Source organism: Balearica regulorum, chromosome 10 (assembly GCF_011004875.1).
Source record: "Balearica regulorum gibbericeps isolate bBalReg1 chromosome 10, bBalReg1.pri, whole genome shotgun sequence".
In the NCBI taxonomy this organism is placed as follows: Eukaryota; Metazoa; Chordata; class Aves; order Gruiformes; family Gruidae; genus Balearica; species Balearica regulorum.
The window spans coordinates 11,090,105-11,159,500 of record NC_046193.1 but is presented as its reverse complement, the minus strand read 5'-3'; the positions used below and the strand labels follow the sequence as shown (position 1 = coordinate 11,159,500).

At 51.8% G+C, this 69,396-nt stretch overlaps 2 protein-coding genes across 2 annotated transcripts; one reads left to right on the top strand and one right to left on the bottom strand.

Moving 5' to 3' along the window:
• Positions 1 to 26,457: 26,457 nt before the first annotated feature.
• On the bottom strand, positions 26,458 to 35,611 carry RPN1 (ribophorin I). The gene is made up of 10 exons (XM_075762097.1): positions 35,218 to 35,611; positions 34,229 to 34,293; positions 32,396 to 32,702; positions 31,127 to 31,336; positions 29,986 to 30,178; positions 29,554 to 29,653; positions 29,148 to 29,286; positions 28,829 to 28,948; positions 28,116 to 28,361; positions 26,458 to 27,057 (listed from the first exon to the last, which is right to left on the bottom strand). Exons 1-10 carry the CDS (start codon positions 35,440 to 35,442, stop codon positions 26,875 to 26,877), a joined length of 1,788 nt encoding a protein of 595 aa, XP_075618212.1. The 5' UTR covers positions 35,443 to 35,611; the 3' UTR covers positions 26,458 to 26,874.
• Positions 35,612 to 48,657: 13,046 nt separating this feature from the next.
• On the top strand, positions 48,658 to 68,898 carry RAB7A (RAB7A, member RAS oncogene family). The gene is made up of 6 exons (XM_075762096.1): positions 48,658 to 48,802; positions 64,401 to 64,461; positions 65,567 to 65,693; positions 66,500 to 66,718; positions 67,261 to 67,389; positions 67,563 to 68,898. The coding sequence occupies exons 2-6, from the start codon at positions 64,409 to 64,411 to the stop codon at positions 67,656 to 67,658; spliced, it is 624 nt and encodes a 207-aa protein (XP_075618211.1). The 5' UTR covers positions 48,658 to 48,802; positions 64,401 to 64,408; the 3' UTR covers positions 67,659 to 68,898.
• The last annotated feature ends 498 nt before the right edge of the window (positions 68,899 to 69,396 follow it).

Below are 69,396 nucleotides of genomic sequence, written 5' to 3'. Positions count from 1 at the left end.
AGTTGAAGTGCTAATTAAATCCTTTATTTAACCAGACCACAGTCATGGCATACACCGAGCCCAACCCTGAGGCTGAGCCAAACTCACAGTGGCAGTGACAGAGCTGCTTGGGGAGGACTTTGTGTCCCAGTGCTGGGCTAGTTCTGTTCTCCTTGGGATCTTGCTGTCACACTCATGTTTATCCAGGACTTTTTTTTTTTTTTTGTGATTTACTTTCCAGGGTGTTTTGGTCAATTTTCACCCTTAATGCCTTTGGCTAATGAGCCTGCTGAATTTCACAGAATGGTTTTCATGCACTGACACGTTTGTACTGTGGGTTGGCAGCACTATAAAGGGAAGGTACTTAAGTCCTCCAGCCAAAAATGCCATCTCTTCCACCCTCATGCCAAATACTTTATCTGTGATAGGATTTTTTTGTTGTTGGTGGTGGTTTTTTAATTAATGGGTAACTGCACACAAAAATCCCATGAGCCGCAGAAGCAGTGATGGGTGCTGGTACCACGGAGCTGTCACAGGCTGATGCCACAGCAAGGGCTGTATGGGTGCGTGGCAGCCCTGGCCCTGGAGAGGATGCTGTGCCCAGCATGGACATGCAGCTGCTGCCAGCTGCCCTGCCTGGGTGCTGCCTGCCTCGAGAGCAGTGCCCATCTCTGTACTGATGTGTTTGTGTTCTACCTCCCCAGCCAAGGGGGGGTCAAGGTTACCTGGGGTGGCTTAACTCATTTTATTGCAGTGCAGGTCCTTGTCAAGCCTGGGGAGTTTCATCAGTGTGAATCTGGGATCCATCACATAAGCAGCTCTGCCTGCAGTTCCAGAGCAGACGTTGCTTCAGCTGGCATGGCCACAGGAGAGGAGGGTCAGTCTTGGAGATGTTGGCTGGAAGCAGCTCCTGGAGGGCTCCAGACTGAGACACCAGGACTGTTGCTGGCACTAGATCAGTTCGGCTCTGGCTTTGCTCATTCAAGTCCTGCAAACCTCCAAGGATGGGACTCCTCACCCCTCTGGGGAGCCAGCCCACTGCTGCACTCTCATTCTGCTGACGGCAAGAAGGAGCAGGTAGGGATGAGCGCAATGTTGCATGCAGCCCCTTCAGGTACGGCACTCAGGCTTGGGGCTATGGCAAACACCTTTGATGGGAGGGCCTGGTGAAGAAAGGTGGGCCATGACAGATGCAGTTGCTGGCATCTCTACACAGCGGAGCTGCTGCAGGCACTGCTGTGATGCCCAACACCTGTCTACATTGGGGCTACTTATTGCCTGAGATGTGGATGCAACCAGACCTGGGCTGTGCACACACCCAAAGGGAGCTGGAGGTGAAAACCCACCTCAGGAGCTACCACTTCATTTTGGTTTTGCTGTCCCCTCTTTCCCCAGCCTGCTCCCTGGAGGCTAGCGTGGGCAGAGCTCTAACACCTTCCCGGAGGCAAAAACATTGTCTGGCTTTGCTGGAGATGAGCCCGAGTCCAGTCCCTGCTCCTGTCCTATCACTGCTGCCACGGTGCTCAGATGGCAGGAGGAGAGCAGAGCTCTGCCTCTCCTCCTGTCCATCCCTCTTCCCAGTCCCAGGGAGCCAGGTTTGGGACTTCCCCACCAACAAGTCATGCTGGCACCAAAGATTAAACTTAAAAAAATAAAAATTCCACGTGTTTCTAAAGAAAACTCCAGACTGAGCTTTCCCAGCTGGAGGGTAGGGGACGGTTGCTTTGTAATCACTCCCGGCTTACTGTTGAAAACCTCTTGGTCAGATTTTTATCAGTGCCTGAACAGGAACAGCCTTGAAGGACTGTCTCTGGGGAGATTAGGTGGTTGCCTAGTACAGCATGAGACACTCCTGCCCAGCCAGCAGAGGTGCATTTTAAGTGACACTGATTTGGTGTCTAGCTGGAGACCAGCATCCCTGGTGTTTCATGGCAGAGCTGAGTAGCAGCTGTCTGGCATGGGGAAGACTATGAGCTGTCAGGTGATGCCCACGATGGGGTGTGAGCATGCAGTTGACTCCTGCTTGTGGCCTCAAGGAAGGGCTGGGGATGCCAGAAGGCAGGTGGGATAAGTTCACCCATCCTCAGAGTGAGGCAAAAGGAGAAAAGGGGCAAGGAGGCTCAGGGCTGCCCTGCAAGTAGAGGACTAGTATTGGGGATGAGTCTTGAGCTGCAATGAGGGGACCCTGTAGGGCTTCCTGATGAGGACACATCTCCACTGCAGAGATGGGGTCAAGGTGAGACCAGGGGGTGTGAGAGGATCTGGGCTGGAAGTGGTGAGATTTGATATGTGGTATTTCTGAGCAGCTGTGGGGCTAAGGTGGGTCCCAAGGAGGTTACAACATCCCCCTGGGATGGTGATTGGGGCTGGGAGAGGAACCTGCACAAGAGGAGGTGGGTGTTGAAGAGCAAGAAACAGAACCGTGGGTCTGGGCTGGGCTGGATGTGCAATGGGCAGGAGGAGATGGAGCTGGTCCCCTGGGGGACGACCTGGGTGATGGGAGGAAGGGCAGGCTGGGAGGCAAGGGGGATGAAGAGCCATGCTCCCACCAGGCAGTTGGCATGTATCTGGGAGCCCAAGCCTGCAAACCATCTGCTTGGCTGATGCTGCTGCAAATTGAGTGGGAGCATGCTGGATGATCTCCATGGAGATTGCCTGCCCAAAAGCCCAGGCACCAAGCGGGATGGGTTAACTTGCACTCCCCCGTGGCCTTGAATGTCGACATTGTCTCCCACTGCCAGGGCTTGTGCCATTCCTCCCTTTTGCCTCCGCTGCCCCATTCCCTTTCATATCCCTACGGAAAGAAAACACACCCTGCGCTCCAGCAGCAGCACAAACCAGAGGGGAAGGGGGAGAGCGAGGCCAGGGCTTGTGACAGCCCTTTGCCACCTGGACAGTGCTGGTGGCCAGGCTGGGTGCATTGGGCAGCACTCACGGTTTCCAGTAAGGCCGGGGCCGTGGCGGGGGGCAGGGACGGGGGCAGGAAGCGTGCAGCAGGCAGCAGGAAGCTGGCCACTGCGCCGCCCGGCATTCCTGCACGCTGGAAACCCGAGTCATGCTTCCTGCAGCGTGCCGGGAGCACCTCCGCCCCGAGCAGTGCCTGCTGCCGGACTGGATGTGGCCCTGGGACTGCAGGGCCCCTGCTCTTGGGGATGAGAGCAAAGTGATGCTCACTGGCTTCTGTCCTCAGTGCAGGGTGGGATGCAGCCCAGCAGCCATCCTGAAGATGCTCCAGGCATGGGTCCCAGCTGCAGTCCCTCTGGTGACAATCACACCCCAACAGGGAGATGGTTATGTCGAGGTGAGATGACAGCTTTCTGCAACAGTAGACAGCACATGTGTGTTTTGGGTGACCTTGGTGTGAAAACGAGCAGTGCCCCATGGCGATGAGCCCCAGGCAGAGCCCCGTGCCCCATCACTCCTCTCCTACAGCAGGCTCGTCCCAGCCCACCTCCTCCATGCCACGCACTCGCACTGCCCGCAGGGGTCCTGTCCCTATTCTGTACCTCCTGGGGCTTGGCCCCAAGAAACCAAAGCTGCCATGTTAGGATAGTTGGCAATGGACCCATCCCTAAGGGAGGGCATCTTTTCCTCTCATCCACCTGCAGGGCTACAGCCAAGAGTGGGTTTGTTACCATGCCCCCTCCAGCTGGGGTTTCCTCCTGCCTGCCCTGCTGACTGCAATCCAGGCAGGGAGATGAGACTTTGGGATCTTCTCACAAAGCCTCTTCTACACATATGCTTTGGTTTATTTCCTTTAAGGTGCTTGTGCTTTAGCTGGTAAGACCTCAACTGATTAAGAATTATTATGATTACCTTCGCTTTCCTCCTAGATCTCTGCGATTCCCCCTTGCTTATGCTCACATAATGTTCAGTTAATCAATGTGCCGATTAAACAAGCCTGGGCTCTGCCCTGGCACAACAGTGCGTCTCTGAGAGGGTTTTCAGCTTTGTTCTCTGACGGCCCACCAGGTGAGTTCAATCCTCTGCAAGTTCCTCATGTCCAAGTTCACCCTTGCACCAGAGAGCCCATCCAGTGCTTGTGTCCTGGCTGCATTTCCTCTGGCATCTCACAGCCATGCAGAAAACACTGCTCCACCGCTGCTGCCCTTGGTTGTGACATTGCTGCTCTGTTGCCCTGTCCTTTCTTTCAGCGTGCAGGTGAGATTTCCCTCTCGGGGTGCTAGGAGGTGTTGACAGCCATTCTGGATGGCACTGAGTGTTGTCAGTGGCAGCACGAGCGGTGGGATGGCTGCAGAAGCCTGCTTCTGGGCTGGCACAGCTGGCAAAGGGGAAAAGCGGATGGGTACAGGCGTGAGAAGTCCCACTGAGTAACTTTATAGACAGAAAGAGGGTCCCGGTGTTCCCATTTGAAGCTGACTCATGCCAACACGGCTTAAGGATGTAAAATTGAAGCCCTGCAGTTCACAGCAGGGGAAAGTGTTGTATTCCCAACCAACATTGCAAGGCCAATGCCATGTATTCTCTAGGCCCAGAAACCTTATTTTTCTGTCCTTTCTCATTCTAGGACAAGTCTAACTACCATGGTGAATAGAGCAAGTCTCTTTACTGCAGGGTCTTTCCCGTGCAGCTCTGCCATGGAGAGGATCAGTCTGGTTCAGCTTGCAGTATTTTCTCCTTGGCAGCGCAGGTGCTGGAAGCATAAGCCTGCCAGCTTAAGCCTGGCCCACCAATGATCTCTCTGCTGCCTTGGCTACCTTTCACCAGAGCACACCTGATCCCTGTTTGAAAGCCAAGTTCTACCTGTGAGCTTTACCAAGCCCCTCGAACGCAGCCCAGCCCAAGAGCTTTGATGGCTGCGAAGCAGCCTGCAGCAAGCCCGTGTGAGCGCAGTGCCCACATCCCCTCCACCTCAGTCCATCAGCAAGCCCCATTTGCTAAAAAAACACCCAACAAAAACCAACAAACCACCCCAAAACCCCACCGCCAGCTTTCTTCTGGCTGATCCCCCCCTACGGAGGGGTCAGCCCTCTGCCAACCTGCCGCCGAAGGAAGCGGGAGCGCGGCTGGTGGCTGCGGTTTCCCGCGCGGCTGCTTTCCCGGCTGAGATTGCAGGGCTGGAGTAATGAGTTACCCAGCCCTCCGAGAAGGGGAGAGCACAGTGGAGCCAGCGGTGTTTCCAGGGAAGGAAATCCCAGCGCTTCATGAGCTCCGCATAATCGCGGGCAGCAAGGAGCAGGAAGCGCTTGTTAGGAAGGAGCGAGGAAACAGAGACGCTGCCTCGACCTATGCACACTTTTTAGGACCGGAAAGTGGGAGTAGGAAGGTGTAAAAGTGCTTTGAGCTTTTGCAGAGGATTGCAAAGGGCAAAGGGTGAGGGCAGAGGGAACAAATACTGGCATGATGCTTGAGGAGGGGGGAGTCAGCGTGTGCGTGCTGTGGAGGGGACTTCACGGTGGAGCTGTTAATTAAATAAGAAAGGCTCGTCTCCATGCTTGTTAGGTTAACTCAGCAGGGATATTGCAAAAGCAAATTCCTCCCAGCAAGTGTAATTAGGGGGCCGGAATTCCTCCGGTTCCTCGTCCTCCCTGTGAATCCTGCTAAAGCCATCAGGTGAGGACAGGGGGTGAGGGGGGAACACGCAAGTCCTGTGCAATAACAACCCCCTTCCCGGCATGGCAAGGATTTCACATCAAGGCTTCACATTTTTCTCCCTGATTATTCCAGGGTGGAAAATACACGTTCAACAAAACAGGCTCCCTCTCCAGGCTGGGTCACAGGGCTGCTTCCCCCAGGTCAACACGCTCGTGTTGGAGGTGGAAAGAGGACCACGAGAGGTCTGGGCAGGGCACCAGCAGCTCCCAGCCCACAGGATTTGGGAGGTGTCCACACACAGCACGGCGGTCCTGGATGGTGCCGCTGAACTGTCAGCGGTCTGCCTCATCTTCCTTGCCAAGGGGCACATGGCTGTAACCCAGCACATCGCTGCAGTGGAATGTTTCGGGGCTCACCTGGCACAATGTGGCACGTGTTGCCTACACAGGCAAAGGAGGATGCTCGTGGGGGACAGCACAAGAAGACGTGCCTTGCCTGGCACTGGGACACACCAGGTACATGGGGACAAAGGGGGATGTGTGACATGGGTGGAAGGGGAGAGCCTGGGGCTGGCCGGAGGGGATGGAGGGCATGGATGGAGGGTGAGGAGATGGGAGAGGAAGTGTGGGGGGAGGAGAAAGGGTAAGCCTGGGACCTTAAAGAGCAATTAGTCAAAGCTTGAATTGTTTTTCTAAACTCTTAATGAAAACAAAGAGTGGGGCATGGCCCAGATGGTGCCAGGGGATCAAATAAATGTCGCACTCAGGAAGCAGCTGCTACTGGGAATGTTTCCTGCCAGCCCTGCTGCTGCTCACAGCCACTTTTATTATTTGTTATTTTTCAGGACTGCAGCTGGGGTTTCCCTCCAGCTGTGTGGAAATATGCTTAAGGCTGGTCCATGCTGGAGAGGTGAAGGGCCTGCCAGGGCTTGTCCCTGGCCCACAGCAGAGAGCAGCCCCAGGGCACTCAGCCTCCCTGCCCGGCATCTCTGGTCACCCTTCTCCACGGTGAGCCCTCTGATGGAGTTGTCTTGTCCTCTGGCTCCCACCCAGCCTGGTCCAGCACCATCCCTGGCTTGTACACTGTATGCCTTTATCTTGCATAGGGTTTTAGCCAAGGGCAGCATCGCACTTCCCTGCCCAGCCCGAGCATCTGCCAGTGGGGGTTCAACTTGTCCCTGCTCCTTGTGGTTGGTGTGAATGGCCAGAACTCAAGAAATGTGACAAAAAGAAATGTTTTGCCTGTTGTTTTTGTCTGCCTGCTGCTTTTTGGAGCCAGAGAGGTTTTTCTCTGTGATCCCAAGGGCTAAAACCCCCTTGCTTTTAAGAAAAAATAATATAAATCGCAACCAAGCGAAAGCTTCCCTGACTTCAGCAGCTAGGGATTGAAGAAAAGCACCAAACCCAGCTTGCTAGCTGTGAGCTGGCAGCACAGGCATTCGCTAGCCTGAGAGGCTGGCAAAACACAGCTGAGAAGAGATGTGCGGGTGAAGCAAATCATGGAGGCTGACATCTCTCTGATGGAGGGGATGATGGCTGGACAGAGAGGGACTGTGCTCTGTCCCCTGTGCTCGCTGGTCTCCAGACCACCAGCAGCCCCTCTGCTCCCTTTTTTTTGGGGCACAGGAGACTTGACTCTGTCTCATGCAGCACTTTGCTGCACACATCAGTCATAAAAGCTCAGGCTGTGCCAGTCCCACAGATTTACTGGGCTTTCCGAGACCTCTGAAAATGTGCGTACAAAGAGCTGACCTGGTAGAGAAAAGGGCACCTTAGTGCTGCCGCAGGGGGGAAGAATGCAACATGCGCTCAACCACTTATTAGCCAGCAGAGACTCCACGTGGGGCTGCGCTTTTGTGGTACTAACCAGTTAGAAAGCTGGCTTTGTAGGGCAACTGCTCCCACACCAATGGGCTTTTAAGATATAAGGACCATGGTGGGTTGGTGTATTTTCAAGTATTTTATTGGGACCCCAGATGGAGGAACCACTTGTGTCCCTCCTGAGGAACTGTGTGCTCATCTCCTGCCCCTTGCTTTTTATATGCGGAAAAATGTGTCAAGCGTGCAACATTAGGGTACAACCTAATCTCTAGAGGATCTCATTTTGTACCTAGGGCCTTCTCTGTATGTGGAGAAGGATGAGCATGGATGGTTTGCTGAGGCTTGTGGCTGGCTTTCACCCAGTGTCCCCATCCAGGATGGGGTCAGACACCTCTGAGCAGGCTGCTCCTCAGCCAGGGAGCTTGAGGGGATGGGGACCGCCCCAGACAGCAGGTCCGGAGCCCTGTGAGTCCCTGAAAGAGGAGCTGGACATAAGGAAGTGGCTGTCAAGCAGTCAGCACTAGCCTGGCTGGTGCAGGAAACCCCCACGTGCCTGGGGTTCGGCAGCACAGCCCCGGCGCTGTGGTCCAGGGCACCGGCAGGGCAGGACCCTTGCTATCGAGCCATGTCCCAGGAGTTTTACTCCAACCAAACAGTCAGCTCCGGCCATTGCGGCAATTCAGAGATGCCCGCTGGGGGTGTCGGGGTGGGGGGGGGGCTGTTTCCCGGCTGTGATGGCCGAGGCTTTGCCAACTCACGCTGGAGACATCGCTTCCCTGCCTGTTATAGAGTGTCCCGGGATTTGCGGTTACGTCCTCAGAGCTGTTTGATCCGCGAAAATCGCAGCTGATCAAAGGGGCAGTTTACGAGAACAAAACACTGGGTGACTTCCTCCGGTGGTGCCAAAGGCAGTCCTTTGGAGGCAAGATACAAGAAAAGAAGAAATCTTTTAACCACTGAGTCTCTTGGCTCCTCAGATAGCTGCTTCTGTGGGATAGCCCTGCTGCACAGCCTGGGCAAGAGCTGAGTGAAAGAGGGTTTTTTAAAAAAATATATTCTGATAGATCACCTTGGATTTCCACTTCTACGCGCACACACACTTAAAAAAAAAAAAAGTGAATCCCTGCATTTCCAGGCTTGCGAGCAAGCTTGGATGCTGCAGTAATTCAAAAGAAAAAGCCTTCAATTGCTTGTCTGCTGAACAAGCACAGAGCAAAAGCCTGATGGGCATCAGGTTTGGGGTTTGCACATCAGTTGGGAGATAGAAATGACAGCAAAAGTGGGGGGCACCTGTCAGGCTGCCACAATTGCCCGGTTCCCTCTGGTCTCATGTTTCTTTCAATGAATGTTTTGGTTGTTAACATAGGATTTCATTATTGTTGCTTGGACAGGGGAAGCAAGAGACAGCTAACGATGGCTCTCCTGCAGCAATAAGCATGCAGCAATGGCCACACGTTGGCCTCCTGCCTGAGACATGGGGAGGGCCACCAGCATGGGAAGGCACTCATCCCGAGTAGGTGCTGCCAGGTTGGATCTCAGCTGTAGACTCCCTTGTGGTCTCTTTTCTGGGTCCCAAAGCTTCCTGACTCTCTTTTTGGCCTATCTAGTGAATTAGGACGTTTGCTGTCAGAGAGAGACTGTGTTGAGCATTGTTTCTGGAAGCTGGAACATCCTCTGGGATGGTTGCACTGACCCTGATGGTCTCAGAAGCGATGGGATAAGTTTTTTGGAGGGACTGTGTAGGAGTGACCACCACTCTGAAGGGAGCTCAGGTAGAGGTTCAGAGCAGCGCTCCTGAGAGAGTCCTTTTTGTGCTGGTCCGCGTATTACCACAACATTAAAATGCTGAAAACTGAATCGCTCCCATTGCGTAGGAGTGGGAGGAGACAGGCAGAGAGTGGAAAGTCACCCGGTGGTGGGAAGCATTAAAGAGGGCTGGGCAGAGGGGTGCTCCCCACCCGCCCTCTGCGCTCTGGAAAATGCCTGCTCCCCAGGTAAAGGAGGAAGCTGGCAGTGACGATGTGCTCCGGATGTCACTGTGCAATCAGGGAGGCTATTTATAGGTCGCTAATTGATTAGGGCAGCCACAGCAGGAGGAAATGACTTTCAGGACTGATAGAAAACCAGTGCCCAGCCAGCTTTGGAGAGGTCTCGGGGAGAGCAGAAAGTCCCGAAACAATCAAAATGCTTTGGAAACAGGTGTTTTGCTGGGATGATGCCTGAGTCGGGGTGCAGCCTGAAGAGAAGTTGCATACCTGCCTGTGCTGTTTGTGGGGGGCCCTTGGTAGGACAGAGCTGTCGTTGGTATGGGAAGCCCCGTGGAAATGCTGGTGGCTGTACTCTGTGCTGGGACATGAGACAGAGCTTTTGGCTCTGCTCTGTAGCCATCCCCCAAGGGGCTTTCCATCTCTTCTGAGCTCCAGTTAGAGGCTTTGTCCCCAGGAGGGGCTCTCAGGATTAATTCATTAAAAGCTGGTAAATAGAGCTGACACCAGCTCAGAGAATGCCTTAAATGCTTGTTGACATTGTCCTAGGTGGGACATTTTTCTTCCTTGACTTCTTGAGCAAGACCCTCCAGCCAAGGGTTGACCTCACTGTTGGCCATTGGGCTACTCACATTGGAACTTCTCAGAGCAATTGCAGCTTTTCCTTACAGCCTGGAAGATGCCAAGTTGATCTCAAGAATAAACCTGGCAATGTCATATGCCCATGACAAGGAAGAGCCTGTTTTCTGTAGGTCCTGATGTGAGATCCCATTCAGCAGGGATGCAAATAATGGGGAGCCGGTCCTGGCCGTGCTGGGGCTGCCCGTGAGGCAAGTGTGCTGAGCTGGTGTGAGCTGCAGGAATGCACTGTCTCAGAGTCCGCTCGTTTGGAAATGGTGCTCTTTTCAACGGTTCTGTTATCAGATGGAGCATTTCCTTCATCAGTGTTAATATCCATGTAGTGAAACAATGAAAGGGCTTCCTATCAGTTCCAAATAGGACGTGAAAAGCTCTCAGCGTTAAGAGTAGAGGATGCTGGAATAGGGCAATGGGAAACGCCTGAGTCACTGAAATGCCTCTTTGATTCCATGAGGCTGATATGCTCAAAAGGGAAGAAGAAAAAAATAAAAAGAGAGAGAGTGGAGCTTGTTAATGATCTGCAGCACAGAGGACAGGAAGGGCCAGCACTTGCAGTGGGCCCTGCAGAGGAGGGGAGGCACGGAGGGATGGATGTCTGGCAAGGGCTTTGGAAAGTGGAGAGTGCAGCAGGGAACTGAGCCCAGTCGGCTGCCTAGTTTGTTTTTGGAAAGGGGGAGGAATGATGGGGGAAGCCTTCCCCAGCCCACCCCTATGCCCCTCGTCCTGCTGCCTCTTGGCCAGTGCGTGCCAGCTCTTCCCCTCCTTGCCTGAGCACTGCTGGGTCTGTGATCCGCGACCAGAGCAGGGCTGTGCAGTGCAGCATGGCGTGGGGCAAGGAAACAGGCCAGGGCAATGTTCTTCAGCAAAAATTGGAAGGGGTAAATGTGTTCCTGATGCTCTGCGTGGGTGTAGGACATAGCGGTATCTTTTCTTCACATCTCCCTTTGGCACTGGCAGACCCAGCTGGGGTGAAGCTGCTGGATGGGCCTGGAGGGGCTGGGCTGCTCTCAGGCTTTCTGAGCAGCATCAACAGTGTCGTGTGGCTGTCCTGGGGGCTCCTGATGGACAAAGGCAGCACCAGCCATCCTCCACCTCATGTGCAGGAAACTTGCCAGCAAGCTGCCCCTGCAGCCTGTGGGATTTAGGCTGTCAGTCCTGTTCAACTAGGGGCCAATGAGCTGCAAAACAAACTTTTAAATCACTGTGATTTAATGGTCACTTCAAGTGCTGCAGACTTGGAGTAGGGGAAAGGAAAAACTGCTTTGCAAAGCACCCAAGGTCACCAGCCCGCAGCACAGATGAGTTGACTCTTTCCATTGCCTCTTGTCCGGGCTGGATGTGCATGGCTGCTTGTGCTGGAGCCGTGTGCAGGCAGGAGCGAGGGATTTGCTGAGATTGGGCAGCACCTGCTGTCCTGGGGCAGAAGGAGCAGGATATCCTGAGCCCACAGAAATCCCTGGCCTGGAGCGGGGCAGGCTGCCAGGGGAGCGCGGTTGCTGGCTGCTCTTCTGCTGGGACTGAAGGTCTCCCTGTCCATCCCTGCTGGCCAGGTGTAGATCTCAAGGCCACCGAACAAACACACGGGCTGTGATGTGTGCCAGGTCAGGGGCTGCGAGCAGATTTTTTTGCTGTTACGAGAAGAGCTGCAAATACTTTAGACATAACCTGTTTTCCCTCTCTGTTTTGCAAACCATGCCCAGTCTCCTGTAGGCAAATGTCCCATCAGGCATCATGGCAACTGCCTCGCTGTCCTCCCTGGGGAAATTCCTCAGTGAAATGAGTTAGAAACTGCAAAGAGAAGGAACTGGAAGAGGAGGAGGTCAGACTTGCTCCTTCATGGTGGTAAGAGCATTTGGCACTGCAAAGCTCAGTGAAAAGCAAACCCCTCTGTGGGGAACAGGTTCCTCCCTGCCCTGAGAAGCGCCACAGAGGGCTGTACCCAAGGGGCAGGCTGCTCCCTGCACAGGGTGATGGAGCAGCGGGGACTCAAAATCACTCCTCTCCTGGCTGCGTGGCCACGGGTGGGAGGCGTGGAGGTGTCCCCTTGCTGGGAGGCATGCAGGAGTTGCCATGAGCCTACTCTCCAAGGTTGTGTCCTGTCCTCCATCCAGGCTTGCCCAGGAGATGCATCTGGTTCCCTTCTTCCCTCGCTCTGTGGGGAGCCCAGCCCCAGGGAGTCCAACCTCCAGGCGACACACAGCACACGCCGTCCCGCTGCAGCTCCCATTCCCATGCAGGACAGGGCTGCCCTTTGTGACGGACGAGAGGAGAGGCGATGAAAAGCAGGGGCAAGATGTGCCAGGGCTGAAGGGAGCCCAGCGCCGAGGGTGAGGGAGGCCAGGGAAGGCTCACACACAAAGGGCCGTCCTGTCTTCACACCTGCGGGGCAGCCGGAGTGCTGACAGGGGGGATAATGCCACTGACAGAGGCACGTCGCTGGCAGATAGCGGCAGGGCGCTTCAAATAAAGGCAAGCGGTGACAGGAGACGTGCCTGGGCTCGACCGTGCAGGATAAGGCGGCTGTTGTGGGCATGAGCTGGGGACAGTGCTGGCGACCCTGTGGAGGTGACAGGGGGAGGTCAGGCAGTTGCCTCTCTGCCTCTGCAATGCTCAAGCCTAGCAGTAACTTGCTGTTTGCTGGGATGTGTCTTGGCCAGGCTGTTTCCTACCACTGTAGGAGAAATAGGTGGTCTGTGTGAGCAGGGTCTGGAGCCAAGGCTCGGGCAAAGGCTTGGAGAAGCTCTCAGAAAAGGGTCCCCCCATCTCCACCTTCTTGAAAAATATACAGCAGACCCCAGCCCATCCGTTGGGTCTTTCTAAAAGTTTGCTGAAGTCTCAAGTCAGGAACCACTGTGGGTTTCCAGCTACTTTTCCTACTAGTCAGGTGTGACTGTGTTTGAACCCCCTGCCACGCTGTTCCCTTGGCTTTCTGTGTCTTGTCCAGGGCACAGCCACACTCAGGACTGCAGCCAGTCCCTGGGTGAGGCTGGGGTCCTGTAGGGACCAGCATGGTTGAATTCAGGTGGGCATTCAGCAATGTTTAGCCCCCACCACACTTTGGTGGGCTCCAGCATGGGGGTGTGGCAGGCACCCATTGCCAGAAGGTGATAAACCCAGGCTACCCAGCCCCTTCCTTACGAGTGTGCACCAAACCGCACTACTTCAAACCCCAAAGTACCGACATCTCCTCTGCTGGGAGAGACACAGCCCAGGGCTGTGAGGCTTCTCTCACTCCCCAGGAGGACCAGGAGCCCTCAGGAGCTGGGGCCCAGTGCTGTGGGATCAGCTCATCAGGATGCTGGGGTGACATCTCGGGTCCTGTTCCCATTGTCACCGGTGTGGGGACATCTGTGCCCGCTTCTCATACATCCCCCTGTGGGGTGAAAAGGGGTCAGGGATGTTGGAGAAGGACGAAGGGGGGTCTGGGCATTAGAAAGCAGGTTGGAGATTTAAGCAGCTTTGACGTGCCTTTGCACAGCCTGACGTGCCAGCCGTTTTGGGGACAGCCGGGCCGGGGCTGAGCCTCGGGTGCTCCCTGCAGCCGCCTCCCCCCGGCCGCGGGCAAAAGCGGGCGGATGGTGCCCTCCTGCGGCCCCGGGACCGGGCTCGCCTTCATCCCGGAGCGCGGCCGAGGCCGGGGACCCCCCAGTCTTGTTGAATTAGGATCCGGGCCGGGGACTTTGGATGTCTCTTCGGTTCTTTTAATTTGTTTGTCGGGATGTTTTCCCTCCTCTGGCCTCTGCTTTTCCCTGGCTTCCCACCAGCTGAACTCCCACCTCTGTACGGCAGCCAGGGGACGGCTGAGACACTGCGCAGGCATCGAGATGCTCCTGTGCTGCTCGGCCAGTTCCTTCCCAGAAGCGGAGGTGGGGTCCCTGCAGCCCCATCCTCATCCCCTGGATCCCCCCCGGGGCCCCGAGCCCGGCAGGCTCCCACCCACGGGCTGGCAACAGACCAGGTTCAGGGGATCTGGGAGCCATCCGGTCCTGGGTGGGCAGCGAAGGGGGCTTAAAGGGATGGGGTGACCCTGAGAGGAGTCTGGTGGGACCGGCACCCTGGGGTGCGCTCTGTTCGGTGCTTGGGTGTCCCAGTTAGGCCGCCAGCGCGCCCAGCTCAGGCTCTGAGCACGACCCAGAGCGTCTCTTTCCTGTCCCAGCTGGGAAGGGCTGTGTCCCTGCCAGCTTTCCTGTTTGCGTTACACCCCACCGCTCCCCAGCCACCTGTCCCTCGCAGGGTGGGGGGGCGAGGGCAGCAGCAGTCCCCCAGGGAGGCCCCTGTGGCTGGCAGGGTGCCGCGACCCTGCTCCCCTCCCGCCGGGACCTGCCACGTACCCCCTGCCCTCCCTCACGAGGGGTTGGAGGAGTATCTGGGCCGGGCAGATGGTCTGAGCAGCCCCAGAGCCCCTTGCAAGCCTCCCCGAGCCATGGGCCCTTGCCTGGGGCTCCAGGGGGAGGTAACGGGCAGAGCCCACCAGCAGCTTGCAGGAGCCTTTCCCCTCCAGCTGGGTTTTGCTGTGGCAGGGGAAGGGGGAGACGATGGGCCCCTGGTGCCCCCTCCAACAGGCTGTGCCCTCCCGTCCTTGCGCTCACACCAGGCTGGCGGTGAGAGATGCGTCCTGGAGCTGTCAGGGGATGACAACGGGGGCTTCCAGCCCTGCCCCACAGATGGGTGCAGGCAGGACTGCCTTCAAAGCAAAGTGTGGGTGCTTCCTAGCCTGTCGGGATTAGAAAGTTAAGGGCTGGCATTGTTTTCCCAGGTCCAGAGAGGGTGGATCCCAGGCAGGATTAGTCTGGCAAAGCTTCCAAATATGCTCAAAAGGGCACAATAGGACCTTGAACAGAAGAAGCTGCACCGATGATAGGTGAGAGAAGCATCTCTCAGCAGCCTTTGAGTCCTGACGCAGGCGGGATGCGCTTGGGGCAGGTGCTGCTGCTTTGCGGCTCTGTCCCTGCCAGGATACCCTTCCCCGTGTGTCCTGGGACCCCCCAGCACTGCTGGTCCTGTGGGCAGGCTCATGGGGCACAGGGCCCTCTGGCGCAGGGGGAGAGAGGAGAGATGATGGCAGTGAGTGATCCTGGTGCCTCTCTGCTGGCAACAGCCCAGGTAACCCCTGCGAGTCCCTCAGGGTCTGTGCTGCCTGTCCCTGGCTGCAGAAGGGAGGTAAGCCCTTTCCCCCAGGATATGTCTATTCATGGAGTATGAAGGTACCTGTATTGTTGGTCAGATATTTGCTTCTCCAGTTATTAGTTTTATAAATGATATTTGGCTCAAGAAGAACTAAATGCACTGTTGAATTTGGGGGAGTCTGACAGTACCTTGGAGCAGGGGGAGCTCACCATGTCATGGCGCATCCCCTGCAGCAGCCAGCTTTTTCCCAGGGCATCTCTCTACTGCCCAAGGCCATCGCTGCCATCAGGGAGCTCTGGAGACCCCTGGGATGATGGGATGGGATGTGTGCAGACACCAGCAGAGCCTGGGAAAAGGGGGACATACAGGTAAACAGGTAATGCATACCTAGGAGTTTTTTTGTTTGTTTGTTTGTTTGTTTTTTTTTTTAAAAAAAAAACATTTGCCATCAGGAGCAATTAGAAGCAAAAACCTGGAGAGCAACAAAGCCCCTGCCTTGCCGAGTTGCTGGTCCCCAGGGTTTCCTTACCCAGAAACCCACACCAGCACCGTAGGGGTGGCCATGTGCTCCGGTGCAGCTGCGTGGTTGCAAGGGGACTTACAGCCGGTGCGAGTAGCCAGCCGCTGGGTGGCACCTCCTGCCCGAAAACGTGGCCTTCGTGGGCATGGGTGGGGGGCCCAGGCCTCCTCGGGGGGCTGGGGAACGAGCAGTCTGGATGTGGCCCCAGCAGCAGGGAGCAGGCAGGGTATCGCCTGTGGGGTGCTTCTTCCCTGAGGCGTGAGGCAATGCCTCGAGCAGCACTGGGCAGGGGGAGCCTGAGCCCGTACATGGGATTTCCTGGGGTGTGCAGGCCCTTTTGTGCCAGTTTAGTCATGCTCCTGCTTACTAGATTTTTGCTGCAGTCTCAGTCACCAGGAGCCAAATTTAACTGAGTGGAAAGGTGTCCCTGAGCAGAGCTGTGGAGATTGGCAAACCAGTGCCAGGGGCATTTACTGCAGCGTAAGGAGCTGCTCCATCAGTGAGCTGCAGTGATTGCCTGGGCTCCTTGCTGAAACCACAGCTTCGCCTGGCAGCACGCAGCACCAGCTTTTGTTCGTCTGTGATAACTTATTAGCCCTGATAACTTGTGGTGGGGAACTTGTGTGTGTGCCATCGCCTGCCTGGCCCAGCTCATCCAGCAATGGGTCACGCATGGGCTTGGCACCATCCTGCTCTGCAGCAGCCTGGCTCACACCACTGTGCCCAGTGGGGGCAGGTCTGTGCTGTGCCATGGAGGCACTGGAGCTGCCGGCAGAAGGCAAACGTCCAGCACGGAGCCTCTGCCTTGCCCACGGCCTGTCACGTGCTATCTGAAGTGCTGCAAACCAGGCTGAGAACCAAAGAGGCTCAACACACCTCAGGCTTCTTACCCACCTGGCCCCAAGGATGGCTGGCCTGGAGCAGAGACACCAGACCCAGGCTGGGCTCGCTTTGGGGAGGCTGTGGGGGATCTCACTGTCAGCGTGGTCTCACAGAGCAGCCGGAGCATCCGTTAGGCTGCGCGGGGCTGGCGTGCCGTGTTTGTGAAACCTGCCGTGCTTGCGGTTGACCAGAGCGCTGAAATAAGCCCGGCCGGAATTGGTGCACTGCTCTGTATCCTGATGTGGTGAGCAGCTCCGACCGGCGAGGGTGGGGGCAGCCCCACTGGGGAGACTGGTGGCAGCAGGACTGTGGGGGCTTGGCAGCACCGGCACGAGGACCGCGCGCAGGGCCCCGCCGGCGCCCGGAAAGCTCAGCCTGGCACTAACGGAACTGTGATAAAAATGAACGTGACCAGGACAGCAGTGTGGGGGAGATTAATGTCAGATTGTCAGAGGGGAGGAAACTAAGGCGGACAGCACTCAAACAGATACTGGAGCACGCTGGGGGGGTGAAGGGGGTAGATGCTGCTTTTCCCGGCATTGCTGTGTCTGAAGATCTGCATCTCCCCCTGCAGCATTTGAGGAGAGAGGAAAGGATGAAGAGTTTGCCCAAAGCACGTGCATCACCCTTGCCAATCCCTGTTCCACAAATCAAATCCTCCCACCTCTGCAGGTGGGGGATCTGCCCCTCCGTACCAGCCTGAACACTAACATCACCAGCACTTGCTGCCTGACATATTGCTGCACGTCTCTTGTGGGTCCCTGCCCAGGCCAGGTTTGCTGGTGTTTTCCACCAGCAAGGCTTTGGCTGTGACAGGAGAGAAGGTGCTTTGCCATGGCTGCCCACATGAACAAAGCTCCCCTTGTCATTGCTATCAGCTGCTCCGGCCTTGCCTGCACTGTCAGAGAAGCCTCGTTGTTCGGTGTCTCCCACACTACCTGGTCCCTTGGTATCACCATGGCTTCTTCAGGACCCCGCAGCTTCCAGCCGTGCAGGTACAAGAGGTCTCCTTTGCTCTATCACCTTTGGTGACCCCCAGTGGTGGTTTTCTGTCCAGCCCTCCTTTCTCAGCTGTTCTGTCAGAAAACGTTCATGTCTGATGGGTCAGCCACTCTTTCCCACCTGAATGAGGCAATGTATGTCCCTACCCAGCCTCCAGTGCATCATCTTCCCTCCCTGTTCCCTGCTGTGTCCTGGGTTCTCTGTAGGTCTCTCCAGCCCCTCAAAATGTGCCCATGGCATCATCTCAACCAAGTCTCACCAGGTTAGGTCAGAGAAAAGGCAGCCCCAAACCAGGGCTTAATTCAGTAGCCACAGGAGCTGGCCTCCAGTGGGACCGCATCATTCCTGTTCACGCCTTCACCCCGCGCACCTCGCATCCCTCCCACATCCCTCCTGCATCCCTCTCTGCCTGCAGAGCGTGGCTTGGCTCTGTGCTGAGCCAGCAAAACACCTCAAAACTCCAACCCGGGGCGGGCAGAGGCGGGGGAACAAGGTTCCACCTCCAGGAGGTGCCTCCGGTGTTCCCCGTGTCCCCGGTCCCGGCCCCGCGGCGGGGCGAAGCGCGGGCCTGCAGGGACACCTGGTGGCTGCCGGCCCCGCTGCGCCCCGGGGAGCCGGGCGGGGGGACCCTCCGCGGGGCAGGGCTGCACCCTGGGGAGCAGGAGGTGCCTGCCTCTGGGAGCTGTGGTGGGGAATCGCCACGTTGAAATCCTGGGGTACGGCTGTGGGGGGTACAGAGGTTCGGTTTATGTACGGCATCCCCCGAGTAGCTGCAGCTCCTTCTTTTCTGTCATAAGAAGGAGAAGAAGGGGAGCTAAAGACTTTTCATTCCCTTAGGCTGGGTGAAGAGTTGAGGAGAGGCATTTTTCCATCTCAGCCCCTTTCTAGTCTGGTTTTCTTCTCCCCTCCTTGCAGGTCTGCAGGGGGAGTGGATGGATCGGCCAGCTGCAAGCACATGTTCGTGTGCTGCCCGAGCTATTGCAGAGGTGATGCTTGCTTGTTTGTGAAGTTGGAGGTGGCCGGTGCCAGAGCAGACAGACAGTCCCAGGCACAAACAGCAGCAATGGGTGACTAAACCATCTTCTGTGAGCAATGAACGGTAAATCTTGCAGGAGCTAGGAGCTGAGAGGTGAGCGTGCGCAGTGCCCGTGTGTCTCAGCTGTGTTTGTTCTCTCACCATATTTGTTGGACAGCCGGCGATGCTGAATGCAGGTGATGAAAATCAAAGTCCACTTGCAAGTCATTAGCAAAGAATAAGGACAAGAAATTTCCTGTTCATAAAGCTGCCCTGTTCAGGCACCCTGTGCCAGGTGCCTGGTGTCCCAAAAGGTATCAAAAGCTTCTGCCTGCTCTTCTCCTCTTGGCACGGGAATGTCCCAAGGCCGAGGCTACACCAAATTTTGCACGGCCTGTGCCAGCGAAGGCAGGGGGCACTGCGGGTGCAGGAACCAGCAGGGAGGGGTTGAGCAGGGAGGGCAGGCAGGCTGCAAGCCCGGCTGGCTGCCCATGGGATGTACATCGTCTTCCTGTGTTCCTGGCTCCTGTGGGATGAGCTGGCTGCTGCTTGTGCTCTGTACTCACCACCTGCAGAGGCGATGTGGTTCCCTTCGCCAGGGTGCTCTCGAGCTGTTGGCGGGGATAAAGCAGAGAGGTTTTCCCATCCACCTGCCTGCTGGAGATCCACAGCCTTCCTCAGGGACGAGGCTCACTCGTGCATTTATCTGGACAATGCTGAGTCCTGCCGCTCTGTCCTGCCAGTTTCTTTTCAAACAAGCCAGGTTTTCTATCTCCCAAACAGCAGCCCCTGCTATGGGGGACCAATTTCTCCAGAACAGTGAGGTCTGTTAGGATGCTCACTCTGATGCTCTGGTTCTATTAATCCTTTTTTAGCTTTAGCACCCCAGTAATTCATCTCCCCCAGTGCTGTACTCACTTGATCCTCCATAGCTGAGCTCAAACCTTTCCTTGCTAATGGCTGCTAACCCACACCATGCGAAATGCTCTTTCAGCACCACCTCCTCAGTCCCCTCCGAATGCCTCCAGCTTGGACAATCTTTTGTGGTACAAAACGTTACAATACAAGTGTGTTGGCAGTCATCAGTCCCCAGAGCAGCAGGAAAGCGTGGTCTTGGCTGCCTGGGACCCTGTGGCAGCACAGGATGGGGAGCAGAGATGTGTTCTCGGTAGCTGCCCATGGGTTTGTCCTAGCCCTCACCAGCATGCAAGGAACAGAGATGGGGGGGGCAGGGATGAGTCCCCTTCCGCAGCAGGGTGAGGAGGGCTGTGCTGCTGTTGCACAGCCTCTGGGGGAGCCAGATGAACCCGGTGCCTGCCAGAAAACGACCCCTGGAGGAAAATTCCACCCAGGGATTTTGGTGGGAGTTGCCCATGACCCTCACCCTGAGCAGCTGGCTCTGCGTGAGGAAACCAGTCTGGCTTTTAGGAGCAGCACCCTTTGGAGGCTGTCCCTGACCTCCTCATTGCCATTTCCTTCACTAGTCCATTTTTCTCTTTGCACGGCAGGTTTACCAAAGAGGTGCCAAGCATCGCCTTCCCCGCCCCCTCTCTGAACCATCCTTGCTGTAATGCTGCTCTCTGGGAGGTGAGCATGAAAATTTCACCCTGGGAGGATATTTGGTAAGACAGCATCTCTGGTCTTCAGTCCAAGCCCAGCAAGCCCTGGACCACTCCAGTTTGGACCAGTTCAAGAGTCAGAGGGCAAGAAGTGCCCAGGGCCTTTTTGCTTGTCTACCTGGCTGAGAGCAAAGACTCATCCTAATGGTGCGCTCCAGGGCAGAGCCTTGCGCAGCTGCCCAGTAGCCTCGTACAGCCAGAAACTGGGAAGGATGAGGAGAGAGGACCAAGTTGCGTCCCCTGGCAGATGGATGTGGTGGGGCTGGGTGATCAGAGGCATGATGACATGGAGACAGTGAGCAGAGCCCACGTGTCCAGGCCAATGTCTCCTCTCGGTGAGAAGGGACCCAATGCAACATGCAGTGTGGCTGCTGCTTTAGCCATGAGCTCGCCACTTCTCTGCTGCCTACCCCTGTGCTCTTGAAGGCGTTAGAAGGAGGGTCCTCTCTTTTGAGTGTCCCATGCCACGCCGAACTCAGAGGCATGGGATGCTCTTGGGTTGCTCTTCACTCAGGCTGGCTTTCTCCAGCCCATGGCGGTAGGGTTGATGCAGCCGCATCCCTGCTGGCCAAGCAATGCTCTGCATCTCGTGGCTCTGCCACGTGGGCCACCACCATGCGCAGCCCTCATGTCCCCATGGGAGGAGGATGCTCCCCACTGCCCGGGGAGCCCCTGGCACAGCAGCAGCTTCAGGCCAGACACTGCGCAGAGTCACGCAGGTGGCACCTACAGAGGACGTCTCCTGAGCCAACGCCGTCAAAGCCAGGTCTCGCCCACCACTGCCGGTGAGGCCCGTGTGGTCCCGGCAGAGCTTCTCCAGTCACGGTGTGCACGGCCACTACCCTCAGGAGGAGGAGGCAGCTCAAAGGCACAACATGGAGCCTGGTACAAGATGGCAGCAGGGCTGGGCAGGGAGGACAGGGGTCCCAGCGGTCCCACCATGGCCCCAGCAGGGTGGGCCACCTCAGTTGTGCCTCGAGACCCTGGGGCAGCCCTGGAGGAGCTCCCTGGGCCCGGGGGACGTTTCCTGTTTGCTGCCCGCACTGAAGCATCGGCCCTTCAACCGCCGCCAGTCCTCCGCTTCCGGCAGGGGCTCCCGCCCGGAGCCCCCCTGCACTATCAGCTCGCCAGATGCCTTTTTCAGGATACTGTGGTAAAACTGTGCCGGGCAGGCGCTGTCATTTGGGGTTTTCTCTCATGTCAGCCTCGAAGACAAATTGGACGAGGAGGAGCGAGGGGGGGGGGAGAAAAAATAATGCATTTAAACAAAAAAAAAAAAAAAAAGAAAGATGCTTGCTGCCATCCTCAGCTGGGGCTGGCCCACGCGCTGGCGTGGCAATGGGTCCCCCAAGCGGTGGGGCCGGCGGTGGGCCAGGGCCGGGGCAGGCTGGGGTGGCCGCCATGGTGGTGCAATGTCCCTGGGCGGTGTCGGCCTCTAGTGGTGGCGGAGATGGTGAGGTGCCATGGTGGCACAACAGGCCCCATGGGCCCCACCAGCACCATGGGGACCTTATCCCATTCCTCCTGGCACTGTAGCCTGCTGGGACGTGGTCCTACAGGTACTGCTACCTGGTGGGACATGGTCCTCCGGGACATGGTCCTCTGGGACACAGCCCACCCTGCGCTGGCGAAGGAACAGGAGCTGCAAGAAGGGGTATGAGATACCCTAACATCCCTCAGCCAGCCAACAGCCCAGGGTGACCCCAAACCAGTCAGATGCCCCCTGGGCCACTGGTCCACATCCACCAGATGGTGCTGAGCAGCTGCCAGACTGGGTGGACTGGGAGCCGGGCAGCCCTGCTGGGGACAGTAGGAGGGAAATGGTGAAAGGTCACGTGGGGAAGTCTGTCTGTCCGTGGAGCCATGCAGGGGGTGGCTGCCAAGTCTGCCATGGGGCTGGGGTACCTGTGAAGTGGCAGGGTCAGGCTGGCTGGAAGAGGCATTGCGAAGCCAGGTGTGCTTTTGGATGTGCTTCCTCAGGGATACGGAGACATGGCACCCTCCCAGAGCTGACCACAAACCTGCAGGATTTGCTCCGAGTTAAGCCCGATGATTTTATTTGGTTGGATAAAAGAAATAATAAAAAAGGTGGTTGTTCCCTGTGGAGCAGAGGGAAGGGGAGGGGAGACAGAAGTGTTGCAGAAATAGTACTGGGCTATCCCCACCCACAGAGGATGGATGGGGGGCTGGCTAGGGCTGGAGGGGGTGTGTGGGAGTTACACAGCACCTGACTATAAAACCCAATTTTCTCTCCAGTCCCTGAGTCTGAACATCTACTGGAGGATGGGTTGGACCTCCTGGGTGTGTCTTCAGCTCTGTAGTTTCCCTTGGAGGACTGTCAGTGAGAAGTCAAAGAAGGAGAAGTAGTTCTCTGGCCATCCGGGATGCCCAGGAGAAGCTTGGAATGTCTGGAGCACCCTGGTGAGAAGGGGAGCTGTGGGGTGTGAGGAGGCAGAGGGGAGCAGCGGGGAGGTGGGGGGAGCTGTGTGCCACCCCGTGCAAGGCAGGTGGCTGCACTGAGCTGGGGACCTGAAATCATGGCTGCTCGCTTTCACCGGCAAATCTTGCATTTGTGTGGTTTCCTTTTCCTTCTTCTACATATACTTTTTTTTTCCTTCTCTCTTAATTTTGTTCCCTTTGCTTTGAAGGCAAATTTCAGCCCTTCCAACCTTTTGGTTCCAAACTCTGCACAGGATCAAAACTAATCATGGAGTTCCAGCAGGGCTCAGCTTTAATTACCCATGAGATGTTAATCTGCTGGAGGGTCTCAAGTGCTCCTTTATCTGAGCCTTCCTTTTTCTTTTCCTTCTGCTGCTCCGCAGTTCTCCTGGCAGATGCCTCCCAACTCCTCATAGCCTCCCCAGGCTATTTTTTTTCTGAATAAGATCACAAGTGAACTTCCTAGCCCAGAAAAGCTTTTGTGCAGAGCAGCAGAGACAAAGCCCAGTCCTTTTGCAGCTCTCAGCCCTCTCTTGAAGGCCTGGCTGTTTTCAGAGGCAGCAGGATGGACGTTGTCCTTTTCATCAGCTTGGGATTCACTCTGCCCACAGGTCTCAGGTTAGATGCCATGAGCATGACTGAAGGGAAGAGGAGCCCTCGTGCCTGGATTCCCTGGTGTCAGTGCCTCCATGCCTGCCCAGTGCTGGCTGTGATGCTTTGGGAACCTGCTGGCTCCGGTTCCCCATGCTTGGTGAGCTGCCAGGCCTGGAAGAAATAAAGGATATCCTTGGAAAGCAGCAGCTGGAGTTCAGGGAGATCCCACAGCCAGCCAAAAATGGTGCCAGCAAGGCCATCCCTGGCCCAGGACCTGCTGGACTGGCCCTGATGGCAGAGGCCAGCATGGTGACACCGGCTGAAGGATGCAGCAGCTGCAGGACCAAAGCAAGCTCAGTCTCTCCCCCGAGACACGTGGGGGAGAGACTGAGCTCGCTGATGGCTCTGCTGACAGGGACTCTTTCGGACTGCCTTGCAGCAGCTCCTTCCTAGGAAGTCAATCCTCAGTGGGCACCTTGGGACACACATCTGGCAAGGGGCTGCTTCTGCGCTTGTCCCTGGGAGCTGAGCAGGGAGATCATTTGAAACCTCCTTAGATCCTGGTTTGTAAAACCCAGGCACAAGAGAAATTTCAAAGTCAGATCCCCTCAGGCCCTCAGAGCTGTGGGGGAGAATAGCAGGAAATGGACAGCTGACTGCCTTTCTGACCCAACGACCCTCCTCATTTTTCCCCTGCCCCATGGACTGGCTGCTGCCCCCTTTAAATTTGGCAGAGACAAGCAGCTGCTGCCCTAATTGATCCATTTGCTGCTATCAAGTGCTGTTGCTCTGGCTCTTCCCCAGCTTCTGCCGATGCTGACCTCCTGGGTAGATGCTTTTTTTTTCCCCTCCTCCTTTTCTAGTTTGTTCTCAGGAGTCCAGAAATTGCTCTGATTTCTAGGTCGCTCTGCTGCTGTGTGTTTGTTGAAGGGGGTTCCCTGGTGTGTGTGCGCTGTTGTGAGTTATTGTCACATGTTGTGGAGGCCCAGCTACTCTTTTCACAGGGCTTGGCAGGAGGGCTGCATGCTTTGGGGTGCGGGGTGCCTCCTTGCTGTGGCTCCTCAGCAGCCCTGGGGGTTGCTGGCACAGGGGAGCAGGTACAAAGGCTGGGGACCCCTCTGGGGGATGAAACTCACCTTGCGGAATGCCTCCATCCCATTTCATAATCCAGTTGAAAGGCATGTAGGAGGCAGAGCCTGTCTCCCCAGAGGCCTCCTGCCCACCCCAAAGACCCATGCTGAGCCCTAGAGCAGGGACATCCCTGGGCCACTTGTCCTGAACTGCCCTTTCCCTGTGCATGAGCTAGCCCCGAGGGAGCAGCACTGGGGGCAGAATGGGCTCAGAGTGTGGGAGGGCAGCAGAAGGGAGGTACGAGGAGAGGAGTAAAGCATCTCTTTTTGCACTGGCTGTTTTATTCTCAGCCTCTGGAATTGGGGCAGCTGTCCTTGGGGACCAGAGGCCTTTTTTGCTGGGGCTGGCTGCATTCATCCAGCCTATTTATAGCTGCTGTCTCTGCAGCCATGCCTTCCATTAAGATGCAGGCTGCCCAGCAGCTGTGAGGGCTGAGGTGTATGCTGATTGAGCAGAACCCCCGGGGCTAGGGAGGGAAAGACAGAGACACACCATCAACCCCGGGGGGCTTTGATGTGATGGGCACAATGAGCTCCACTGCACCCTCGGGGGTCTGGGCTGCCAGGAAGCCAGGCAGAGGTGGGATGTGGGGAAAGAAACGTGGCACTGCCTTTCCTCTGCCAGGGGGAATGGAAAGTTAAGGATGTCTCTGGGATCATCAGTTTGATCCCTCTTCTCCTGCCCTGGACCTGCCTGTGTTGCCTGGGGTGCGACACGCAGCCCCTGTCTGGCTTTGGATGCCCCTGGTACCTCCCTGAGTACTGTGCGTGTGGTTTGGCCCAATGGGTTAATGATGATTTATTTGATTTTAGCCGTTGGTCATCCCCACCCTGGTCAGGCAGGGCTTATGGTTTCAGGGCTCCCAACAGCACCTGTGCAGGGAGCAGAGAGGTAGGGGATCTAGGCTTGCCCACCCTGCATGTTTTGTGGGCATGGGAGGGAGCTGGCACCTGGCAGACAATGTGGTGGGTGCCTGGGCTCAGGCCTGCAGCAAAACATTCCTAAGAAACCCACTTTGGAAGCTGTGGGGCAAAGGGCTTTCCTACCAGCTGCATCCTCTAAAAAGAGAAAAGCATCCCAGGAGAGGATAAGGACAACTTCTATCCAAGATAAGAAGCCTCTCCAAGGTAAGAGGGATAGTAAAGAACAGGAACAGTGCGTCCGTGACAGACACCTTGGCTACGCGAGCCGGGGACAGGCAGTGTGGGTGGCCTGGCAAGGGCTGGAAGGTGTCCAGCTACACGAACAGGTCCAGGCACAGGGCTTGTAGACAGCGCCAGGCCATGGGGGCCTGTTTGCCCCAAGCCTCACACAGAGCCGGCACAGGAACCGTGGCACACCTTTGCTCCCAGCATGGCCACTTCTGCTACTAGTACCCTTGAGGGTGCCTTAGATCACTCTGGTGTAGCCGTGCCCTTGCCTGGTTTGTAAGCAGCCTCCAGCTCTTCAGCCGAGCGTGCTTCCCACAGGTGGCCGCGGATGTCCAATGGAGAGAGGGCTGCACCCCACTTAACCACCCCTGCCCTGCAGAAACATCCACCCTCAGGGCAAGGAATCAGGAAGAAAGGCAGAGGGACATTCCCCATTCTGCTTTTCTCCGGGCCTTTCTGTACTGGGATCTCAAACAGGTTTGGCAAACAATAAGCCGTGCACTTGGACTAGGCCTATGTTGCAGTCCCTCCAGCCAGCTCCGGGGTGTTTAGCAGTGCAGTAGAGGTGTATAGGAAAACATTTCCTATGAGATGGAAATTATCAGGGAATTGCACGCACACCCCAGGGTATCCAGGCGTAAGCAAGGGCCTACTTGGACAGCAGAAGGGATGCAGAGACTGCCGTCACATGCAGCAGGGAAGCATAGCATGTGGTGACAGGTTAGCAGGAGGGGTCACATTGTGTATTTTTTCTCCCTGTGAGGCTGTAGGGAACAAGGGCTTGGCTTTCTCCCCTGCCTGGGTTGGGGACTTGTGAGGAGGCAGTTTTGTCTTCAAGGCACTCAGCTGATGGGAGGCAGGAGCAGTCAGGGCTGAAGTCTGGTCTCCAGGATCTGCACTGCCTGGCTGTGGGCAGGACAGGACCCACCTGCCTTCTGCCCCAGCACCGCTGCCTCCCCCCCACCCCTACACAACACGTAAAGGCGAGGCAGTGGCGGTTTTATTTCAAAGTAGAACAAAGTTATCTTTTATTCTTTCTGGAGATGCGACATTCAGATTTGCCATGAGCATGCCTGTGCTCAGACTGGCTGTTTGTGTGCGTTTAGTCAGGGCACATTTATGCAGGGAAAACCGAAAGTGGGAGACTGTTTTATAACCTGGCTGAGCCCCACCTCTGGCAAAGAAACCCTGTTACCCAGCCAAACAGCATCAGGTCGTGGTCCCTTGCACAGCACATGTTGCTGAGCAGACAGGCTCTACAGAAAAACCTAAAACCAAAACATACTTTCAGACATTTCACATCAACTTTTCCCCTAATTTTGCTGGGAAGGAGTTTTGGCTCAAAGTGTATCCACTCCCAGGCTTCTCACTTCACTCCATACCTCTCCCTTCCACCCAGCTGTCAAACCAGACAGTTAGAGTGCATCAAGGATATTGTCGATTTTGGTGACCAGGTCCTGGCGCTTGTTGGAATGCATCTTCTCATTCTCGATGTACGTGTCCTTCTTGAGCTTGCCAGCTACCAGCCGCTCAGCCTCGACCGAGGACTTCAGAACAAGCTCTTTGACTTGGCCATCAAGCTTCTGAATCTCACTTACCTTATAGGAGTGAGAAACAAAGGGAGTATTAGAGGAGACAAAAAAAACAGCCCTAAAGTGAAGCTGTAATAGAAGAGATGGTAAAGGTGGAGCAAAAGATGAAGTCAATGCTAAGTGGAAACATCTCCAGTCCCTGAGTATTGCCTCCTGAGCCATCACCTCTCTTTGGCATCACATTATGAGGAACATTTCATGAATGGATAATTAAGCAGTGCAGATAAAAAGGCCCTGAGGACCCAGGAGCCATACTGGCAGGAGACAGGTGCGATGACTGTTAAAGTGTTTAATGATAGATTTTGAAGGCTTCAAGCTAAATTGCAACTGTGACAGCTAGAAGCTCTGTCCCTACAGTTAACGTTGATGGTGTAAGAAGCTGGTCTGTAATGACAGAGCTACTCTTCGAGTTAGTAACAGATTAGGCAAGGTAGCTGTTGGTTGAATGGACCTTAGAGACTAAAGTGTCCCTCACTTGGGGTTAAGTGCTGTTCCAGATAAGGAAGTGTTGAAATAGAGTGGACGGAGGAAAGGACAGTGGGTGCGTGCACACTGTGCCACGGCTTTCAACATGGTACAGCAAAATACCCCCTGAGGAGCATCATGTTACCAAAATTCTGTCAGCACCAAATTCACGTGTGCAAGAAGAGAAGAGAGGAGGGAGAAGATTTTGGGTTGTCTGGTGTCAGTAGTAAAGTCAGAACTGATAATGTGTTGACAGTTTCCATTTTTGCCTAAGTGTCACTGCCATGAGCTCAATGAGAAGCATCAGGATTTTGTTACAAAAGCATTAATCTGTACTCGTGCAGCTGGTTCAAGGGCTGTTTAAGAAACAGCACAAGCAGCTATTTACCAGCAGCACTTACAGGGCTGCATAACCAAGATTACTGCAAAAAGACTCAACTGATCTTTGCACCCCCTGGCAAGGATCAAGCCATATTCGGAGGAAGAGAAAAGTAAATATATTGGCTGCAGAAACTAAACCCCAAATTAAAACTCACCTAGAATACTTGATAAGAGCCAAGAATAGGAAAGCTTAAAAAAAAAAAATTGGAATTTCTTACTTTATCACATAAGTCAGAGCCTTCTGTCTTCAGTTTAGACTGCAGAGAAGCTATTTCATTTGTCAGGGCCTTGTGCTCCGTCTCCAAAGCCTTTTTGCCGCTGTTCAGGGTGGAGATGTCCCGTGACTGCTTGTATTTATTCACTGCTTCATCAAAGTGACGGTACAGCCCAAGTCTCTTGTTCACCAGAGTGAGCACTTGCTCTGTGATGCAGGCAACTTTCATCCTAGCTTCAGCAGCTGGATCCTGCAAGAGGACAGAAGGGAAGATCAAAGCAGTCGTATCTTTGATCTGCATCAAGCCACGCTTGCAGTCTGCCACAGAACCGTTACAGAAACTGCTCCCTTTCCAATTAAGTCAACTGACAGTAATTAGGTGAATGGTACAAGTACTGACTAGGGCAAGCACCTTTCAGCACCCAGCCAAGCCCAACAAATAGCTTAACGATAAGTAAGTTAAAATGTTGCAGAAGGAGAATTGTGGACATCCCTGCTTCTCTGGGAGGGATTCCTTTTCAGGTTAGCCTTAGCATACCAGTTCAAGCCATGCAGGAGTATCAATGCTCAGGTAGCATAAAATCAGGACTCCATTTAAGCATTTAGTAAGATATCGAATCATCAGGAACATTCAGTGAGAATTACTGGTATGAAAATCTCCAACCACCAGCTGAGTAAGCCACTAATGCTCCCACAGAGCCCTTCATCATACAGCACCTTAGTGATGGAGAAATCCAGCCTCACGTAGACGATCACAGTGAAGAACAAGATGTAAAAAGCTCCAACCACCAACAGAGGTTCCTGCAGCATCAAGATTTTGTTGAAGGTGTAATGAACCTAGAAGAGAAGTTTGAAACACTGAGGAGTGACGCATGTTACTATGGGAGAGAACTCCTCTCCTCAGGCAGCAGCGGAACTGGCCATGCAGTCCAGCAAGTATGTATTTCTGGAACCCGACAGAGGTGTTCTGACTGTGCCACTGAATACAGAGGAGGCACAACTGCTCAGGCAAACCATGCAGAGAGGCCACGCTTACCACGATGTCTTGGATGTGCTGCTCCACCAGGTTGCTCTTGTGTGCCACAATAACTGGACGTCCAAAAGTGTCCAGGTAAGTGTAGTGAAGCTCGTCTGAAGCACGATTGATTTCATAGGGGCTGTCCACATGGATATTCCTGTGAATAAAGCCAGAGTCCCTTATGACTCTACAGCATTTGAGATGATGTAACCTGGGACTTGGCTGGCCAACCACTGCCTCTAGCACAAGGCCAATTATGCAGTTTAAACAACACTCTAAAAGGAAGCAAAGCTGTGTTCCAAGGTCTGCTCTACATGCACAGTCATGGTTTTGTTTCACTGTCCTCAGGCCATTAGAGCAGGCTGGAGAATTGCCACCAACACAGCATCATCTGCAGTAACAAGCCAGGAGTAATGACACTTACTTGGCACCTTCTGGCAGGATGATCTTGACAGTCAGAGAGTCTGTAACTTGCTCATCAAACACGTGGTCGACAAACCTCATTTTCAAGGCATACTGATCACCTAAGAGAGTGCAGACCAGAGGGTGGTTACAATTCCTCAAAGACCAAGGGGCAGCCTCGAAGCTCAGCTCTAAACAGCAGCATGAGCAGCATTCCGATGTGTACACTGTGCAGCAGGGGGCACTAGCTCACTCAAGTATATTTTAACCAGATGTCTACAAAAACCTGAAGGAAGCACAGAAAAGAAGGTGGATTTGCATATTCTAGAAATAATATCTAGCAACTGTTGTTGCTAAGGTGCAGCATATCGCAGCTTTGAATTCTTTACTGCACAGCAATGACCTTTAAACACAGAGGAGAAGGTTTCTTATTCCTTTTCCCTGTGCCACCCACCCAGATTGTAGAGGTATTCGTAGCTTGGCAGGTTATAGCCGATGATGTAATGGGTTTTCCATCCTCCAAAAAGTGGGAAGCGGGGACGGATCTCCATCTCCACAGAGTCATCCAGGACAAGGAGGTGGCTGGTGGAGATGTTTCCGATTTCATCTCTGTAATAGACGTCCTGAGCAGCAGCTGGGAGAATGGTCTGTACGGAGAGAAGCAGCAGTCAGTGCATTGGCTAGGAGTTATTTTCAATGAAATTGGCAAACCCAATAATGTTAAGCATCAGGGTCCCACATGAGAGATGACAAAATGGCCATTCAGTTGCAGTGAGTGGTAAAATTGTGCTATTATAAGCAATCAGCCGCAGGAGCGGCTGCCAGCACTAAAATCACTTGGCCTCTAAATGAATGTGCTTTCTCCAGCCCAGTTTCAAATATCCCAGACAGCAAGGGATCTCATCATGCCCACCAGGACAGCAATTCCCTTTTCACTCCAGCCCACTGCCCTAGAGCTCATTGAGCTTGCTGGCTTTACGCTTGGCAAAATGAGCTTTCTGTTTGGCTGTACCACCTTAGAGAATTACAACAATGGCTCCTGGAGGCTTCAAGCAGTGAGAAAGGTTTTGGTTCAGATGAAAACACATAATACTTTTCACATCTGGCTAGCAGAGGCATAGCTTTAACTCTTGTTGAGTGCTTTGTGAGCAAGGAATGAATGGTGAGTTTCCAATTAATACTGTTCAACATGAGGATATGACAGAGAAGGCAACTCTGAAAATAAGAGGGTGGGGACAGAATGAATGGCCCTTGCACAGTCGAATACAGAAAGGAGAGCTGTCAGCACAGGGATTAAGGGTTTTAGAGGGCCCCTGAGACTGGAGGAGTGGGAGTGTGGAGAAACACTACATGCCCCGGTATATGCGGTTTGTTTGGCCAACAGATGCAATCTCCTAATTCTACCTCCATAAAGTTATTCCCATCTAGCATGAGCCTTCTCTGCAAACAGATCAGAGCTTTAATATTCCCTTATTACCTGGGTATGGTTACTAAAGAAAAGGCAAAGGAAAAGGACAACTCTATTTTTTTCCCTCTGGGAATGCAAGAAAGGGCGAAGCCACAGTAAAAACAAATAAATTATACAAAATGTCAACCTTAAAAGACTTGACAGAAGAGATCCCGCTGTCTGGCTGTCTCTGGTAGTCGTATCTGGAGAAAGGCCCCTTCAGCACTGCTCCTGTGTGCTTTAAATCAACCGTCTCTTCAACTGCAATGTTCCCCCAGTGAGACACCTCGATGACTCGGGTCATACTGGTGATGGTCAGGAATGGACTGTTATTTTCATAGTGCACCTTCAGAGTGTCCTAACAAGGAAAAAAGATAAGCTATTAGATCTGAAGCCCCTCTACTCCGCTCTTGTGAGACCTAGCCTGGAGTACTGCATCCAGCTCTGGGGGCCCCAGTACAAGAGAGACATTGAGCTGTTGGAGTGAGTCCAGAGGAGGGCCACGAAGCTGATCGGAGGGCTGGAGCACATCTCCTGTGAGGACAGGCTGAGAGAGTTGGGATTGTTCAGCCTGGAGAAAAGGCGGCTCCAGGGAGATCTAATTGTGGCTTACCAGTATCTGAAGGGGCCTACAGGAAAGATGGTGAGGGACTGTTTATCAGGGAGTCTAGTGACAGGACAAGGGGTAATGGGTTCAAGCTGAAGGACGGTCAATTTAGATTAGATGTTAGAAAGAAATTCTTTACTGTTAGAGTAGTGAGGTACTGGAACAGGTTGCCCAAAGAGGTTGTGGATGCCCCATCCCTGGAAGTGTTTAAGACCAGGTTGGATGAGGCTTTGGGCAATGTGGTCTAGTGGAGGGTGTCCCTGCCTGCAGCAGGGGGGTTGGAACTAGATGATCTTTAAGGTCCCTTCCAACCCAAATCATTCCATGATTCTATAAGTAAGGAGCAACGTCCCCTCACAATTATCTGTCTCCATGTCCCACAGAGAAACCTCCTTGACAGACTCTGCAGAGAGGTAAAGCTGACTGCGTGGGAAGGTTTGAGCCACCCCAGCGCAGTTCACAGAGGGTACTGGGTGCCTGGGGTGTACTCATAGCACGTCTGGCTGAGTTGTAACAGTGAAGGAGATGACAGAGATGCAGTCTTCCCCATTGCCAGTTCCCCATTGCCAGAACCACGCATAAACTGGCTTGGTTTGCTCTCTGGACACCAAGCAGCAGTCAGCAATCACATTTGTAGCAGGAGCACCTTACTGGAGCACATGTTCCTAGCCTGCATGCAGGCCAACTCAGGCTTGACCTGCAACTTTTACATGAAAGCCTCCACTTCACACTTTCCCGCCTCTCAGATGCGGGTGCCACGCTTGCAAGATGCTCTCAGCAGAGTCACAACGTCTTTGTACAAACAATTACCTGGCTGTATGGGGGAATGTCCTTGAAGGGGCCATATTCAATCATGTCTTCAGTGCGGGAAGGGTTGCCCAGCTTGGTGTAACTCTCCACATTCCTAGAGGCCAGTTTGACCCGGGTTGTTTGCGTCTTGGTGAAGTATGGTGAGTAGAAATAGTGATTTCCTTCAAAGACCACAAACTGCTTCTCACTTTGGGTGATGTGGGTGGGGTAGGGCTGCAGGACGTGCGTGAAAACCATTTCAACAGATACACGGACCTTGGCTCCCGGTGCCAAAGGAGATGGCAGCTTCACAGAGAAGAATTTTCCACTGGAAGGGAGAACAGGTAAGTCATGTGAGAACTCTCAACAGAGTAATCAGATCCAAACTCTGCAACATCCCCTGTGGATAGGAGCCCATATATCATACATATCGTGTCTGATTGGGGCCAATATTTTATTTGCTCCTCCAAGGCATACAGATGTCTTACCCCAGAGGGTGTGCTTACTCTGGAGTGGGGAAGCAGGACAAGAGTGAACTGTGTCCAGGCACCACTACAATCTTTGCTTCACAAAAACACCTGGCTCCCATTTTGGAAAGTGAATGGTGTCATACTCCGCTGCCTAGTTCTGCACTTATAAAGCATGCTTCAGCAGCTTCTTCTCCAGATGACAAGAATGGTCTGAATCAGAGGAAGCATGTGCAAAAGTCCAGAAGACAAATCACAAACATCTTAAGCATCTGTTCCCACAAAGTCTGTTCAGCCTTTTGTCCACAGGATCTGAAACTAAGGAACGGCCAGAAAACGAGCGTGGTTTTGGACTGAGGTTCTACAGAAAGGATCGAGATTTCACCAAACCTGTAAGGATGCACCAGATGGACCAAGATGATGACAGAAATGAATGGACTTCAAGTCATGCCTGGTGGCCCAGGAGCAGGATCACATGAGGCCTCCAGGTATGTCAGGAACCATGGTCTACCTTAGCAAGTTAACCTTACAGCTACTGTCCTCTTGAAACCCAGTAGTGCTGTGCTTCTGACCCTCTTTACAAGCACCCTTTATTTCTCAGCTCTCATGGCTCAGAAAGCACGCGCCTGCCCAGTCTTGCAGCGTATGCGCAATATCCCAAGCTTGGCAGTGCACAGCCTCATGCAAAAGACGACAGCACCCTCTCTCCCTGCAGCAGGCAGCAGACTGCGCTGGGCCACAGTACCCAGCGCATTGCAGTACTCCCCACATTGTGAACTGAGCAGTGCTCTAGGGACACAGCCAAAGGGCACTTAGAATCTCTCTGTAATCACCACTGCCAATCATTTGAGACCTCAAAAGGGAGCAATGCGTAAGAGCATGCCCATAGCTATAATGTTCTCTTACCTGATGTCCCTTAATAAAGGAACAGGGCATTACTTAAGGCACTGGGTACAAGAGACTAAGCACAGCTGAGCCCACTTGAAGGCAGATAATTGCATTTAAGAGAGACATCCTCTCCTTTAAGGCTCTCCCCTCATTAGCAGCCTTGGGTGGTTGTAAGAAGCAGGTATGTGCTGGGCTCAGTGCAGAGATCTAAACCCACATGGTTCTCTGCAAAGGGAAGAGCATCTGAGGGAAGGGAACAAGTCCTATAGGGGCCTCTTGGGCTGCAGGAATTGGGTGTGGCTGCTTGTGTGAACTGTGCTCCCTGGCTCTGTAGCACTCCAGGATGCAGCCTGAGTACAGAGTGGATCTTTTCAGGACCAAGAAAACTCCAGCATCTCTAGGTCTGTGGGACTGGGGTAGTATTTCTGCTCCACTGTGAGGATGATGGTGGAACACCCGTGCACAACTCTGGGTACTGACCTAAGAGGGTGACACTTACCTTTTGCCCTTAACTTTAGTCTCTCTCACTTCCAAGGTGTTCTCCTCTTCTTCCTCACCCTTTACCTGTTCCGAAATACAGACTGATCAGTGTGCTGTTAAGTTTAAAAGACTTAACATGTCCAGGGCAAACTCCTTACAGTTCCTATCCACTTTTTACGGGGATGCCCCCCATAAAGTACAAGCTGATAAGTAACTACTTTATTAAAAAAAAAAAATAGCCCTTCTATAATGTTTTTCATTAATACAAATTGCAGTGTGCTTAGTGTGCAAGAACAGATACTGGAGATTTCTGATAAACCTCTCCAGTTCCCCTCAGCCTGGTTCCCAAGCCAGCACAGCCACTGTAACTTGTACAAATGAGAGTCTCGGTCAACTATTTTTGTGATTTCTCTTGTATGTTTTCTGCAGTGGCTGGGGAGCGAGCAGGCCACAGGAATTTGACTTGGGCAGCAAAAAGGTCATCAGTGCAAATGCTCCTGGGATTAGAAGAGCCCTACTGCACCTACGTCCCGTGGGGTATGAGGCTGGGCCCCCATCCCCGGGCCTGCAAGCACCGAGGGGTTGCGGCTGCTCTCCTTACAGCAGTAGAGACGTTAATTAGCATCTCCCTCGACTCCCTCATCGCTTCCCAGACCTTACCATCTCGGCCATTCCCCCCGCTTTGTTCCGTATAACGACAGAAACCCTTAGCTTCAGTATTTACAAGGCAGTGGGAGCACTAGAGGAGCAGTGCGGCCAGCGCTGGCTCGACGCCGGACGAAGAAGCCTCTCCCCGACCGCCACGCCGGCTGCCGGCGGAGCCCGTGCGGAGGGCGGGTCACAGGCGGCAGCGCCCGGGGCCGCAGGGCGGCGGGAGCCGGGAGCGCGGCGCTGTGCCTACGTGTCCCTACGGGCGGCCGAGCCCGGGCTGCGCCCGAGGCCGTGCCGCGGCCCCTTCCCTCACCCCCGAGGAGCGGGACGCCGGCTCCCCTCGCGGCCCGAGCTCACCTGCACGCCCAGGTAGGCCAGGCGGGGCTCCAGGCCGGGCTCCAGCGCCAGCAGGAAGGCTGAGGCGGCCGTGCCGCCCGCCGCGTTTGCCAGGCTGAGCTCGGCCGAGACTTTGGCCAGGTGGGTGCTGAGGTCCACGGAGCGCCGCACCTCCTCCAGCAGCAGGTCGGCGGCGGCCCCGGCGGCCGCCAGGCAGAGGAGCAGGCGGCACAGCAGCCCCGCCATGGCCGACACACCGCACGGGGAGGGCACAAGATGGCGGCGCCCGCCCTGTACGGGGAGGGCACAAGATGGCGGCGCCCAGTGAGGAACGAGGTTCACGATGGCGGCGCCCAGCGGCGCTCGAGTTCCCCCCGCGAGGTGGGGCGGCCACGCGAGAGCCTGAGGAGAGAGGCTGGGCTGGAGGCGCGGCTGTGGCGGGCCCGGCCCCTCCACAGCCCCCATCTGGCTCTGTCTTCCCGCTGTCCCGGGCGGCCTCCTCCCTCCCCGGGTGCTTTGCGACGCCCAGGGCGCCCAGGTTCCTGCGGTGCGGCGGGGCCCGCGCCCCTGCTGAGTTCCCAGCCTGGCCAGGCCTCGGGCCTGCCAAGCGCCAGAGGGGCGGTGGCTGCTTTCTCGGCCCCGCTGTGGAAAACCGCTGCGGAGCCTGAAAAGGAGCAAAAAGTAGTTCTAACAAATAATTCGGGATGGTCAGGCCATCCATGTGCTTTTAAGTCTCCTCCAGCCGCTGCACGCAGAAGTTTTCTCCTCGCTTTTAGCCAAAGCTGGCTCTTGCCAGGGCTCTGACAGCAGTGGCTTCCAGTGGCCAAAAGCTTAAGGCCTGGTGGTGGCACCCCAAGTGAGATGGCACTGGAGAAGGGCAGTCAGCATGGCCAGCACTGAGATTTAGCACCAGACATGGTGTTACTGTTACGGTGCTTTTGATTAGCCTGCTGAATAAATGAGCCACAAATTGGGACAGTTTGTCTCGCTGGCATACGGACTGCTGCTGTTCTGTAGGGCGAGGTTTTACACAAGTAGATTTTAAGCTGAATCTAAATCTTCTGCTAAAAACCACTGATAATTGACAGCTAAATGATGCTAGAGTAGAAGTGCTGCAGGCAGTCGAGGCATGGTAATAACCCGTCCTGAGCTAACTTAGGCAAAGAGAGCTGGAGAAAGGAAAACGTTACTGGTTTAACACATGACTGGGGAAGAGGTGATTGACACTTTATTCCCAAATATCTAAAGCAGATAAAAGCAAGAAACGGATGTTATCTGCCGTGATTGCCGGAGCAGGGCTTTTTGCCTGTGAGCGCTGTGGGACAACAGGCTTTTCATGTTTGCATAATGTGATCCAGGACTCAACTTTTCTTTAAGATCTTAATATGAGTCACGGACATAATTCTTTGAATTGGCCTGAGATTGCCAAGTATCGGAAGGGGATTTCCTAAATGTGAGTTTGGATCTGGACTCAAATAGCCCCTTGGCAAAGACTAAATAAAATGGGATGTCTCCTGGTGTGCTATGTTCAAGACACCATCACCTCTTAACTGGCCTTCCCTTTCCCCCCTCCCGCTCCTCCCAATTCCTATCATGGAAATTTTCTTGGCAAATGACTTTAATTTCCCTTTGATTTATTTAGGCACCAGACCTGTGAATTTGGCACCTGGCCCTGCCAGCAGCAGGGCTATCTTCCAGCAGCACAGCAGGAGATGGTCGCAGGGATGGGTGTTCAGGTCTTCAGCCTCGTGCTTCCAGCTAGGGAAATGTTCCAGGTCCCTCTGCTCTCCAGGAAAAGCGTGTTTATCTTGGCCTTTTTTCCCAAAGAGCCAGGCTTTGGGCCATGGAGCTGGGTGGGCAGGTTCAGGGAGAAACAAACATGGAGCATGGAGGGCTGAGCGAAACAGCCAGCTCTGATCTAAGGCTGGGCAGCGGTGCTGCGTCTGGGGACTCCCTCCAGTTGTCTGGGTTAGTTTTGCTGTGGAAAGTTCCTCTGCTAGGCGTGGCTGTCACTGTCCTTCCTTCAACCCCAGTCTCCGTGTCACAGGGAAGAAATGAACTCCAGGCTGCATCTTTAAGAACACGTGCAGCTTCAGCCTTTATTTCCCCTCTCTCCCTCAGGGCAGTTTCTCCTGGCAAAGAGAAGGAAAGAAATAAATGCACATTCCCCTTGTGTCTGGAGATAATTGAGCTTCAGTCGTTACATCCCAGGCCAAAGGTTGCTCTCTAGTGGGTTCAGCCCAGAGTCTGGATCTGAGCTTGCTGGCAAATGCAAAAGTTTCAACATCTGACCCATCCCAGACCCTGGCAAGCTCTGAATCAGGCTGTTATACGCTAACCCCACATTCACATCCATTTCTAATTGCGATAATTGAGTCATGCCGAGCTTGTGTAGCATCTGTTCCAAAACTTCAGCCCTACCACGTAGGCTAAATTTCTCTGTGGGTTGAAACGCTGCTGCCTTTAGACTTGCTTCAAGGATGAGTTTGGCTCTGCAGGTCTTTCTCGCTGCTGTTTTGCATGTCATGTAGACCTTTAAGCTTGCACTGAGCGGTGCTGGGCTGTTACTCCTTCATGCATGGGTTCAGGTAATGGCTGACGTGGGGATAGAGGGTCCCTGGCTGGGTGTGCCCGTTATGGTGGCTGGGATAGCTTGCAGGCCATGTTCAAGCAGGGAGAGGCTGCTTTTGTGTGTGAGGAGTGCTGCGATGCCCGCTGCCAGCCTAACCAGGCTGTGGTGCGTGCGTGTGGATCTGGCCAGTGCCAAGCAGCAGCAAGAGCCAGAGTCCACAGTCACCTATTTTTTCTCTCTTTACATATTTGGGTCTTTTTAATTCTCCAATTGTGAGGAATGTGCCCCTCCAGCAGTAACGTCCCAGAGAGATGCAGGTGGGGAAGCAGCATGACAGAGGTGACCAGACCCGCTGCCGTCCAGGCACTGGTGTAGCCCCAGCTCCTGGCGATGTGCTGTGGAGAGAGCATGTCACCCTCAGGAACATCGAGCAGTGGGAGGGGAACAGCCGCGATGGAGCCAGTGCCAGCCAGGCCATCTGCCAGGGCAGAGGGATAAGAGTGGTCTAATAAATGCCTCTGGCAGAATAAGCCATGGACAGAACTGCACACCAGAAAAAAAAAACTACACTCTTCTGTTTTTACAGGGCTGATGCCAAACTCAGAGCTCTGTCATCTGTCAGAGCAATTTGTTCTCAAGGAGGAAAGGAGAAGTTGTTTTCCTGAAGGACCTGGTTGGCTGTGACCACAGGAGCACACTGAAGGCTGTAGCAGCAAGGAACAGGACTTATCCTGGTGCGATCCTCATACCAGCAGGGAGCTTGCACCAGGTTTATGCAGGGACTGTGATATAATGTGTTGCTCTCCAAGGAGCCCAGGTCAGGGGCAGGAGATATCAAACAGTGTATGTCTAGCAGAAGGCATCCTGGCAATACCTTAGCTTGCAGATTTTAATACAAATCTCACAGTAATCCTGAAAAAAAAAGGCACATGGCTGTCGTGATGACTGAGAAAAAACTCCGTGCTTCAGATTTTATTGGTGTTTCACTGTTTAATCTTGTCCATGTAAAATCAAGGCAGCCTTCTGGCTTCCAGCGGGAGGCAGAGGGCACTTCTCTCTCTGTATTTGATCCCGAACAAGGTTTTGCAGTTTCCAGCCATGACAGCCCTGGTACGCCCTAGCTGAGTGATGGCAGAGTTTACTTGGCCTTGCTAAGGCCCTCGAAAAGCAGCTGGAAAAAACCCAAAAGTCGTCTTCCAGTTTTGTTATTTTTACAACCTCATTTTTCAGCTAGTCAGCACAACTCAGGCTGAGCCTCTGCCAAGCAAAACACACCGTGATGCTTGCTTGTGGCTTGCTGGTGATTTCCATGGGAGTGGTGGGCCTGGAGGGGGGGCTAGTTGGGGCTCAGCTCCTGCGCTTTGTTCGGCTGCCCTGGAAATGTGTCCTGCCTTCGCACAGAGACAGTGCTGACGGGGCGCCATCTGCTCAGGGGCTGCTCCTCTGGGGTTTCTTCAAGTTACTTCAGGAATCTGCAGTAGCCCCCCTTACAATGTTCACCTTTCTTTAAAATAATTTCTTCCTGGGTTTAAGAAAAAAAAAGTTTTCTATATTAGACCATGAGACTCAGAAAATGTAATGGAGAAAGCTGTCTGTGCACAGTAATTGCAGGAAGCATTGGGAAGCACACAGGAAAACCTGCTGGAAGAAAATGGGAGAGTGTGAGTCTTGTAAGGAGGTGAGACCACTGTGTTGCAGGTATTGTCACAATAGGGAGGAAAAAATTGCAGCAAGGAGGACACTTCATCGCTATAAAAAGTACTTTTAAGTCTGTTTTTAAAGCTTACTAGAAACATAACTGAAATAGCCATAGACAGGCACTGGTGGGCCACTAATGGCAGGTATCTGCTATGTGTGTGCAGTTAAAATGTGGAGCCTGAGCAAAGAATGGGTATGTTGCCCACTTGAGGAGACCTGCTTCAGCTCGAGTGGCTCTGGATTTTACAGGATCAGAGCATGTTTTGGATAGAGGGAACAGTGCTGTTTTAACTGTATCAGATAATTAGTCTGTGATCTGGGCTGCCACTGAAGTACTTCCCAGTGCAGACAAGACCTGGGTACAAGACCCCGTTCGAATCAACCCTAAAGTGGCCTGTCCGCATTGCACTGCAGCTTGAAAATGCTTTTGGCAGATCAGTGTCTGCAACCAGAGGAGATGAAGGAGGAAAGGGTTTGAAAAGACAAATGCTGCCTTTCACAGACAACCAGGGGGAACAGCAGGGAAGCTGCTGTCCTTCCATACTCCAGAGAAGGCAGCTGGGGGTCCTAGCCTTGGGCAGAAAAGGGTGATGGTGGCTCGTGGGGCAGGGGCTGAGTTGCACCCTTGCATGGCAAACTGGCTGTGTTCAGCTCCTCCTGCCAGGGCCTGGCACAGGCTCACACCTCTGCGAGCTGCTCATTTGCCCCAGGGCTGCAACCTGCCAGGGCAGGCGGTGGAGACAACAGCACCCGTGTTTGGCAGAAAAACACAGGGATAAATGCAGCGAAAGAGCATCCAGTGGAAACCTGCACGCTCCACGGTAGGAGCACCCGTGTGGTTGGTGCCGGCCTCCCTGATGTGGGCAAGGTGTGCTGGGATCCTGCCTGGCATCGGTAGGTTTCGGAGCCGGAACAGAAGGGTTTTGCAGCTGTGCTGCCACTTCTGCCACCCCGGGCTTGGAGTTGGAGCTAGTTCCTAGCCCTGTGCGGTAGCAAAAAGCCTTGTCTACCCCCCTCACCCCCCTGCAGTGCCCCCCTCCCTGCTGTGCCTCGCAGCGTCCCACACTCGCTCGCTCCCCGCAGTGTCCCCGCGTGTCCGCACGACGCCGCCGGGGGGCGCCCAGGCGCACCGGAGGCGGGGACCGCCGAGGGGGGCGGTGCCGACAATGGCGCGGTAGCGTAGCACCGCCCCTTGGCGAATGACGTGCGCTACGCGGGTGGCGCAGGGGCTGCGCTCGGCTCAGGGGGGAAATGGCTCGGCGCGGGGGAAAGCCCTGCCCGGGGGCGGTGGGGCTGCCGCCACCTCCTGCCCGCCGCTGCTGGCCCAAACGCCCCCTTCACTGCAGCTCTCACATTTGTAATAACAGTTAATGGAGGGCCCAGTTCCCTTCCCACAGGCTCCTGTTGGATGCATCTTCTAGCTGTGATGGGCAAAAGTCACCCAAGTCTGCGGGGTAACGGAGCACCTAACAGGGATCTGCTGCGGGGATCAGCAGGCTTCACTGTATCATCCCGATGTCATCGGAGGCCTGTCAAACTGCCAGGCTCTGGGGTGCTCAGTGCATCTCCTGGGGTTGCTGTAGGAGGTGGCGTTTGTCCCCAGGGTGAAGGACAGAGAGAGGTGGCACGTCTCCCCCACGTGAGAGAAAGGCTGTGCAGTAACGCAGTGCCTGGGTGCCATGGGACCACAGTGCTTTAGTGCCCAGTCTCTCAGACAAGTGGTAATGTATTCTTCCTTCTGACCCTTTAAGGTCCTGCAAATGTGGTGCCAGGACCCACCACAGAACAGCACAGTCCCACGGCCACAATCTGCTCCTCAGCATCAGTGCAGCCCAGCAAGGAGTTGTCACTGGCCACTCTCAGCACAATAACTGTGTTTCCATCTTTGCATGGAATCCTCTTTGCACGCATCCTGTTTCTCAGCTTGTTTTTGGAAAGGAAAGCGCTTGCTGATGTATCTACCTTGGAAGCCTCTTGTTCACGTAGACTTTAAACCTGGATGTTAAAGCCTCAGTTTTGCAGATCTGCCGCAGGCAGTGGGAAGTTGAAGATCCCGCTAACAGCAGCAAGGGGGGGTCATTTGCAGAGTGGCAGCTCTTGCTGTGCCTTCTGCTTCCTCCAGGAGCCCCGTGTTTGTGCTGTGCTTGCTCTGAGATAATGCAGGTTTCTCACCAGTTACTAAATTTTGGAATCTGTGGGTGGGGACTTCCCTGGATGGTGCTCTGCAAAGTACCAGCTGGGATTTACGTTTCTGCTGCAAAGGCTGCCCCTGTGCCCCTGCCAGGCTCAATCAAAACCTTTGACCCAAGCCTGGCTGTTCATGGACCACGGGTGCATGTACATGGTGGTCCACAGTGTCCCCTTCCCCAGAGACAATCCCATAGTGCCCTGCCAGATGGCTGGTGGTGGTTACTTCCCACTTTAGGCTGTTTGATGTGTGACCCAGTAAGAGGGAGCATTAACCCCCTGTGAACAGCACTGGCCTGCAGCAGTGAATGCAACCATTCTTTCCTGATAAGAAAAACACTGACGATTGAGGAAAAAAAAACACTTCAGAATAAAAGATCATTCTTTCTTATTCATTTCTTTACTGGCAGGTCTCAGGCTTCTCACACACAGTTCTCCTACCTAAGAAATGCCCGATATGGTGTTTGCATTGTTTTTCCCCAAGTCACAGGTATCCACTCCAACGGAAAGGGTGGCAGGCAGTAGCCCCGCACAGATCACCCAGAAAGCAGGCTAAAAGGCAGCCTTAGCCTCTGCCCTGCCCAGCAGACCAGCCCCGGCTCTGATGTTGGGGTGGCCCCGGGGTCTGAAGCAATTTGGCAGAGGGCAGGAGTGCAGATTGGGCAAAGCAGACGTTCCTCAGGCTGGTGTTGTGCTAGTGTAGATGGGATAATGCATCTTTTGTAGCCTGATTGCTCTCAGGTTGGCTGAGGACTTCACTGAAGGAGACAAATCCAGAGAGATTCTGTTCATCTAAACAAAGTAAGAGGTGCTGTTTTCTATTTGCCAGAAATTCAGGTAGGGATATGGAACCAGCCGTGACCACTAGAACAGAGTATTGAGGCTTTGACACCCACCTATAACCATTTCAGCTTTAAGTGATTGTGCTTTGCGGGGCATACCTTCAGTTTGGTGGCTCAGGGATTTGCAAACAGTGAGTCATAACTCCCTGGGGTCAGAAATGCAGCTGCTGAGGCACCAGGCATTGAAAAGTGTTGTCCAAGATAGAAGCAAAGTAAACCTCACTGCCCACGCACCCTTATCCTTCAAGGCTGAGTATCTTTGTCACCCTCTTTGAAAACATGCACTCAAAATTATACAGGCTTCTCATGGTTGCTATTGATACGGAATTTACTTCTCTTTTTAGAGCAGACAAGAGGGGATTGCAAAAATCTGTGACTTGAAAGAGCTGAGGCAGATAGATCTGAAGCTAATACGCAGCACCCCATGCTTGCAGAGAGGTGGCTGGTGTTTGAGGAGGGAATTGTACTGCGGGACATGTCCATGTCCTTCCCCGGGGGGGGGGTCCCAGAAGAGTTCCCTGGGCCTCTGCAGACAACCCCTGGCCCTTTGCATCAGGGATAGACCTGCAGATCCTGGAGACCATGCATGCAGCCAGTGTGGTTCCTATCCATGGAGCGCCGTCTTTGGGACACCTTTTGGCACTGACTCACTGCTGGGGAAGAAGCGATGTGCGAGTCACCTGTCCCATAAAGTGTCCTGCTCACAGCGGTCACGTGGCACCAGGCTCCTGTCCCATGACACATTCTGGGTACAACAACAGCATGACATGGCCACCTTTGCCACAAAACCGCCTGGTTGCAGAGCTCACGTGGCTGGTCCACCCCACCGCACAACACCCCATGCAGAGAGGAGCGGTGGCACGCAACCTGTGGGTCCTGCAGAGCATTCCAGCCACTGCCAGCCATTGGCCTGTCCTGCCTGGCCCCGTGGCTTCAAACCCACTAGTGTCATGAGCTGGGAGGTCTCAGGGACACCAGACCTTCGCTGTGAAGGCTTCGGAGCTTGCTAAGTAACAGCTTACAGAACATGCTGCGTTGGTAACACACTGCTCTAACAAAACCTTGATTCCTGAAGAAAGGTCAGTTCTGCAAAGACCTGCGCAGTTCTGTGCTGGCTGTGCGCACCTCTATCTGTACCTATTTTTATACCATTCCTACAGTTTAAAAAACCTTTCAGAAATGTCCGTGTTTAGAGGGACCCAGATCTGACAAAGTAACTGACTCACTTTGGCCTCAGGGAAGTTACTTCACTCCCTGGATCATCTTCTCCACTTGAGTACTGAGAGCAATCATATGAAATTACCCGGCATACCTCCAACGCAGCTGTAAAAAATTAATTAGTTGGTATTTAGCACTGGCTGTAAAAGTGGGAAGGTGCTGGTGTTGTTGGAGAACCTCTGTAGCTGGGCAGGTCAGCTGGGAGTCCTGCAGAGGACTCAAGTGATGATCAGTCACTATTTGTGTGACAGCCTCTTGGGATTACGGTCGTAAATAGGATGTAGACGCCCCTCTGCCCCTGAGCCCAAAGTCTGGACCATCAAAACACCCCTTTGCCCTGTCACACTTGAACTTTCCATAGGCTTTGGCTTCCACCAGTCCAGGATCCAGCTAACTACAGTGATGCCAAACAGGTAAGGTCAAAGCCGTGTGGTGCCCATCTCGCACCATGATCCAGCAGCATGTGGTTGTTCCTCCCTGCCTGTCTTGCCAGGGCCAGTGTAGGCACTTGCCTAAGGGGATGTCCCCTGTGCTCAGCATGTTGGCCATAGCCTCTGTAGGAGGCTGAGTCAAAGGCAGAGCAAGGGAGAGATTTGGACCTTCTCATCTCAGGGAGTGAGCTGGCATCTAAGGGAAGGTGCCAGCACCGCCACCTCCCAGTATCAAAGGGATCACAACTCTGCAGTGGTATTGTGGCTCTTGCTATTGGGCAGGGGGAAGCTGTCAAACAAGTCCAAAGCCATTTCTTTTATGTGCTCATGTCTCCAGTGTCTGGTGTGAGAGGAGGAGGCAGAATCAGGCTTTGCAGCACTACAGGCTGGCCCCCACCCACTGTGGCTTCAATAGGTGTGTTTACACCCTTTATCAGTGCTTTGTTTTCTTAAGATGTTTGACCTCCAGCAGTTGCATTTTATCAGCGAGTAGAGATGCTGGTAATCCCTTGCGCTATATGCAGTGTCCTCTGCACCTCAGCAGAAGCTCGGATTGGAGATCTGCCAGGAGATAACCTGATTGCAGTTGCTTCCTATAGTTGGTATCTGGTGATCAAGTCTTGTCCAGAGCTAGCTTTGTGCTATCACGTATTGCTGCTGTATGACTTCAAAATCAGCTGAGGATTGCAAAGGTGAAAGCATTAGTAGATTACCGGAGCGGTATTTGTACTGCAGGCAGGGATCAGAGGGCAGGCAAAAGACTGTGGCTATACTCTTGCCAGTGGAAATGCATACGTGGTCATGCAATAGCAGAAGATTTCTAATGAATGTGAATCTGCTTTAGACAAGACAAATCAAAGGGTGACAAAGCTTGGAGTACACAAGCAAGATACTGTGTGTTTACTGCATTTTAGTTCCCCTTTTTTATTTTAGTAAGTTAGATCATTATAATGATAATTTGAGGAAGCTGGTCTGGAAAGCCAAAGATGACAAGAGGAAAGCGTTGCATAGTTAGTTGAGAGAAGACAGCTTTATGTAGGGATCTCCGGACAGTCAGGTTTCACTGGCCAGTACAGCCGCTGTGGGCGGGTGCTACCTCTTTGTGGGCACAGAGGCAAAGGAGGGTCCCAGGGCTGTGCCCAGTGATGAGGAGGAGGGACTGCAGGACTCTGAAGAGCTGAGATGTGCTGGATAAGTATTAGAGGAATGAGCAGGCTCTCCCCAAGCTTTTAATATCACAGACGGACAGAGGTGGAGTAGCAGCCTCTGTGGGAAAAGGGTGAATGCATTAGGCACTGCGGGGAACATCAGACATTCACAGCTAATGTCAAGGATTTGTAGGTACTACAGCTAAGCCAACGTGCTCCCTGGACCTCTCCGCAGTCCCTTCTGAAATCAGCAACCATCAGGTATTTTGTATCCCTGCTATTTCTGTTCACTGTGACATTTTATGGACTAAGAAGAGAAAGGGAGGGTCCCTTTTGGTCCAAGGACAAAAGCAAAGAGATGGTGTGAGACATACCATGTTTTATTGTCTCTAACTGGATCAGGAAGATTAGTAAATAGAGATTAGATGTCACAAAGGGAAGAAAATCAAAGCTGGAGACATTCTTACTTCCTGGTTTAGAGGGATGACTGCATGAAATAGGTTGAGGTGTCTGCACTGGTAGATGTCTTAAGACCTGTCATTATAACCTTAGGGATTCGCTCACCTGTGTGAAGGTCCCTCAAGGGCAGAGAATGGATTTCTTCAGAGCAATGCTACTGATTGGGAATGATTGGCATTGGGTTTCCAATTGATCCATTTTTATGGGTTTTCACTGGGTTTTGATATTATCAACTAAGTGTTCAGATGAGGAATACAGTTTTCTTCATAGGCTACTGAAATTACATGTGCTGGGCTGCTCACTGCACCATGCTCTGGTTTCTCCATGTGTTTATTCTGGTGGTAAGGTGTGCATGTGTATGTCTGTATGGTCAGGCAAAACACAAGAGCCACCGCTCAATACTTCCATTTACCACTTTCCTACCACCATCTTTCTACCTTCATCCTGCCACTGTGAAGGTAGCTGTCATCGGTGCCAAAAGATGGCGTCCAGCCTGGATAGCAAGGACCTCTCTGCTGACGTTGGTCCTCCCAAGTGCCAGGATCCGTATGTTCTCCAAGGCAGGAAGGATCTTGCCTTGTCAGTCTGAGAAAATGCTGCATTCCCACAGAGGATCAGAAACTCATCACAAACAACTATTGCATGACACAACTGTTGGGTCATGCCAAGAAAGCTAGCAAGTGACACGGGAACTTGGTGTGAGGTTATCCTCTGTGTAACAAAGGTATGTGATAGGTGGTGCCAGGATCGCTCTGCAGTGGAGGAAGGAAGAAGTTTCACCCACAGTTTTTGATTGTTTTTCATGTTGTATAAAAAGAAAGAAAAAAGGAAACTTTTAGGAAAAGAGCTGAGGAACGCTCTGTAACTCACCACTAATGACTGCTCACAACAGCCCAGCAAGTGGGTCTCCTGTTAAAGGGAATGGACTGGGGCAAGGAAGTGCTCTGTCCTGCCAGCTGCTGCTGTGCCCAGCACCCACAGTCCTGGGGCTGACCTGGGAGGGTACTTTCCTCCCCATCCAAAGAACTCATGTGTGTTCAGGAGGGTTTTCCTCATCATTTCACTAATCAAAGCTTTTCCTCTGTTGTCCAGTCTGGGTTTTAACCGGTACCAGGTTCTTCTGCAGCTCTTTGCATCTAATGGGGCACCTTAAGAGTACTAATAAACTAGATGTCACAGGCTCTCCTCTCTTGCGAGATGGATTGGTAACAGCGATACAGTCCAGCAGATGGGGAAATGAAGGTACAAAACTGGTAATGAACTTTCCAGCATCATATGAGGAGAGCCCAGCAGCCCTGGTTCCTGTTCGCCTGCTCTTAGTCTGCATTTCCACAACTTAAACCAGCCCAAGGACCGGGCGGCCGTGTCCTGCCTCACCCACTCCTTCCCTTGCATGAGGTGCACCCTACATGAAGCCAGTTCAGTCCACTAATGGCAGAAAATTTATCCACGCCGCTTTTGTTGCTAGTTATCAGCAGATTGAGTGCTGAAGTGACTCGGGGCAGGCTCAGCTGGGAGCTGGCACTGGTGTACAGGAGGGAGAGCGTGACGGTGAGTACCTGGCGTTGGCTTGGGCTGGGCTGCCCTTTGGAGCGGAGGTGGTTCCCGCTGCAGGCAGCAGAGATGCCAAATCGGGCTCTGGCCCCTATGTCACTGCTGCTGGATTTTTCTAAAGTAGAACACTGTGAGGACACCCCGTTTGCTCTGCAACAGACATTCCTCAGAAGGGATTGGGCCAGGCCCAGCAGATAACCAGGACTTTAACAGCACACTTGCTGTGCTACCTCTACAGTATTGATCGCAAACTGCTTTGCAAGCGTTAATGAATCAAACCTTGCGGCATCTTTCCGAGGTAAGCATTCCCATTTTCAGGTGACACACAGGGAAACTGTGACCCTATGGAGGAGGGAAGCCGTTTGCCTAATGGTACATGGGAGGTTTGTCTTGGGACTGAAGGAGGAGCAAAGGTCTTCTGCCAGTTCTGCGATCTCTGCAAATTAGTCCCCGTCTCTTACAGAGCTGGAAGCAGTCTGCTGTGTACTGCTCAAAAGTGATTTTTTTAATGCAGCTGTAAGTAGCTTTGGTCCTTTTATCTCTTTAATTAGCTCTAAAATTTTTTTCTGTGGTTGCTTTCCTGAGTCCACGGGCTAACTAAACCCACAATAGTCATGTGACTTGACGAACTAAGACAATCTTCAAGTATTTGCTGACTAATAAAATGAACTTGCTGCCAACATGCAGAGTAGAAAATATGGATTTCTCTTGTGCCATCACGGTGGTTATTATCCCATGGATTAAGGTGCCGGAGAGTTTATATAGTCTTATTTGCCTGCAGTATTGATCTTGGAACTGGTAATTGCCCAGTTAATCAACCTGATGGTATCTTAAATTGTCATATTTTACTTTTTTTCCTGACAAATGCTGTTGCTACTACCTCACTCCAGATCACAGCTACAAATAAAAAGATCCCAAAGAACAGATTTGTGCCGTTATGTCCCCATTATTTTTGAAAACGTGAAACAGGAAAATTTCTCTAGCTGTTTCCTTCTCACCTCAGACCTCTGACGAAAGGCCTGTGGCTGGCAGCAGCGCTGCCATGCTGACAGCAGCTCTGGTGTGACGGGAGGCCGCAGAGGCAGCAAGTCCCTTCCCACCCTCGCCCTCTGTGCCCGTGCGGGCGTAGCAGCTTGTGGGGTACCGCAAGCAACCTCTGCGCCCCCGCCGGGTCCCACATAAACGCCCGGTTTCAGCGGGAGGCCGCCGGGTCCCACGACTACTGCGAGGCGCCGCCTCGTCGCGGCCTCCGCGGCCCAACATGGCGGCCGAGAGCTCGCGGTCACATGACGCGCGCGCCACCTCTCTCCCTTCTCCTCCCTCCGCTGGCTGCCGGACGGCGCGCTGACGTCAGGGCCAGCAGGCGGGCCCCGTGACCGGAAGTTGCCGGGGGGAGGCGGAAGTGAAAGAGGGGAGGCGGTTGGGCCCATTAAAGCCGACCGAGGCGAGCGGGGGGTGGCAGCGAGTCTCGGGTGGGCGCCGCGGCACACGCACCAGGTGAGGCCTTGCGGGGCGCTGGGCCGTGCCGCCGGGGCGGGGATCCCCTCACACCGGGGCCTGGGGTGGCGCCTCCGCCCCGGCCTCGGGATCCGCCGGGCGGGGGGCGCCGCTCTGGGCCCCTCCCCGCGGCCGAGTGTGGGGGGGGGAGCGCTGGGGCCTTCACCGCAGGGAGGGGGGCGCGGCGGGGGAGGCGCTGCCTTCGTGCTCCCCGGGCGGACTCCACCACCGGGGCCTGGCCTGCCGGGGAGGAACGGCGTTCGCCCGCCCCCGTGGCGGGGTCAGGAGGCCGGCGGCGCTGGGTGCCGAGCTCCCTGGAGCCGGGCCGGGCCTGGTTCGTCCCTTCTCCTGGAACAATAGAGCTGGGCTGCGGGGGTCTCCTCGGTAAAGGGCTTCTCCGCGCAGCGCCGCGGGACTGGGAACCCGCAGGCCTTCCCGAGATGCGCGTTTCTCAGGGCCTTTGTGGGAGCCTCCTCTCCCGAGAGGTTTAAAGAGGCCCGAAGTGGTACCTCCCAGGGAGGAGAGCGTATTGTCTGTGACATGTGGTGCTGCTGTAGCTTCCTCTCAAAGCGTGAAGAGGCTTTGGGGCAGCTGGTGGCCGAAGGTGGCCTGAGCGCTGGTTTCTGGGGAAGCGCTGGGATGGGGTGGTGAAATGCTGCTCTGGGTGGTCGCTGGATATCGCTTTTTAAAATGAGCAGGCTGCCCTGGGAGCAATTAATGTGGCAAAACAGACGGCTGAAGAGACTGGCAGTTATTGCGAAAGTAGCTCTCAGCATGTGTAAAGCCTGAGTCAGTTGTAGGAAGCATTAGAGTGGATGTTAGAAGTGCTTTTGGCTGGGAGTGTATAATAAGGTAAATTAAATGATAGATATGTTATTAGTCTCCAGGTATATATAGACTAATAAATATGGAAATACCTAATTGTTGTACTTAAGACAACTGCACTCTCTTCCCTGGAAATAGAGGGATTATTTTAGTAGTAAAACAGTGGTAAAAAAGGCTGTCTTGATCTGAAATAAGATAGGTAACCTCAGCTTCAAAATGAGTATGTCTTGCCCAGTAACTTGAACCCTTTGAGTCAAAGCTGGAATTCTCAGTATTATCTCCCTGAAAACACTTGCTGATAAGCAGAGCTGTTGTGAAATGCGTGTATGAGGTTTTTTATATGTAAACTGAGAACACAGCCCTCCCAACTGTAAGCAAACTGGTTTTTGTTTGACAATTGCCAATATGGAGCTTTAAAGCTCCCAATACTTGCCACTGGCTGGCCAGCTCTGGCCTGTGCCTAGCACTGTGTGTTTCAGTGTGGGAATTGGGGCTGGTGGAAGCAGAGAGTTCTCTTCTTAGGGGAATGGTACATAACCAGCTGTGCCACAGCATTTGGCTGGCTGTGACTTAAAAGCTTACTTGCGGCTATACCATGTTCACAGGCTGCAATGGCACTAGTAGCGTATGATAAAAACTGCAGCCTTGCTGTGCTTCCCGTAGAGCCGGGCTACTGGAGCCAATGTACCTTGTTCTCTCAGTAGCTGTATTTGAGGTTAAAGTAGGTGGAGTCATTTGAATATTCCTTGTTAAATAATCAGGGCTTCTTTGCTGTACTTATTCAGGAAGAACAAGTATACTTGTCTTCCCCCCCCCCTTGTGACTTCCAACAGCTGACTGAACACATGACTTGCCCTCCATGAACTAATGAGTAGACCCACCATGCCTGGCCTGAGTCCTCAGAATCCAAAGCAGCTCTAATACTGTTACTTTGAAGTGCTGCCTCTGCTTTTTTTTTTTTTTTTTTCTTGGTGCTATTATGTTAATACTCCTAGCATAGAAAAGCTGTAAGATGGGGTTAATCTGACCCCTCAATAAGGAAAACTTTAAAATTCAATAGCAGTTTCTTGCTTACCTGCAGTGAGAGGTATAATTGATAAGGTGCAAGGCAGTACCTACATCAAACTTCCCTCTTCTCTGTGGTGTCATGTAGTGGTCCATGTCTTCAAATACCCTGGTAATAGCTCAACATGGCACACTAAGAGTTGTACTTTAAAAGGCAAAGGTGCTAAGTTAAGAATTTAACTGTGGTGCAGAAACTATACTACAGAGATCCTTACCTTCTTACCAAAGCCAGTGAATCAAACTGTGCCGAGTAGCACAGACATGTTACAACATTGAATCCTTAACTGAAAGTGGAAAACTTACAAGCTCTGTTGTAGGCTCTTCCCTGAAATCACCTTGGGAAGACACCACTTTGCTTGGTTCGCTACCCAAAATGAATGCCTATCTGGGCTACCAGATTCAATTTGTGCAGCACCTTCTTAAATGTCCTGTTTAAGACTCTTGTGTTGGAAGGTCATGTGAATTACCTGTTGGAGCAAATCTCTGGAAAAGCTTGTCCTTGAGGAAACATGACAATTACAATCAAACCATCTGTGCAAAACTGTAAATAGCTTTGTCTCTAACATGTATGGGATTTTGGTCTGACTTCTCTTGTGAAAATGAGACTAGTTTATGCAGAACTTAACATTTGGCTGTAAACAAAATTGTGCTTGATTAGGGTGCATTTTTAAATGCTGCATTGAGATAGGTGTCTGGCAAGCCCTGGTTTGGGAATAAAGGCTATGGAATAAGGCACTTGAGTGTTAGCATTCTCTAAAACTGGTGAATGTGTGGGCTCACAGATACTTACTGGTAGCTGTCCCTGCTGTTACACTATTACAATTTCTTCAGTAACTGAAGTAAACTGAGCATTTGATAAACATGTACAGAAGCCTCACCTCGCGTGCCACCAGTGTTCCCCAGTGTCTTCTGGGCTTCTCCTCCACTGTGACCTGAACTCCTCTTAAGGCCTCATTGCTAGGGCCTGATGGACCAAAGATTCCCTTGCAGAGCTGTAGAGTAATTTAACGCTTGTTGCCGTGGTAAAAGGGAGTCCAGATAAGACCTTAGTTAAACGCTGCACTTGGCTGGGTACTAGTGCACTTGCTTGCATGCTGCTAGTCTGACAGCAATCCTGCATCCTTCAGATGCTGAAGTACTTCATCCTGTCACAGCATTGTTTTGATAATGGCAGTTTAATTGCCTGATGAGTTGGAGTTCAGTTCACTTCCCCCTGCAGCTGCCTGAAGTGATCTTTTGTAGTTGCTGTGTAACAGTCTGCATTCAGACTTAGTTAAGTTGTAACAGTAGATTGTGAGGATAAAAGGGTCACAATCCAAACATGGGCTGCACATCTCAAAACTGGATTAGGTATGGCTAATTAATTAAATGACAATAGTTAATATACCATTTTCAGTTCTGCAGTTAGCTGCTCTATTGAAGATCGTATTTCCCTTTAAATGCACCTTGAATAAAACTTCCAAATGAGTGCCCAAGGTCAGTGACTCCACATGTGCTCCTCAGAAATAGCAGGCAGTGAAGGAATACCCCTCTATCACATGGTTGCTCTCTGGCTTCCAGCATGCTTGTTGCTTTTGTGCTCTGTTTGAAACGATGCAGCACTTGAACCCAGTGTGCTGCTGCATTTTCTGCTCGGTGGAGATCTGCCGTGGTGATGTCATTGTTGCTGTTAGCGCTGTTCCTGTGAGACAGCGCTGTTCCTCCTCCTCTCCGGTGCCAGCAATGAGCGCTCCGTCCATGGGGGAAGCTGTGTCAACACTGCTGTTGCTAACTCATGGTCAGAGATGGGGAGGGAAGCAAGCTTGTCAAGGCCACTGGAGCATGTTGATTTACAGCTGATCTCAAATATCTTTTGACTTCTCTTGCTAGGGAACCTCTTCTTCAGGCCATGGCTGTTTTCACAAGGCAGTGAAACTTCAGGAGGGGTGCACTGTGCCTTTGAGATGGGATTGAATTGTAAACTTGTGGCACAGATTTCTAACTGTATAATTTAAAGGCATTTGATGTAGTGAGTGATTTGCTCTTGCTTCTCATAACTATTGAAAATGCCAACTTAAGCCAGCTTAAGGTGACTAATTGTATCTAACTGTACTTGCATGAGTTTCAAGCAGGAATTTTATTAATAAAATTGAGTACATCTTTACATTGTCAGTAAAAAAACCAGTATTTTTTTGGAGTTTGTCCTATATAACTGCATACTGTAACTCTGGTTGCTTGGCAGACAAACTGGACTAGTGAAGGCAGGCAGCTGGAGCTGCCTTCAGAGGTTACCTGGCTGGAGTACGTGGACCTTGGTTGCTGGGGCTACCAGTTTGTCTAAGGAGTCTGTGCTGAACCCTTGATCTGTCTCCAGCTGGGAAGCAGCATCCTCTTGAACAGGGACACGCTTGGTGCTTGTCTCCCTCAAATGGGCTGAATCACTTGGCTCTGTAGCTGTATCTTTTTCTTGGCTCCCAGACACCGTGGATAATGATATCTGATGTCCAGAGTGGCAGAGTGGTAACAGTGCCTCAAGTGTGAGCAGCAAGGTGGTTGTAACTGAGGCATGCCTAGGCCTGATCTCTCCTACCCATAACAAGATGCAGTTTACCAGCACTGCTCTCTTGTAGTCACTGCAGTGGGGTTTTTTGTCCTTTGTGGAGTTTCATCAAGAGAATAGCTGAGCTGGTAAAGTATTGATGCAGGATCTGTGTAGGGACTGTGAGGGTATGAAGCATGTGTCTGAAACAGAGTTTCCACAGTAGGAATTCCTTGTTAGGCACTGACTCAGCTGTCATGGCAAGCTACCTGTTACACTCCCATCCTGGGACTAGTACTGAAATACTTGTCCTTCCTGCTCTGCAAACTGCATTAGCATAGTAAGAGGTATTGAGTGTGTGTAGGATCAGGAGTTCTGCTCGCACATCAAGGTTTAGTTCTTAGATTGCAAACTGTCCCTAGAGGAAGCCTCCTCCCTAGGAGACTCATTACTGAGAACTGGACCTCCTGGAATAGATGTACAGGAGTAAGGTTTTTGCCATTAGTGTCGGTCTGGTAGTTGTCCATATCTACTTGTCTGGCAGTAGGATCTCCCATCAGTATTTGTACTATCTCTTTTATCAAGCTCCTGCTGCTGCAGGAGAGACAATGTTTGCTCTCAGATCTGAACCTCAGGTGTAAGCTGCAGAGTCTGGCAGGCCTCCTGAGGGCCATGAATCTTAGTCAAAGTTTCCCTTCAGTCACTTGTTTCTTGCCCAGCCTCTAGGAACTGGTGGAAGCTAACAGCCAGGAGTAGATAAGCAAGGCTTGTTTACCACTGACAAGGTCTAAGATCTGTGCTTTGTTTACCACTGCAAAGGTTATCTAACACCTTGTATTTGCTATTCTAAAACTGAAAGCATGACAGGAATGTGTGAAACCTTAGGAAGCTGTAGACAAAACTAGAAATTAATCTGAGTACTTGAAAAATACTGTCAGATATGGTAAAGATCCAACAACTTTACTGTTTCTTAGTGGCCTGGTTAACTTGCAATATTTTGAATTGGTCGCCTTATCTTCTGGACATGAAGATTAAAACCCAGCTGTCCCTGGCACTGTGCTTGATTTATAGAAAGTAATGGAGGAATCACGTTTGATGGGATGGCCTGATGTGAGAACCTTGCTGGGCCACCTGTATTCTTACAGGGGTTACTGAAACTGTTGGTTGGCTCTGCTGGTTGGGTGGCTGTGTGCCAAATGGCTGACAGGCATAGCTGTATAAACCAGGCTGTATGGGCACTATAGCTGTGTTCCATTTAGTAGTATAAGACTTGTCTTGCTTTGGCAGCTCTCCACCAAGGAGACTGTTCTGGTAGAGGCATGGCAACATGGAAGCTATACTGGTATAACTGAAATGCTTTGCGTAGGCAAGGCCCTTAGTCAAGACACATGGCTTGTTGCCTAGTGTCTCCCAGCAGCCAGCAATGTGCTCAACTCTCCTCCCACATCCTGAGATTGTCTCCCCCAGGGCAGAATAGGGGAAGTTGAGCTTGCTCTGATAAAGGGGGAGGGGTGTTAAAGTAAGCATGCCTGTTCTTGTAACAGCTTGATCCTTGGGGAAAATTAACTGGGAACTACCTGAAATCCTGTAGGATTTACAGGGCTTCCTCCTGGGAGGTAGGGGCACAGCAATACTGAATCTTGAATGACAACATAACTTGAGCCTCTGAAACAAGGGTAGATGGGGATCTTCAGACACTTGCTGTCAGCCTATCAGGGCTCTGTATATGTCTGTCCGTTCCTGAGAGAAAGATATCCTGTAGTGTAAGGGCTCTTCAGCTGTTGGAGGAACTGGTGGACTAAAACTTAACTGGAAACATCCAGCTTTCAGTGAAGCTTCTGGGTATGGCTTTCTCTTCAGGTTCTAGGACAACTGTACCCAGAAAGACTACAATTTCAGCAGCCCTGGGAATCCTGGTCTTGTTTCTGTGTGGCATTAGCTCTAAAAGGGCTTTCCTGCACTGAGCTGCAGTCTCCAAATACCTACCTGCTGTGGAGATGGTGGTGATTGTCCTCAGATTGCTGAGGAGCAAAGTCATCCAGGATGGCTGTCCAGCATAGCTGGCTGCATTGCCAGGGACGCTTTCTACACTCCTTTCCCTCCCTTTGGTTCAGGGCATTTATCACCTGGAAAAACCTACACGGCTGCTGTAAGCTTAGGCTAAGCAGCAGTCTGGGCAAAGTAGTGTTTCTGTAGGCAGCCAGAAATACCTCCAGACCTTTCCCATTGCTCCTAAGCACACTGGTGGCCTGACTAAACATGTAGAGATACATCTGCCTTGGTACTGTAAGTAAATGCATTTCTGTGTGTGTTTTGCTCCCACTTTCAAACCATGTAGTCAGATCAACATGATATCTCCTCGACAGAAGGCCGCTGCTGTGATATCTAAACTGGTAGATATCAGTTTCTAAACTTTACACCTTCCTGGATGTGGGGGTGGAGGCTAGTGTTACCTAGTTTGGACTTTTTTAGGGTAGAGTCACAGTTGATAATGGCAGCTTTAGAGCAAGAAACTTGGTCAGTTCCACATATAGTATTCAAACATTGTGCAGGCATAAACCAACTCTGATCTGGAGAAATGCCGGGAGGTGTAACAGGGCTGTGAATCAGTGAGGCTTGGACTGGAGAACTTGGCTTTGAGAACTCAGGCTTTGAGCCTGACTGATCATGTGCATCAGTGCCTCTCAGGAATGCAGTGCTCTCCAAATCTCAGCACTCGCAGCCCTAACAGAGCAGCAGCTGAGCTGAGACCTCAGCCAGGGCAGACCCCTTCTCATGTGCAAGTCCTGTGATTCCACTGCAGACATGGCTCATACTGGGCACCAGTGGCATTGCTTCTGCCTTCAGTTTGCCAGTGCAGATGGCACAGGGGTCACTGGCATATTCTTTTCCAAGGAGCTCTTTGAGCTCCTGCCTACAGCAGGCATGTGTCCTAGAGCCTCCAGTTGGGGTTTGAGGATATGTCTGAGGCACCTTATTGCCTCTGAAAGGAGTGTCTTCCCCAGCACTGGCTCTGGAGCTTCCTTGGTCACACCAAGAGTCTGTTCTGTTTGCAGCCTTTCCAAAGCTTTTGCTTTCTTAGATGGGTTTCCTGCCTGTTTTCCCCAAGCTGCATGTTGCCCCATCCTTCTCTCTTTAGCACTGAGCTGTCTAAGAGCATGTTATCCAGGAGCAGGATGCAGCAGAGTATGTGTGTGGGCCTGGTCTCATGGCCATCTGGTAGCTAGCTCACAGACCAGGTCAGCTGGCTGTTAGCACCATGTCACACCAGTTTGGTACTTGCATTGAGGCAGCCAGTGAACTGAACTCAAAGCTGCATGGCTGAGCTGTAGCTGGCTGCTGCTGGCTGGTTCCTGAGCTTCACTTGGTCCTAGAGCAGCTCCTCTGGCACTGAAGGCTGCAACTCCACCCTCAAAATGAGGTGGAAACTTACTGCAGACAGCTGTAATCTAAAAAGCCAATTCCTCCAGGATAGTGAAACATGTTTTAAGATTCTATTTTGATCTGAGCTGTGTCAGTGTGCTAGCAAGCATCTAGAGGTCTAGGCTGTTCATCAAGAAGGTGAAGCTTTTGGCTTAGGACTCTCAGGTGGGGGTGGGAGATACTGGACAGCATACCTACACCTGACAACTTGCAATATAATGTTTTACACGAGGTATCAAAATTAATTTGTAGCTGAGGCTCTCAGCTCCCTGAACAGAGGTAATTCCTGCCTCACAGGGCTGGCTGGGAAACACACCAACTGGACAGAAGCCTGGTCTTGGTGAAACTGCAGTAAGTAGCAGGCAGCCTAGCTGCTCCTCCTGAGGAGGGAACGATGATCTGTGCCTGAGCTTTTGGCTGGGTACCAACAGGAGGGAATATGTTGGTTAGAACAGCAACATAATCATGTGGGGAGGAAGGAGGTGGAAAGCAGTTTTGAGATGCTACTCATGCAGCAGCAGCTAGTGTACCCTTCTGAAGCTGTCACAGGAATATCTTGCCAGCTGCTTTTGGTGTGGGCTTTATTTCGACTGCTTCTCTGTGGTGCTTCAGTGATGTCTGAAAGCACCTCTAAAGCACCTTTGACTGTAGGGATTGTAGGAACACGTTGCCTTAAAAAGCAACCCATTTACAGGCAGCAGTTCTTGCAAGTTGTCAACTTGAATGGTAAGATGTTCCTAACTTTTTAAGCACAAGCCAGCACATGTCCCCACTAAATGTGAGGCTTTCCTAGATGGGATCTGGAGCCAGCTGGGGAAGCTGAGCTACTAGTAGACCTGTCATGGGAGTGGAAGAGGGTACTGTCCTGCTTGTGCAGCCATTGTCAATGTAAGACTCAACTTGCTGTTAAAACTTCATGTGCTTCTGTAGCAGTCTTCAGCATGAGGATGCTAGGCTCTCGTTCCACTTGTAGAGCACTCAAATAAGGACAATATGCAGGTTCTGTGGCAGTCCAAAAAAAAAAAAATCAAAGGCAGGCTTATTTCTAGTTTCTTTCTTAAAAGCAGCTTGGCACCTCTTAAGCCATATTCATATGAAAGTAACAGCCATTGCTGTTTGTTCTCTGGCTAGCCCTCAGCTTTTTCCCCAGCCGAAAGGACAGGTCTTCTGCTTGTGGGCTGTTGTGTCTCTCAGAATGTGAGTGAGAGATGTTAAAGGCTGGTATCTGCTTGTCTCAGGCATTCATGTTGAATTGCTCAGGCTGGCACTTGTAGCTTTGCATTAGCAGATACCTTGTTAGCAATGTCTGTATGACCAGGTAGTTGGAACCAAGCTATTGTTATTAAATTGTATTGGTAAAATTTGTTCAGCTCCACCTTGAGCTCTTGCTGCAATTGCAGATTGAGGCTTCAATAAAAAGGGTGTCTGGACCATCTGGGTGCTCTGCAAGTGGGAACTGTGATCCTGCTCAACTAATGACAATTGCAGACTAACTACCTTTCCTCAGGATGAGGCCTTGCGTTTTCAGGGTAGGTGAATTGGAACAAGTTCATGTGTTTACTCAAAGCCTCAACTAAACTTGGCTTGATAAATCATGGCAGGGTACAATGTGACCATGGGGCTAGTGATATGTGCCAGTCGTGAGCTTGATCCTGTAAGAACAGGATAAACATCCAGTGAACATCTTATTTCAGTGGCTGAAGGTCTAAGCAGACATAACCCCCTGAGATGCCAAGCATGCCAGGGAACTTCCTACTTCTGGGAACAAACTGGTTTAATCTGAGCAGGTCCTGATTCATTCTTCCAGCTTCAGTTTCCTTGAAATGCGGAACCTTTGGGGGGGGGGAATAAAAATAGCTCTTTGGTGTAGTACAGAGACATAATGCTTTGAAGCCTCCCCCATGTGAGAGAACAGTGAGCAGAGGCAGTATTTCTGTGTTGGAAACGCTCTTAGCTGCACTTCAGCACAGAAGATTCTTCCAGCGTTGAAGCGTGGCTGTCTTCTGCTCAGTCTGGTCACTGTGGTGAGCCCACTGCAGTGTGTGGTATCCCCTAATGGAGTACTGATCTATCCAGATTGTCTTTCTCATGATTGGGTGTTTTTTCTAAAGGTCCTGTGATATACTGAATTGAATGCTCTGCTTACCAGCCACAGCACCCAGAACAGACCTGTGTTGCTTCAGGTTCAAATGTGCCTTTTTATGGAACGCCTACTTATTCTTGTGCTGCCTGCTGGGACAGGGGAACAGCGCTAGGTGTTTGTAAGTGCCACAGTGAGTTTAGCTCTGCTTGATGCTCACTCACCTAATGGTTTGCGTCTTGTCAGCATAATGTTAAATATCCCTGGCAAAGGACACAAGGTGAGAGGTGCAGTCTAACAGTCTTGCTTCAGCATTCAGCTGGTCTCTAGTGGAAGGTGCAGATGGCAAGCTGTTAGATGTAGGAGCAGAGAACTCCCGGTCAAATGTCCCAGTTCTTCTGGCCTCTGCATAAACATGTTTTGGTTCTTGGTTAGGATTGGGACTTGAACTGTTTAATAGCAAAGCTGCAACAGTAAGCACTGCTCCAGCAGCTTGTCAGCAGGTTCAAGACTGGTATGGCTATGCTGCTGCTTAGGGAGCTCATCCTCCATGCAGGTGAGATTTCCCCCCCAAGGCTAGCTATTCTCAATACTAAAACTGTCCATGAGCAACTTAACAGGGTGTTCTTAGTGCAAGGCCTACTTCTGTAAAGAACAGCTAATCTAAGAGACCTGGTGGGCCATCAATGCAAGCTTTTACTGTTCTTTGCTTGTACCAACCTAATTAATATTAAATGCCTGCATTGTGACTTGACACATGTGAATATCTCTAAGGAATTCTTAACCATCCATTTCTGCTTTGAGTTAAAGCAGCTGTCTTAATATAGCAAGTGAAAGGACAGTTGTAATGTACTCTGAAGCAACATGGGAAGCCTAATTAGATTTGGCATAGGCTTCATTTGCTCTTGCATCTGAGGAGCTGTAGCACTGTGGAGCTTCATAGGACAGTCTTTGACTCTTCCTTTCAGATCAGTGAAGCCAGTAACACTTGCAGGTCAGATGTTAGGGGTTCTCCCTTGCTGTTCCAGCAGGCCAGCCTTACAAAGGTATTAACACTGCTGTGGGAGAGAGCATGCTATACCAAGCTTAAACTCATGAGAGTCAACATACTGTTAATGGCTTGATTGCTTAGAGGGATAGGCATTAAAAATTGAATGGAAGGACTCCTCTCTTGAATTGGAGGCAGCTGTGTCATTCCTTTGGCACTGGTTAAGCCAGGAGGAAGAATGATGTTGGCTGGTCTGATTGATGGGAAGCTTCTGATGGCTCCTGAGCAGGGCTAGCTGAGTGTGCTGGTAGGCAGTGTTCTGAGCAGTTGTGCAGGTGACCTTGCTCCAAGAGACTTCACACAGTGTAAAACAAAACTGATGTCTTGGATCAAATCTTAACAAACAGGTTTTTCTTCATGATTATCTCTCAAAAAGGAAGTATTAGTTCAGAAACGCTCCTGGGACTGGATGTGAGCCCTGTGTGAGCTCGCATACTGCCATCTTAAGGGCTTGTGTGACTCTTACAGGATGCTGCTCTAGAGTAATTATACCAAATACCATAAAGCAAGACAAGCTGCATATATAGTGCAAAATAGTGTAAGACTTGGATACTGCTGATTCAGCACTATCACAGTTTTGATCTCAACAGAAGCTGAGCTTGCTCTTTGCAAGAGCACAGGGGAAACCCTGCACAGCCTACATCTCAGCTTAGTTTAGTAACTTAATGTTTCTTCCAGGTGTGACTGGAAAAACTCCTCATGTCAACTAACTGTTCCTTCAGGTGTTCAAACCTGCTTCATCTGTGAGCTAAAGCTATATTCTTCCTGGTCTCCCTTAGCTGATTTTTGTACTAGCAAGGTTCACCAGAAATGAGATCTATGTAGCTAAGAGCGTGTATGTGGGCTCCATTTCTGGGGCACAAGTCAGTAATGAACCTATTCAATGTAATGTGAGAAACAGCCTGTGCTAACAAGGGAATAGTCATAAATTGCCTCTAACTTCAGGCAAGCAAACTTTTGAGTACCGAATGTGGCCCAGGGTTGGCTGGTTGCACCTTGTTCTGTTGACACAGCAAATAGTATGCTATAGCCAGGATCAACTGAGATATCTCTGAGCTTACTTGAACTGCAGTGTGTGGAAGCATCCTCTGCCATGCGTATGTTGTGTTTGCTGTTGGCTTAGTATGAGCTGAAGTCACCGAAATCCTTTGGTGTTAAGGAGACTGTAGTAAGGCTTCACTTGCTGGACCTTCAGAGAGTGCTAGTGTCTTTTACTTCCAGTACCTCAGCTTGCTAAAAACGCTGGGGCTGGGAGGAGGCATGGTATCCTGTCCTTGGAGTAGTTTGACCCTTTGGATTGCTTCATAAGAAACCCCACTTAAGATAATGGGGATGTCTTCAATCCATCTAGATTGAAGATCTCACTAGGACCAATCAGACCTCTGTTTAGCAGAAATAGTTGCTTTAAAACTGGAGCTGCTGTTGGAGACCTGCTCAGCCACGCAGAACATAAGGATAAGAGAAATAGCAAAGGTGGTGCTATAGAGAGGAATTTGATGCTACTTACACTTAGAGGGGTTTCCTTCTATAGGAAGGCTACAGGAGATGGAACACTGGTACTTCCTCCAAGACCTGGAGATGTGGCCTCCTATTCAAAGGCAAGGTCTCACACAGGGCAAGGAAAAACTCTGAAGTGTTGGCCTGATCATACCTGTCATGGGAAGATTAATAAGAGGGCTTGGCCCATCGACTGACTAGGCTTCAAAGCAGCATTGAACAAGCCTAGTAGAACAGAGGTGGGGGAATTCTGGGCAGTGTCTGCTGCTGGCTCCTGGCAGGACTGGAGTTCCTCACTGTCTTATGGCCCAAACCAAATACCAAGCTGAGGCAGCTCCTTCTGTGCTATGGCTCATATCCGTTGCATCACCTGGCATGGAAGCTGAGTGCCTCACCTGATTGGTGTTCATGAGGCAGTAGTAGCCTGTCACACCGATGGGGTAGCCTGTCAGCTATGACAAGAAGGCAGTGTCAGGTCTGACTCAGACTTCCTTCCCATGTCTGCAGGTAGCTGCTCAGCTGAGCTACTTTCAAGGTGGTGAGACTTGACAGAGCAGTTCCCCTCTTTTCATAGTGGGACTTCAGGCTGTGTTGAACTTGGGTGCTAAGCATCCAGTGTGATTTTTAGTGTTGTAATTTAGGTCTCTGCGAATCCCTCCCAGAGCATAAGAACTAATGCCAGCTTGTCCAAAGCTGCTTCAAATATCAGGAAGCAGTGAGCTGCAGCAGCCAGTGGCAAGTGATACTGAAAACACTCAGAAGAAAATAGCAGTAGTACATGCTGGGTTCTGGCACAGTCACTTCAGGGTGAGTTGTTTTCCTCTGTCCTGAGGAAAACAGGTGACTCTCACACTGGACCTGAACCTATACAGATGTTCTCCATGACAGTTCATGTACACAGCTGTCTAAGCTGTTTTAAAGTTTTGCTTGCTTCTTGCTCCGTCTGGGTTGGTTGTGCTACAGAAGTCTCTGGCTTGGCTAGCACAAATGTCACTTGTGCTATGTGCTTTGAAAACACAGGAGGTGCAGTCTGCTTACATGAGCTTACATGGAGGAGCTTACATGGTCTGTTCTCCTCATGGCTATAGAGGAGACAAGCTATAGAGTGTGGATCTTGGCAAGAACAGAAGCAGGACTAAAATTTTGGGGTTGTTGACAACTTTCAGCTGGCTATATCTTAGCTAGTATAGCTGGGCTGCCAGTTGGATTACTGAGCAATGCAGTCAAGCATAGACAGCCTTGGAAAGGAGAGGTGTTTACACTTGGAGAAACTGTCCTGTGCAGGCTCTCTGGCATCTCTTAACACCCATCTAAGGATAGCTTGAGCTCTGCGGGTGGCCTGTCATTGCTGTTCACTCAACAGCCTCTGGCTGTTATTTTCTCAACAGTGTTTCCCATCTAGATGTATCACTAGATGCATGAGGTGGGGGCAGCCCAACAAGGTGTAGCTGTAAGTGCATTGCTACCTATGGTGGCTGCAGGAGGGCTGCTTCAGCTGCTGCAGTGTTTGCTGATGGCAGAGTCTAAAAGACTACATGTTTTCTAACACTCAAAGCTTGAGATGATTAAGACCTTTTGCAGCTGGACTCTGCATCTAGTAAGAGGCTCCTACAGCTTGGAGCATGTTACCTCCTGCAGTAGTGGGATGAAGCAGGTTGCAGTTATGTAGCAGCTTAAGCTGTTGCATATCCCAGGAAATGCATAGGATCAAGCTGCTCAGAAGTATCCGTGGTGTTGTAGAAGTGAAGGCCTCCTTGGCTGTGAAATCAGGAATAGCTCCTGAAGAGGAGGAGTTGTGTGGTGTAATGAATGTGGTATGGCAGGGTGGGAATTTTAAGGTAACCAAGTCCCCATATAAAGGCATAATACATGAAGCCTGTTGTAAGGGTCTTTGAACTCAAGTAGCACAGCTGTAACCATCTTCTGTCTCCTCTGGCTGTACAAAACCTGCAGGGCCCCTCAAGGAAAGCCAGAGAGTCCTTGTGTTGTGGACCGGGTCGGTACCAAACCAAGGTCTGTGATCTGATCAAGACCGAGCACCTAAGAATGGTTTGTCCCTTCCCCAGAGGTGGGGAGAAGGGCCTCATGGTAGGAAGGGCATGCTCAACTGCTAATAGCAAGACTTTGTACTTGCTCTCACTGTGTTAAAGCACATCCAGAAGTATATTCCGGCCTGCTGCAGCTGAGGTACTTCTAGCTTCTTCACTAATCTGAAGGAGACCTGGGAACAAGTAAGCATGAATCTCTTGAGCTCAACTCTCACTCTTGCTAATTGGATAGGCCATTGGTGGCTCATTTAGAGCCACCTGCTTATAAAGTGGACCAGAGTCATGGCAGGATGCAACAGACCAAACAACTCATTGTCTAACAGAGCAATAGACTGAATGTTGTGAGGTTTGTCGCTGTAGCCTTACTTGTCTTTCCACTGAAGGTGAGGTGGCAGTAGTTAGCTTCATATGCTTTCAGCAAAGCCGCAGAGTCTGGTAACAGTTTGCCTTGTAATTCCGCTCTTCAGGTGGCCTGTGTGGTTGTGTTGTGACCACTTCAACCACAGCGTATCCTTGGGACTCAACACTTTCACAAAGCACAGCTGCTAGAGAAAGCTATTGCTTTCCAAGGTGAACGTGAAAGGTGGAGGGAACCTATTTTTTCTTCTACTTTTTCTACTGGGAAACCACTGAACAGTATAAAGCTTGAATGTGTTATTAGACACATCTCTGCTCACATCTCACTTGGCAGCATGTGTAAGAATTAGCCTGTGTTGGGAGCTGATATGCTTTACTGTACTGCCTCCTGGGAGGCTAAGGGAGATGGCCTAGGCTAGTATACCCACAAAATGGCCTGGAAATAGGGTCCAAAATGGACTTGGTACTTGCAAAGGACAAGTGCTTGGCTCATCTACCTGTTGGTGTTAAGCTGCCACTACTGGTTTGACAGGGCCCTGCCTGTGAAATGGGCAAACACCTGGCTAGTGCTCCAGTGTAGCCTTGATTTGAAGGAGTCTGGTTCCAGGAGTGCTGGGCCCTGCGGTTGCTGGTTCCTTGCTGGGAGTCAGGCTTCTTGGACTCCAAACTTGATGCTTTCTGCCTAGAGGAATGATGTGCTAATGGTATCTGATGGGACTGTTCCTTTTCCCTTCTAGCGTAAAAGATGACTTCTAGGAAGAAAGTGTTACTGAAAGTCATCATCCTCGGAGACTCTGGGTAAGTGGAGGAGCCTTTAAACTGCTAATCAGCATCTGGCTGGATCAGTGCTCTTGACTGGGAGAGCCGGATGCACTGTAAGAAACGCAACAGTGCTGGGAGGAGGGATGTTACAGCCCCAGATAGCTGTGTTACCTTATAGCTTTAAGAACTCTTCACCACCCTCTGTCCTAAATGTCTCTGGAGTTTAATATATTGAAGTCCTACCACAATATTAAATGGGGGGAATGTGGCTGGTAGACCACTCCAGTAACAGAACTGGATAGCCCTTCTGCAAGGAGGATGTGTGATGTTAAAATGAGTACTTCATTTAAATTAAAAAAAAAAAAGCCCCCAAACCACAGAACAACAAAAACAACCCACCTGCTAGTAAGCAATCTTAGGTGACTTCTTAAAACTCTACCTCTGTCAGACACTTTATACTGAGCCATCTGCTTAGCTTCTGTCTGATCTGGCTAGAGCCTGCCCCTTGGAGTGAAAGGGTTTGCTCTGTGCTGTGGAGCAAGGAGTCTGCTCTGCTGTTATAGGTTATTTGCTGTGCAGGCTGTAACCTGACTCCCATGACATAAGGCTTATTTATACCACAGTGCCCAGCAAGCTGTTGATCAGGGAGTGTTTCTCAGTTGCAGAGAGGGCATGTGAGCCTCTAAGCTGGCTCTCTGGGGAGGATCTCCAAACTCTGGGTGCCAGGCAGATGTGCATGTGAGCTGTTGCCAGCTGAGATTGTCTGTCTGTTCCTCCTCCTTCTGCAGAGGCTGAAGATGACTTTCTGGTGGGTTTCTCTTGGGGCACTTCCAAAATTGCCTTTATGATCATTATGTGATGCATATTCCTTACCAAGGATCACATTACTGATGGGGAAATAAGGTTTCTCAAGGTTGTAATCCTTCATATCCTTAGGTAGCTAATGCTCTTACTTAGCATGTGGCTTTGGCATCTATTGCTGTAAAAGCCCCTTCTGGCAGAGGTGGGTATATTTTCCCTGGTTGAAAGGCCAGGAGGCTGTGGTGGAAGGTGAAGGGCACTGGGATGTTCTGCTCAGGGTGGTTAATTCAAACACAGTTGTAGAAACAGTCTACCTAGTCTTTTTTGTCTTTCTGTACAGGGTGGGGAAGACATCGCTTATGAACCAGTATGTGAACAAGAAATTCAGTAACCAATACAAGGCTACGATAGGCGCAGACTTCCTGACAAAAGAGGTCATGGTGGATGACAGGCTAGTGACAATGCAGGTAAGGAGTGACTCTGCTCCCTGCTGCAGGGGTGCCTGGCTGCCTAGACCACACTTGTGTGGAAGTACCTGCTCCAGTGTAGTCCAGAGTGGTGCCAGGGCCAGCATACTGGGTGTGAATCTTGTTTGCACTGAACTTGGCCACAGGTGCTGCTGGGCTTCTCTACAAATCTGTGCATGGGCTGAACAAGGGAAGGCAAAGATCAGTTTGGGCTCAGCTAAGAGCAGCTTTGCCAGGCCCAGTTTAAAAACCAACATTTGGTACTGTCAGCAAACTTGATCTTGTTAGAAAGATGCATGTCTCTAGTGTTCAGGAACTGCAAAGGGCTGGGAAAGGACTCCTTAGTCAGGTCAGCTACTTGTGCTGCCCTGAGTCCTGTGGGTATAGCATTACCCTGCTAGTTTGCTTATGTCTCTAGTATCCAAAGTTCTCATCCTCTCATCTCTCCATGGTGAGACTGACTGCAAGGCAACAAAAGCCCTGTTGCAGCCATCAGAGGGGTGTCTGGGCTGTGCTGGTTGCACCCAAGCACTGCAAGCAGGTCATCTGCTGACCCAAGTCCTGCTTGCTCAGAACAAGGATATGTCCCTTGCTGAGGCAGAACACAAAAGGGGTTAGCTATCTTTAGAAGGGTTTTTCTGGCTCTTGATACTTAGTGCCTACAGAAATTCCCAAGCTTTCAGGTGCTCCTCTCTGGCTAGTTGAGGGCTGTAGATGCCTGGTGGGGAGTTTTGAAAGGAATGCCCTAATTGTCGACTGACTATGTCAGAGCAGAGCTGGCTTATCCGCCCTGTCTTTTGCTCCAGATATGGGATACAGCAGGACAAGAACGATTTCAGTCTCTGGGAGTTGCCTTCTACAGGGGAGCAGACTGCTGTGTGCTGGTGTTTGATGTCACGGCCCCCAACACATTCAAAACCCTAGACAGCTGGAGGGACGAATTCCTCATTCAGGCCAGTCCAAGGGATCCTGAGAACTTTCCTTTTGTTGTGCTGGGAAACAAGATTGACCTAGAAAACAGACAAGTGAGTACTGGGGCTTGCTAGCCTCCTCTTAGGAAACTGTTGGAGTGGGGAGACCTTGTAGGAACACGATGGGAGGGTTATCTGAGAAATGGGAGTGGGAGGTGCCTGAGTGTGGCGCAGCTGTTGTGTGCCACTGGGGAAGAGTTTCTCCTGCCTGGATGGGTCAGATGCCTGTGCACAGTATGCTCCTGCCCACTGGTGGAAGGATTGCTGCAGCTTCCTGGCTAGATGCAAGGAGAGGAGCTGACTCTCCTTCTCCAGAATTGCTGAGAAATCCCTATTGGAGCAAGTCCCCGCTCTGCAGATGTCTGAGCAGTCTGTGTCCTGTGGTCTTATCTTCATTGGGTGTAGTTCTCCTTGCCCCAGGGCTGAGTGTATCCAGTGGTGGGCAGCAGTCTCCAGTGCACTGTTTCAAGGCTGTAGTTTTGTTGAGGTCATCAGTGCTGTCTTAGCTCTGGCTGGATATGAGGAGTCTCTGGCCTTGCCCTTAAACTCCCTTCCTGCATTGCTGAAGGTGGTGATGCTGCTCTCTGTCCACCCAGGTCACCACAAAACGGGCACAAGCCTGGTGCTACAGTAAAAACAACATCCCCTACTTTGAAACCAGTGCCAAGGAGGCCATTAACGTGGAACAAGCTTTCCAGACGATTGCACGAAACGCACTTAAACAGGTACGGAGGGGGCTGGTGGGTGCCCTCTGCTGCTGCTGGTCCTGCCTGCTGAGCTCGGCTGCTGTGGGCAGCCTTGGGCTCTGTGACAGTCTTTCCCAGCCCAGAACAGCTCCTTGCATGCTCGGAGATGTCTGTAGAGCCGTGGCACTAACTACTCCCTTCTCTCCCACTAGGAAACCGAAGTGGAGCTTTACAATGAATTCCCCGAACCCATCAAACTAGACAAGAATGACCGAGTGAAGGCTTCTGCGGAAAGCTGCAGCTGCTGAGGGGAGAGGGAGGGGTTGAGCACAGTCCTTCACAAACAAATATCACACTTAGGCCTTCAAACACACAGCCCCTCTTCTGTGTTTAAAATGAAAAAAAAAAAAAATTTCCATCTCCAGCTGCCAAAATCCACCCATCTCCCATGAGCATCTGAGTCCCGCACTTCAGAGCTCACGTCCCCACACCATCCACATCACACTTCATGGTAACAGACCTTTCTCTTAGTTTAAAATGGAAACTCTTATGTATGTTTGGAACTGAATCTAATTCCAGGTGTCCAATGGAGAGAAACTGTTTACAGGTAATCTGTGTAACAAGTTACATACATTTTTAACTGTCTCGTGTTTTCCCCTGTGAAGGCTGCAACTGGAAAGGCTGATTACCCATAGTTCATTGCAAGCTCAGCACTCAGTCCAACTAGGTTGAGTTTTGTATGTATCTCTGTTAATGCTTGTTACTTTTAACTAATCAGATCTTTTTACAGTATCCATGTATTATGTAATGCTTCTTTAGGAAAAATCTTATAGTACATGTTAATATATGCAACCAATTAAAATGTATAAATTAGTGTAAAATTCCTGAATTACATGTTCAAGTACTGAAACACAGATTGTGTAGAAAGTGAGGAGGACACTTGTGAACTGCAGCGTGCTAGCAACACAAAGTCCAGATAGAGGCAGTATTCTGTACAGTAGAGATGAACTATGTAAGCCGCCTTGTTTTGAGGCCAAAAAGGCTTCATCTTCTGGAAAAATCTGTCTGGCTTCCTTGTATCTAAATTCTCAGATTTGCATAACAGCATTGATATGCACACTGGATTATTGGATTTAAAATTAAATACAGCTATGAAATGACCTCATTTGTTCACCTCCCCTACTGCTTAACTCCTAACATCCTGGAGCGAGTGTGAGAAGGAGCCAGAGTTGAGGTGTCCCAGTGGCTCTGTCCTGTGGAAGGAGCTCCTCTCCCACCTGGGTTGCAGTAGCTGTGTCTTGATGAATGACCTGGACTATGAATCTTCCCTTTCTTCTTACTGACTGCTAATCTGGATTTTTGGTACGGGAAAACTTGGCAATCTAGTCCCTTTCCTCTCTTCCTTTCTTCCTGGTATTTGTTCTTGCGTTTGTAGCTTGCTTAAATGGAGCCCTTCTACCTGTTTTCCAGAGGTCTACATTCTAGTACGTAGGCTGAGCTCTTATGTAAAGAGACAAACATGATGCCAATAAACTTAACAAGAACAAACCTTCTTGTTTACTCCTGTTTCTGACTCTCTTTTTTTTCCCCCCCTTCACTAACACGCTTGCTTTCCTCTGTCTAGTCACCATTTTAGCAAGCTGCTGCCTGCTAATTGAAGGATGTTTGTGCTTATTTTTTTTTTGAAGTTGGGAAGGCACAGATTGGTTTTCAGGGGTGGGTTGAGCAGGCCCTGCTTGCTTGGCTGATCTGAGACTGAAGTAGGGCAGCTACCCCTCAGCTTTTCATCTGGCTGCTTGCAGTGCAGGGAACAGTGCTGGGTCTGATTGCTCTTCTCTGAGCCTTCAGCCCTGTCCTGGGCATATGAAAACCTTTGTGGGAGGGTGGAGGGCAGTGCTGTTAAAGCTCTTGCTGCCATCCTCTGGGAGGGGTTGGTGAGAAGAGCAGGCTGAGGCCTTCCCAGCTCACCAGTTAAGTGCTTCAGCTGGAGGAGAAGCAAGGCTGGCCTAGGATATCTTTGAGTTAAGGGCCTTTCCTCAGTCCAGC

Excerpts from the sequence above, each read along its gene's own strand:
- RPN1 (XM_075762097.1), bottom strand. The coding sequence starts at position 35,442 with ATGGCGGGGCTGCTGTGCCGCCTGCTCCTCTGCCTGGCGGCCGCCGGG. Across the intron at positions 28,949-29,147 it reads AGCACATCCAAGACATCGTG|GTTCATTACACCTTCAACAA; the intron begins GTAAGCGTGGCC and ends CTTCTCTTCTAG. Across the intron at positions 28,362-28,828 it reads TGGATTTCTCCATCACTAAG|GATCCAGCTGCTGAAGCTAG; the intron begins GTGCTGTATGAT and ends GTCCTCTTGCAG.
- RAB7A (XM_075762096.1), top strand. The coding sequence starts at position 64,409 with ATGACTTCTAGGAAGAAAGTGTTACTGAAAGTCATCATCCTCGGAGAC. Across the intron at positions 64,462-65,566 it reads ATCATCCTCGGAGACTCTGG|GGTGGGGAAGACATCGCTTA; the intron begins GTAAGTGGAGGA and ends CTTTCTGTACAG. Across the intron at positions 66,719-67,260 it reads TTGACCTAGAAAACAGACAA|GTCACCACAAAACGGGCACA; the intron begins GTGAGTACTGGG and ends CTGTCCACCCAG.